This window comes from Vigna umbellata, chromosome 9, assembly GCF_029865625.1.
Source record: "Vigna umbellata cultivar VRB3 chromosome 9, Vumbellata_1.0, whole genome shotgun sequence".
NCBI classification, from domain to species: Eukaryota; Viridiplantae; Streptophyta; class Magnoliopsida; order Fabales; family Fabaceae; genus Vigna; species Vigna umbellata.
In genome coordinates, this window is record NC_142173.1 from 3283059 (window position 1) to 3355147 (window position 72089).

General features: G+C 34.2%; 1 long non-coding RNA gene across 20 annotated transcripts; it reads right to left on the reverse strand.

The window, feature by feature from the left end:
- Positions 1 to 23349: 23349 nt before the first annotated feature.
- LOC148192333 (uncharacterized) lies at positions 23350 to 27360 on the reverse strand. Of its 20 annotated transcripts, none has more exons than XR_015781919.1 (8): positions 25999 to 27360; positions 25526 to 25656; positions 25123 to 25202; positions 24917 to 25019; positions 24679 to 24788; positions 24382 to 24422; positions 24208 to 24284; positions 23350 to 23738 (listed from the first exon to the last, which is right to left on the reverse strand). It is a non-coding gene; the product is annotated as an uncharacterized LOC148192333 (long non-coding RNA). The 20 variants fall into 20 exon arrangements; XR_015781922.1 differs by having other exon boundaries at positions 24208 to 24287; XR_015781918.1 differs by having other exon boundaries at positions 24641 to 24788.
- Positions 27361 to 72089: the final 44729 nt, after the last annotated feature.

Below are 72089 nucleotides of genomic sequence, written 5' to 3' on the forward strand. Positions count from 1 at the left end.
ACCTAGACATAGGAATATGATGGTTGGTTGTCGTTAGGCTTTCGTTCACTATAATGCAAGATTAATTGCTAGGGAGACAAGACATTGTAAACTAGTGATTATGATTAGGCTTTCTTCGCCGAGACATCGGGTTTAAGGTAATTTAGAGAGTGGCATTAACATTGATGAAAAGAATGATGAATTCCTAAAATATGAGAGTGGATAAGATGAAATTGATTCCCCCAACAACATACTCATCCACATATTTCAATTCACGTGTTTTGTTTCTTCTTTCCCATTGATCATCACATGCATACATGTTTACTTTTTGTCTTTTGCATTTGAAACTTATAACAATTTGTTCTCAAGTCTTAAATAATCAGGAAATCATATAACTAACTAGGCCGTGAGTCCTTTGGGAGAACGATACTTGGTCTTACCGAGTTTATTACTTGATACGATTCGGTCACACTTGTCGAGGGTTAAACAAGTTTTTGGTGCCGTTTTTCGGTGTTCATAAATTTGTCATCAGAACCAATACTCTATCTTTCCCCAAACCTTCAGAATTAAGTAAGGAAAATCATCTTTGGTAAAAGTCATGAGTGTGCACCCTCATCACTCCTATTAAGACATTTTTTGTTCTCAAAACCTCTAGTTAGATACAATACTCTACTATCTAGACTTGGAGGAAATGGTAAATTATACCATTTAGACTCAATTCTACACAAAGAAGACATGACAGACCCACAACACACAGGTCATCCTAAGGACGAACTGCTCTGATACCATTAATGTAACATCCCATAATCTAACACTTGAAAATTCATAGTTGATATATGTCTATACATGTTTTAAACTCAGATTTCAACTACAAAATTATAACTTGAGTTCTTCTACTTTATTCTTCTATCTTTCTCTTCATTGGCAGTGAGTCAGACGACATTCCTTCATCTGCTCCCGTATAACGAATTATACAATCATTGCACATACCCAAACACAAACACAAACAAGTAGATATAATAATTATGTGAGACAGACTCATACCATCATACAACAATCGCATCATAGATACTAATCGACACTCATCCCACAATACTTAATAGACACATGTTCCACAATACTCAATAGACACTCGTTCCACAATACTCAATGGACACACATTCCACAATACCCAATAGACACTTATCCCGATGATATGTTGATAAGCGGTCAACGGGAGGTTACGCACTTGTGATGCCTTCTTAGTCCTCAACACTATGTCAAAACCGGCACATAGACCATGACCTCCTGCCCCTCTCACCACATAATTCATCCTTTCTGGATGATTATTAGAGTATCAGGATAACCTCCAACTTCAGGACCCTCAACATCAACATATACACACATACCATGGCATTACAGAATCTCTCTACGAGACTCATACCATGCTGATGACAAATTTATGAACACCGAAAAACGGCGCCACAAACTTGTTTAACAATCGGCAAGTGTGACCGAATCGTATCAAGTAATAAAACAAGGTAAGACCAAGTATCGTTTTCCCAAAGGACTCACGGCCTAGTTTAGCTATGTGATTTGTTGATTATTTAAGACTTAAGAACAATTTAATTGTAGGTTTCAATGCAAGAGACAGTAATTAAATATGTATGCATGAATTTGATCAATGGAGAAAAACAGAATACAAACACTTCAATGAATTAGATGGATGAGTATGTTGTTAGGATTATCAATTTCATCTTATCCACTCTCATATACTTTTAGGAATTCATCATTCTTATCATCAATGCTAATGCCACTCTCTAAATCACCTTGCAAGAAGGCCTATCCTTAATTACGAGTTCATACAATTCCTAGCATTCCTAGTAATTAGTTCTTAAAGTGCAGGAGCTTAAAGCAACCAATATGCTATTGGGAGAAATTCCCCGGATCTAGACTTCCCTGTACGTTCCCGTATCGACAAAATCAATAATCATGGCAATGAATGAGTTAAACAAAGCAAGCAATAAGCAAAGAGGAAAAACCCTAGCTAAAGATGAAAGAAAACATATATCTTAATATAAGACATTAAAACAAATTCCATATATGAGAGTTTCACAAGACTACATTGATTCCCCAACAACAATACAAGGTTTAGTTCACCATATTCATGGTGAAACTAGGTGAATAATAATGAAAGAATGAAAGATAAAACCCTAGAAAGAGTAGGAGGTAGCCTGAGCATCCAAGATCTTCCTTCAAGGGGTGGAAAAGAGAGTGTTTGCTTCGTTTCTGCCAAAGATACAAACCCTAGGACGTCCTAAAGCTTATATATTATTCTAAAATTACAGAAAATTAGGCCCAATCCCAAAAATAGTGCCGCTCAGCGGTAAGTGCGTGAGTTGTTTTTCTCCCCTCAAGGGCCTTTTCACCCCTCAGCGGAGCCAACGTGACTGCCTGAGTGCCGCTCAGCGGTTTACTTCTTTCACCAAATTCACCTTAAAACCTGCATAAAAACACTGAAATCAAGCATAAACCTGTCCAGCTCTCTTATTTCTAAAAATATGACCAAAAGCATGATTTCAAGCTAGTTTCTAAGTGTTAAGGGTTGCTTTTAGTATCAATTTTAAGCATGGATGTTCATGTGCTCAATGAATATTTCCTCACTAGGTAAAGTGTTTCACTCAAACACAAGTGTATAAGAGGTAATCACTCATTCACTCTACTATCACAATGTCACATGAATCGTCTTTGCCTTTCATTTAACCACAATCAAATAAATTCACAAGCATGCATCATCACAAGGACTTTTTCAATGACTTATAATGTGGCTGGGCTAACAAGAAAATTGGTTTTTCTGGATCACAAAACCCTTGAGTTAAGAGAATCATATCAACACAATCATTCTTATTTATTCCCAACTTTCTTTTGCATTGAGCTTTACTTTTTCTTTTCTTTTCTTTTCTTTCTCTTTTTCTTTTTCTTTTCACATACTTAATTCTTAGCTCTTAGCTCAATGCTTTCAATTTCCCTTTCTATTTTCCAACAACCCCAAACTTGAACATTTGTCAATACTACAAAATATTTTCTACTTAACTCAAGGTAACGCTTTTCAACAAGGGTTTTCAAATCATGTTCAAGGCTAAGGGTTCAAAGGATAGAACACAAAGTGTTCTCTTTTAGTGGCTAAATTTATGAATTTGGCTAATAGAAAGGTTATCAACAAATGGCCTTGATCACATGATGCAAACAAGCAAGTAATTCAATCATAGAAAACCTGGGTAAAGTCATTCATGCTTTCACAGTAATAGTATTCAATCACAAAAACTCTGAAGCTCAAAACCTCACACATAAGCTCATTCACATTTGACATAAACATCCTGCTTAATATCACAATCACAATCACAACATCATGCATTTGTTCACACAGCTTGTGAACCACCTGTATAAGCATGTGCACATCTCAATATCAATCTATATCAAAGCATCATCAAGCATTACTTTATCAAGCAATCACAATCACAAGCAAACCATCATAACAGACAAATTTTCCAATTGAGTACATCAAACCCTATTCTAAAAACATAAGTAAGTTCAGAACACAAAACCAAACAAAAGCATAAGTCCTGCCCTAATTTTGATAGCATTCATCAGTAAATGCTATCTCAGCTCCTCATCAATCTGAGCTGTCATCTGTATCCTCATCTTCCGCATCCTCAAATGCATCATCATCATCAGCTTCATCATCTTCCTCCATCTCCATAGTTGAAGCTTCAGCTGCTTCAGCTCTGCCTCCTTGTACCTGCTCTTCTGGCCAAGCTACCACATTATGAAACTCCTCCATAGTCCACCTGTGTGCTGGAGGTGTATTATACATTCCAATAATCATCTCTGTAGTAGCCACCTGCCCTCTGTGGATAGACTGTAACTGTTCACCTATAAGAGACATGTACATGTCCCTCCTTTGAAAAGGTTCTGCTTCATGTGTTTCAATAGATGCCCGACTCTATGCTTGCCCTCTTTCTCTACGAGTACAGCGTGGTGGAACTGGTTGAACTGCTTCATCACCTCCACAATATTGTCTATAATAAGCCTCATCAATTGCTTTCCTTGGCCTTTCAAAGGGTGGAGATGAAGTATCCACCCCAACTATCTTGCAGAGGTGTGTGATTAAAGACGGATGTCCTAAGGGTGCTTTGTTGTTTGGTGTGTTAGCACACACCCTTATCTCATCAGCTATTACCTGTCCAATATTGACATTCAAGTTCCTGATTGCACAGTAAAGGAGGAGTACCCTGCTAAGAGTAATGTCTGACACATGTGAACATGGCTGAATGTTGGCATGAGAAAATGCCATCCAATACTTTGCAAGAGGAGTCAAGTCAGTTCTCCTAATGTTTACCACAACGCCAGTTCTATTCCTCTGAAAATGTCCTCCAGGTACACATAAAACTCTCTCTACATCCTTAAAATCAGCACCTTCTTCCATACAGAGAGCAAACTGGCACTGCTCACCAGCCCACACAGTATCCAAGAAGTTGTTGATGGAATCAGGATCATACCTGATAGCATGGCCTCTAACATAGCCCAGGTAATTCTCAGTTGGATACTCACCAATCTTTCTTGCATTAGTGTAGAATTCTTTCACCACATCTATATTGGCAGGTGTAGGGTATGTGGCTAGCTTTCCCCAATCATTCCCTAACAATTGCTCTCCAAATTGAGGAGCAAAGTTAGGTATCATTCCAACCTTTCTCTCCATCAGTAGCCTCCTATCTTGGACTACCTTGAAATTCTTTTCATGTTTGCGAGATAGGAACCTACTAGAATGGGGTTGTTTTGGTTCCTTTTCTTTTCTTTTGGATGCCATGGTCTTTATTCTTTTGCCTGAAGAGGATGTCATTCCTACATCAAACACAAATACAAAACCACCAAAAATTGTTGTAATTCATTAGTAACACACAAACAACACATATTTTGAAGCTAAACCACTACTGAGGGTCAAACATCACCCCTCAGCGCCACCAGTGCAGCAATCCAAAATGCAATTCAGCAAAAATCTAATGTCTGTCAGAGTGCCGCTCAGCGGCAATTTACCCCTGAGCGGTGACTCTGCAGATTTTTGAAAACTTCATTTTGACCTGTCCTAACTCCACCCACATGCAATTTTCAGTTTTTCAGATCAAAAATCATTCAGTTTAATCGGTTCAAACTTCAATTAAATCATCAAATCATGCATAGAAATCAAAACCCCTAAAGATTCATGGTTTAACAATCAAATTTACATTCAAGAACCCTAGAATGAAAAATGCTTGACTTACTTGGGTGGAGATGCTAGATGAACTGAGAATGCTTTCAAGCTATGATGCTCTCTCTTCCTACCCCAAACTTAGATGGAAAGCTAGTGATAAAATGAGTGAAAGAGAGATTTTCTCAAAAGGGATGAGGGAAAAGTTGTAGAGAACCTTTGAAAAAGTATGTAGGAGTGTGTGTGCAGAGAAAAATATGAAAAGAGAAACTAAGGCGCAGCTTAGGGTATAAAAATACCCTAATGGGCTCAAGTTCCGCTTAGGGGAAGCCTAAGCCCAATCTGCGACACTACCGCTCAGCGGTAGTTTGCCGCTCGGCGGCACTTTCGGGAAGTGCTCTTCTTCTTCCTAGCTTAACCTAGGTGCCTCCTACCCATGCCTCTCACTTACTCCCTGCAATAACATGTTCAGATTACTCATGCAAAATCCTATTATGCAACTACAGCAGAACAAACAAAATATAATCAATCAACTGGGTTGCCTCCCAGGTAGCGCTTGTTTAACGTCACGAGCCTGACCCAAAATCCACCAACACCCATCAGTAGGTGCAAAACTTTCTTCCCAACACCCATCAGTAGATGTAACAAACCTAGTATCCTTCAGTGGATACTTAACCACCTAGCATCCTTCAGTAGATGCTATATCCCGACAAAATATTTACAGAAATAATGTCCAAAAGTTCAAAATTACATCACCAAACCAAAAATTAAAAGTTCTTAAATCACTGGGTTGCCTCCCACCAAACGCTCTTTTAACGTCATTAGCTTGACCCAATAAAGTTCAAGTTCCTTCTTCCTGGTTGATGTCCATATTCCACCAACTCCTCAACTGCTTCCGGTGTACTGTTTTGACTCTTCTAGAATATGGAGACTCTATCTCTATCATCTTTTTTTCTTTATAGCCTTTCACAACCCACAATTTGTTTTTGACTCTCACAGGTGTACCCAGTTGGAGTTGTTCTTTCATCCAGTCATCAAGAACTTTCCTTCGTCTTCCAATCTTTTCTTTGTCCGGTACCTGAAACAATAAACAATGTTTACCTTTAACCTTGGGCTTTTCATCTTGAGAGCTAGTCATGAGTACATCTTGAAATGCAGCTTTATGACTAACTTCTTCATCCTGCATATGCCTCTCTTCCTTGAAAACATCTACAACAATTCTCTCTTCTCTGTCTTGGAGCACCACTATACCTTCGTTCACATCAATGATAGCTTTGGCCGTTTTCATAAATGGTCTTCCAAGAATAATGGGTATCTTTTCAATCTCCATCTCCATCACCACAAAGTCTACCAAGAACTGGAGTTTGCCCACACAAACTATAATATCTTCTGCGATTCCACAGGGTTCCTTTGAAGATCCATCTGCCATTACTAAGTTAACCTTTACAGGCTTCACATCAACATCACCGATCTGCTCCAATAAAGAATAAGGTATCAAGTTAACACTTGATCCTAAATCGAGTAAGGCTTTGTTTACCCTCTTCTTCCCTATTGTGCATGGAATGGAGAAACCTCCTGGATCTTTTGCCTTTAGAGGGAATGGCTCCTTTTTAACAGCTTTATACTTTTTTGAATTATCATCTCTACGTCTTTTCCTTGTAGAGACTTCTTCAGGTTTAGTATAAACTGCAATTTGTTGTAGTATCTGATTCCAAGGTACATCATTGTCCACCATCTTGAATAATTCTGTAAAATCAAATTGCTTCTCTTGATTTATTGGAAAAGGAAAAATATCATTACTCTCTATCTCTCTTCTCTCTCCTTTCTCTTTTCTCTCTTTTTCTTTTTCTCTCTCTTCTTTTTCTTTTTCTGTCTTTTCTCTCTCTTCTTTTTCTTGCTCTTGATGGAATCCTTTTCATAGCTTAGCTCTTAAGGAGCATGGGTTATTATAAATACCCAACTCCTCTCTTGTATTAGGACTTTTGAGCTTAATGAGAATTTGATTTTCTGACATTCAGAAATAATTCTTTCTTGAAAGTCATATGCTAGAGAGTCCAAAGACTCCCTCTAGCCACCTTCCTTGCACACTGCCTCCATTTTCATTTTCCTTGAATTCCACCGTGCTCCACCTTATTTCTCTCATTTCCACAATGTTGCTTCCATACGCGTCAGCCATTCCTTCGTTGACACATCCTTACGCACGCGTCAACATTCACATTGCCTTATCATTATTCTCTCTCGCGCATATCAGAGAGCCTCATTCTCATTTCTCTCCATTCCAAGTTTCTCGCGTCTCCACACTCCAAATCAGGTTATCTTCTTCACAGATCTACATTTTCTTCCACCACTTCTTCCTCGTTTCATCCATTTTCGTTCACAGCGCATCATCTTCACCGAACAGTACTTCGTTCTATGGCCTTCCCTAGGTTTTTCTTCTTCGTTCATCATTTTCTCTGATTTTAGTCGATTAAAATCACTCTTGATCCGTTCCAAACCTTTTCCACCGTTCAATCTTGATTTTGAACCGATTAATCGGTTCATTTTGAGTTTTCCCTCTTTTCTAGGGTTCGTTCATGATTTTAGGGTTTTCTACAATTGATTTCGTTTCTCTCAGTTTCCTTCGAGTCAGCTCTCAATCTAGAGCTTCGTTTACATATCCGCTACGTCTTATTTCGTCGAGGAAGGCTCGAGGAGTTCAAATCGTGCTCGCACAGCTTCAATCGACCTCTCCTTGGTCGCTCGTCCATCAAGTGGTATCAGAGCAAGGTCGAACATACTTTGAAGGTAAGTATCTCGGTTCGTCTGTGTTCTGAGTTTTCTTCCATTATTGAGTTGTTTCGATTCTTCAGTTCTTGCGTTTGATTCGCGTCTCTGTTTTTGTTTCTAGTTATGTCTCGGTTTGATTTTGATTCTGAGTATTTTGTGTTGTTTCTTTTCATTTCGGAGGTGTTCATCATTTTCCTTCATTGTCTTGAGTGTTCTGATTTGTTCTGTGCCTGGAGTCATTACTTTGAGTTTTATTTTCATTTTATTCGATGATTTCACTTTATTTGAGTTTTTATTTTCTAAATCACATTTATGTCATGTTCTAGTCTTGTGCATTGTTTTAATTGTCAATTAAATTCGAGTTTAACTAGCTGATGTTTGTGTTTTGTGATTCATTTGAGTTGCCTGCACTGAGTAAGTTCTGTTCACCATATATAAGCTATGACATTTAGATAAATGAGCTTGGTGGCAGATTTCAGTGGTAGAGATAATGAATCTCATGTTTTTGAATCTGTTTAATGATAGCTTTGCTTGGTTTCTGCCTAATCAATAACAAGTGCATACCAAGTGAGCAATGAAAGGCTCAGCCTAGCTCGGTTGCACATTGATTAATCAACAGATTTGTGATTTGGCCAGCTACACCGAACTGGTTTTTCTTTGAAGAGTCGTTGAGTCATTCATACTTGGTTTTAAATTCTTTGCCAAGTTCTGATTCAAATATTTTTCCAGTATTGTCTTCGTTTCATTGGCATCTATTGAGGTATATGAATCTGCAGAATTGCATTAAAACTGTTTACAACAGTGATTGAACTTAGTTTGAACTTCTGAGTTTGTGATCCATAATGTGCATTCACTGTTTTCACTTTGTTATCAATTCTGCAATTGAGAATAAATTTTTGGTCACTCAAGGAAGCCTAAACCAGTGGTATTTGAAAATATAACTGTGGCTGAGAGTGATTAGCCTCTTGTTTTCCTTTGGATATTTTTTTTTTTGAGTTGAATCATTTGTTTCTATCATGACTCATATCTTGTGAAGTTGAATTGAAACAGAGTCAAATTATATGTTGTGAATTGTAGCAAAAGAAAGTGAAAGTATAAAAGCATGAGTTCTTGTGATTTGAAAAAGAAAAGGCAATTAGAAAAGAAGTATTGATTGAACTACATAAAGAGTCAAGTGGCAAGTGCAATTCACAACACAGTTTTACTCTTAATGTTCTCTCCTTTTTCTGGTTCATCATATAATTGGATTGGAGTGAACATTTTAGAGCAATTGGCAATGCATTATTCTATTTCAGTTGCAAATCTGTTTGGTCATGTATGATTCAACTTGTTGTGATTTTCTTGTGTTTTTAATCTGTTTCTAGTTCTATTCCTTAGGCTTTATTTGTTGTGCGTACCTTTATTAACTAGCCTTGTTTCTTGTTTGTCAATTGTTGACTGTCTTGGTTTTGTCTTTCACGTGTGAACTCTGATCTGCTGTTCTTAATTTGAGCTTTAATTGCTTTATTCATCTGATCTAGAGTTGTCTTAAGCAATAGATCTGTTGTGTTGTCATTGTCTTGTGGCTGTCCTGTTCTTTCTGGTTTCTGATTTTGACCTTAGCCTAGCCATTCTTGATTGAGAAGCTTGTACACTCTGGATTTCTGGAATTTGAAAGGAGGTTTGTGTGCTTGGTAGCATCTTAGGTGGTGGTGGTCTAAAAGACTCTCAAGCCTTGAACTGCCAAGGGAGAATCTCCCTTCCAAATCTTTCATTTTTTTTTATGTGCTTTAAATTTCAAAAGAGAAGACTGAGTGTTGTGAGTTTTGTAAGGCTGACTTGGCCTAATTCCTTGGCAATTTGAAATAGAGAATTTCATTGTTCATCTAACTGTGTTGTTGACTGTGCATTGTGCAGGAAAAGGAGTTTGAGTGATCAAACTAGAGCAGCTGTGATTGTACTCATTTTAATTTGCTCTTGCATTCATTTTGAACCTTAATTTGTTTGTTGAATCACTGCTACTTTACCTGTTCTGATTGCATTTTGAACTTCTTCATTTTGTTGCATCAACACTGTTTTAATTGCCAATTCCTGATTACACATACTTCTGCACATACTGCTGCACATTGTATTTCATTGGTTTGATCAGATTGGTCTGCTACTTTTGATTAATCTCGAACATTGTTGTCACCAGTTTGGTCCATTGATTATGACCAGTTTAATTCACTGATTTGCTATACAGGCTATATTGGTCATTTAATTGTGAACCAACTTATTTTTCATTTTTCCTGCATTGTATCATGTGGTGTATCTACTGTTTTTGGTGTAGCTGTGTAGACCTTATTTAATTGGTGTCATATAGCTAGTGCATCAGTTACAAGAATGCAGTGTAGGATGTCTACAAGTGAAGAATGAATCTGCTGATTAGTTGAGCACGAGGAAGAACCTACAACAAAGTCCACTAAAGCCAACAACTAGAAATAGCATTAATTAGGGAAGTTGCTTAGCTATATTGCTTCTGTTTGTTTAAACTGTTTGTGTTATAGCTTGCAATTTGTTGGATGTTGTGATTTGCTGAATTGGGTGTGATTTTCTTGCAGTTTATTCCTAGAGAGCAAACGACATCTTCTTTGTGACTGCATCAAGGGCACAAGACCGAGAAAAGGGAAGTGCTTACTGCCATATATATATACACATCACCTTGTGTAATCTGTTTTAGCTAAGGAAATTTTGACTGAAGATCTATGCATTTGCTTTTGTAGGAAACTGATCAGGAAAGACCAAGAGAATTGATAGCAGAAGCACAAAGTGGAACAACAAAGTTGATTGAAGTGGACCAGGACCGTGGCAGCGTGCATGTTTTGTATTTTTTTGTTCCATTTGATGTGTAATAGGCTGATAGGCTAGCTTTCTTTTAATTTCATTTTTTTGTTTGTAAAAAGGCCTTTTATAAAGTCCAAGTGCTTTGTAAGAGTCCTTGGTGCTCTTTCAAACTCTTGGCAACTTTACTTGCTTTAATTACTTGCTTTAATTTTAGCATAGCTAGACAGGTGAGTGTGTCTTGTTAGCCAAAGCAACAAGCCTCACCATAGGAGTAGACTTTAAATATTGTTTGATTTTGTGTTCACGTTTAGGGGTGATTAGGCTAGAAGGGATTAAACTCTAAGTCTTTTCACATTAGAGTCCGAAGAGTCTAGTCTTTTAGTGTTTAATTGTTTGTGATTGTTTGAGTTGTGTACTTTGTTTCTAAAGGTGATTTTAGTTTAAGGGGTAATTAGTTAGTAGCCTAAGACATTTCTGGCAAGGCAAGACTTGGTACTTAAGCAGCTCTTTAGCTCACCTCTCTTACCTGGGACTTGTCTAAGTGAAAGTTTCGAACCCTTTAAATTAAGAAAACTCTTAAAAACAAAGATGTCTTCTTATAGTTCATATAGGTCTTCTAGGTTAGATAATGTTGATGAAATGTTCAAACAAGCTAGGAATCTTCCATCTTTTGGTAAAGACATAGGTGCATTAACGTACCTAGCTTGGGAAAAAGAAATTGATAAAATAAATCCTTGTTTTCATGAAGAGAGTGAATATTATGTCCTTAGCATATATCTCTCTAAGTTAGAAGAGCATGCAAGTGAGTGGTGGGATGAAAGACAATATCATGTTAGGAAAGGTAGAAAGTCCTCCATACATAATTGGCATGATTTAAAAGCTTGCATGAGAAGAAAGTTTGTGCCTTCAAACATTAAAAGAAACCTAGAACTAATTAGGGATTGCATTGATGATGGAAAATTATTTCTTGAGCGTTTAAATGATCATGGGTTTCTTCGTAGAGAATTAGAATTTAGGGCAAGACTTAAAGAGCTCAAGAATAAGAAAAGAGAAAGAGAGATTGAGAGAAAGGAAGAGGAAGAAAGAAAAGAAGAAGAGAAGAGAGAGAGAAAAAAGAAAACGAGAAAAGAGAAGAGAGAAGAAGAGAGGAATTAAGAAAAGAAGAAGAAAGAAAAGTAAAAGAGAGAAAAGAAGAAAAGAGAGAAAGGCAAGAAAGAGAGAAGAAAGAGGAGAAATTGTTGCTGATGACAAATTCTATTCTTTCCAAGACTATGGAACCTAAAAGGGAAGGTTTCCAAATCTTTACTTCTTTTCCAATCATGGTTTATTCTTCAAATATTGACTTCTCTTTCAAACCAATTGTCATTATATATTTTATGCAAACTTTTTCAAAATATGACAATTCAAATTTTGAATTATTCTTATCTTTTAAGAAAGAAATAAATCAAGACAAAAGTGAATTTGGACTTCTAGAATTTCCAAATGTGATAAAACAAAATATTAGAAGTCCTTATTTCGTTGTTTTTAAAGAAAAATTCTTTCTTGGATTGATATTAATTGAAAATATATTTGATGTTTATTGCAGATTTGTGTTTGATCCAGGAGGAAGAAAAAGTGGATATAAAAGAATAAGGCCACTCCAAGATGGCCATGCTTCCAAAGATTGTGTGGAGTTTCTTCATAAGGCGATTGCCAGATTTGAGGACAAATCTTTTTTTTTTAAGAGGGAGGGTATGACAGAATCCTTTTCATAGCTTAGCTCTTAAGGAGCATGGGTTATTATAAATACCCAACTCCTCTCTTGTATTGGGACTTTTGAGCTTAATGAGAATTTGATTTTCTGACATTCAGAAATAATTCTTTCTTGAAAGTCATATGCTAGAGAGTCCAAAGACTCCCTCTAGCCACCTTCCTTGCACACTGCCTCCATTTTCATTTTCCTTGAATTCCACCGTGCTCCACCTTATTTCTCTCATTTCCACAACGTTGCTTCCATACGCGTAAGCCATTCCTTCGCTGACACATCCTTACGCACGCGTCAACATTCACATTGCCTTATCATTATTCTCTCTCGCGCATATCAGAGAGCCTCATTCTCATTTCTCTCCATTCCAAGTTTCTCGCGTCTCCACACTCCAAATCAGGTTATCTTCTTCACAGATCTACATTTTCTTCCACCACTTCTTCCACGTTTCATCCATTTTCGTTCACAGTGCATCATCTTCACCGAACAGTACTTCGTTCTATGGCCTTCCCTAGGTTTTTCTTCTTCGTTCATCATTTTCTCTGATTTTAGTCGATTAAAATCACTCTTGATCCGTTCCAAACCTTTTCCACCGTTCAATCTTGATTTTGGACCGATTAATCGGTTCATTTTGAGTTTTCCCTCTTTTCTAGGGTTCGTTCTTCTACAATTGATTTTGTTTCTCTCAGTTTCCTTCGAGTCAGCTCTCAATCTAGAGCTTCGTTTACATATCCGCTGCGTCTTATCTCGTCGAGGAAGGCTCGAGGAGTTCAAATCGTGCTCGCACAGCTTCAATCGACCTCTCCTTGGTCGCTCGTCCATCAGCTCTCCTTCTTCTAACTCAACTCTTTCATCATTTGTACTCTCCACTACTTTGCATTCTTCCCTGGGGTTAACCTCAGTATTAGCCCCAAAATTTTTGTTTGGCCTCTCTTCCAACTGCTTGGTAATCTGACCCATTTGAGTCTCCCAATTCTTAATAGAAGCCTCAGTGCTCTTTTGAGTAGACTCAGTTTTCTGTATGAACTGATGAAGAGTTTCTTCCATCCTTATTGACCTTTAATTAAGTAAAGCAATCTGTTGCCATAAGGTTGGTTGTTGTTGTTGCTTATTGAATTGCCCAGTTTGTCCGTGACCAACGCTTGGGTGTGGTTTCCACCCTTGATTAAAATTCCCTTGACGGTATTGATTGGCCATGAAGTTTACATTCTCTAATGCTTCTACTGGAAAAGCGCATTGACCATTGATATGGTCACCTCCACATAATTCACACAACTGTGATTGAGCTTGTGCAACAGTCTTTAACTCTTTTGGTAGTTGTGCAAGTGTTTTCGTAAGAGTCTCCAGTTGTTGAGTTAGTATCTTATTTTGTGCTAGCAAGGCATCATGGGTTTGTAACTGTAGAACTCCTTTTTGTTGTATAGGAGCTCCTCTTTCACTGTTGAGTTCATTGTCACTAGTAGCCATATTGTCAATGATTTCTGTAGCTTCCTCTGGAGTTTTCCATTTGATATTTCCTCCTGCTGAGGCGTCAAGCATCATCTTGGTTTGTGAACCAAGACCTCCAAGGAAGATTAGGACTACTTGCACATCATCAAAGCCATGTGTGGGTGTCTTTCTTAATACTTTCACCGTGTTGCAAATCTCATTAAAAGTTGTGAGGTGCTCATATGGGCTTTCGTGAGACAACCCATTAAATTGATTACTCTTCACCAATTGAATTAATGCTGGCTTAACCTCCATGTTGACTGCATTGACCCTTGGTCTTGCTATGCTGTTAAAGTGTTGAGGTCCAGCTATATTTGTGTAATCTGTAAGAGTTCTTCTAGCATTATTATTCTCCATATTTTCAGTGCTATGTTCAGAACCTTGTGGTGATGGTTGTAACAGAGTTTCCGGAGGAGGAAAAAGTTCTCTAAATGTACGGATTCTTCTCCTCCGTCTACTCTCGTCTAAACCTTCAAGAAGAGCTTCTGCAGTTTTCTTGCTCCTAGTTCGGATTGTTTCCTGCATACACAAGAAAAGCAAACCCTAGAAAAATTGGTTAGCACAAAAAGATATAAAAGAAGATATAAGATAAGAGATAAGAAGAAAAAAAATAAAAAAACAAAAAATAAAAACAAAAAATAAAATAAAATAAAATACAATAAAATAAAAATAAAAACAGAAAAAATAAAAACAGAAATTCAAAATTCAAAATTCAAAAACAAGTCAAAGATAATCAATAATCACACAAATGAACTAGTTAAACCACGGGTTTCTTTTCACTCAACTTTCCTGCAAATTAAATTTAAAGTAACTATTACTTCTAATTTTACATGACAAAATATTTTTATAAAATATTATCTTAATGATTTTTTCATAGATATTACTTTCTTACATCATTAAGAGATGACAATATGACCCTATAAAATGACATCATTATAATATGAATTTACTATCCAATATGCAGCATTATACGTTGTCACCTATAATTGATATTACAAAGTTGTCGTTTAACAAAAGAAATAAAAATAACACTTTGCATAAAGAATAAGAATTATATTACAACCACGTAGACACATTAAATTATTCTAAAATAAATTAGAACAAAACACTCCTAATGGAAAATTAAATATTTACACTTTTTTAATATTGCATTATTTAATTTTTTTATTAAATAATATAAATTTATATATCTATATGTCTGTTTTTCAGTTGGTATATTTTAGCAATGTACCGGATTTTAGTAGACAAAAATATTCTTATATATCATGGATTCTAAGTTTTAAGGTTAACGGTATTTTAATAATTTTCATTCTCAAAACTAAAAAAAAAAACCCAAACCCTTGCTCATCCCTACTTTAGCCCTAATTGAAAAAATCAGAAACATTTGCCTTTAAACAATTTGTCTTTCTAAAGAGTTGAGTCATTGACATATTCACCTTGAGGCAAAGGTTCATTCAAGATCTCTTCAATTTCACCATCTTCACTAATTTCTCTAATTTCATCATCTGCATATGTTGAATCATCATCTCTAAAAAAATCCCTCCAGGCCAATTACCAATTCTTTCGTATGTCATTATGCTTGTGAAAATTAGATAAAATTAGATAAGACAAAAATTATAAAATAAAAACTCATTATAAAATCATTTTTTGTAAGAAATTGTTTAACAACAAGTATTTCTGATTTTTTTCAGGTCAATTACCAATTCCTTTATGCTTGTGAAAATTGGATAAAATTAGATAAGACAAAAATTATAAGATCAAAACTCATTATAAAATCATTTTTTTGTAAGATTGTTTAACGGCAAGTGTTTCTGATTTTTTCAATTGGGGCTATAGGGTGTTTCTGATTTTTTCAATTAGGGCTACAGTAGGGATGACAGAGAAAAGGTTGGAGTGAGAGAGATCAAAGAGAAAGGATTGAGAGGAATAAGAGAGGTGAGTAAGGGTTTGGGGGGTTTCTTTTTTTTTTTTAAGTTTTGAGAATGAAAATTATTAAAATACCCTTAACCTTAAAACTTGAATCCATGATATATAAGGGTATTTTTGTCTACTAAAATCTGGTACACATTGCTAAAATGTACCAACTGAAAAATAGGTGTACGCGCGTTAGCAAACCCCATATATATATATATATATATATATATATATATATATATATATATATATATATATATATATATATATATATATATATATATATATATATATATATATATATATATATATATATCATCTTTTATATAAACTATTTAAATACTATATTTAATATTTATGATGACAGTCAAAAATTACATTCATTGAATATATTAATTATATAATAAAATTATATATAAAATAATAATATTTTTCCAATTAAAATATATTTTATTGACTAAATATTTTTAAGAATGAAAAAGTATAATATTTTTTCCTTACGTGTTTAGCTTTCTATATTTAAATATTGAATTTTAATCATGAAACATAGTCAAAATTTTATATCTTAATATATTTAAAGTCAAAATAAATAGATTTAAAGTCAAAATATATTTTATTGACTAAATATTTTTAAGAATGAAAAAGTATAATATTGTTTTTCCTTACGTGTTTGGCTTTCTATATTTAAATATTGGATTTTAAATCACTACAAAAAAGAAGGGCATTACCGAAGGCCAAAAGCCCTCGGAAACAGCCAAAAACCGTCGGTAAAAGGTAATTACCGAAGGCTTTTTGACGGTCAAAGAGCCCTCGGTAAATCCCTTGTCGCTAACATTTACCGAGGACTTTTGCCCTTCGGTAATTACCGAGGGCCAAAAGCCTTCGGTAATTACCGAGGGCCAAAAGCCTTCGGTAATAACCGAAGGACATTCTGAACCTAGTCCTGTCATGCACCACTGGACTTTCATCAAACAAAGTTGCAGGATTTTCCAACAAATTAAATAAAGCAATTAATAGGCTTGCAACAAAAGGTGGCACTCAAAATGAACTTAGGAGAGACTCTAAAGTGGATTTAAAAAGCAAGAAACAATTATAAGTTGCAGATATAGCTAATTTGAACTCAATTTTAAAATAGGCAAAAGTGTTTGATGAAATGCCTAAAAGAGCTACTGTAAAATGTGCATCAGATTTTGAAAATTTAGCTTAGCACTAGTTCAGTCGTTTTTTACAATGCAGGCTGTTTGTTAATTTTGAATTGTGCACTTCTTTTTAATCAATTTAACCAAGCTTTTGCTACTAATTTAAGATGAAATTCAGTGCAATAATCATAACAACACAGATTCAAAAAATTCTGCAACTCATATCAGAAAAGTGTTGAAAAATTGATGGTTTGCATGACAATTTTGCTCAAACGAGTTTGGACACTTAATTTTATGATTTGAGCAACTTTGTTTTACCAAGTAAGACTTGTTTAAGCTGCCATGAGAGGCTAAATACTTGCAAATCAGAATTTCACTGTTTGAGTTGCTCTTAACACCAAAATTTAAGCTAATTCACCAACCAAAATTCAATAGATGAATCAAACTGATTTGGAAACTATTAATATGACTCTAGGACAATGATTAAAAGTTGAACAACACTCTAGGATTGAATTAAAAGATGTCCACCAGGAAGTTCTAAACTGGACAAATTCAAGTTCACTTTTGTCACCTTTTAAAGTGAACTTTTTTGGTTCAAACTACTCAAACTTTGAGTTCAAACTACTGCACAGTTTTCAACTTATCACCATGCTAGCTTTGCTTTGAATCACTAATTCCAGTTTAATCTCACCTAGTTGATATTTTCTAGCTTGATTCAGTGTTAATACTTATTTCAAAGTTGTTTGCATTGTTGTTTGGTCCTTTGTTTCACTAAAACTCAATTTGGGGTGTGAGGTTGCTTATTTCCTGCATAATGGGCTGTTAGGAGGTCATATTATGATCTATGTTGTTTCTATACCAATTCCAAGCTTAAACAAATCTAATTTCATAATATTAAGTTGCTGGAATTGATTAATTCACCTTAGAGCAACTTGTGTGCATTTTTACATCTCAAAAATCCATTCTTAGTTCATCTTAGGAGGTCATACCTCTGTGTTGAAAAATTGATGGTTTGAATGACAATTTTGCTCAAACGAGTTTGGACACTTAATTTTATGATTTGAGCAACTTTGTTTTACCAAGTAAGACTTGTGTAAGTTGCCATCAGAGGCTAAATACTTACAAATCAAAATTTCACTGTTTGAGTTGCTCTTAACACCAAAATTTAAGCTAATTCACCAACCAAAATTCAATAGATGAATCAAGGCTAGACATTGTCTCATTGCCTTATATGATTCATAAATGACTACAAATGCACTGCAACTAGAGAAAAGAATCAAACCTTAGCTGGAAAACAAATTCTGCAGTAGAGAAAGTCCCTAGTTTGGTGGTTGAATACTAAAAAGCATATGGAATTGATTTAAACACACAACTGAATGTTCAAGAAACTTTGTTTGATGATTTTAATTGTCTTTAAACTCTAAAATGAGTTATAAACAACCTGCAACTCAAAATCACTACTCCACTTCCATTTTAACACAAAAAGTGATGGTTTAGAAATAAAATCTTCATATAAGGCATTAGCATCAGCATGCCATTGACATGAAGACTTTATATTAAATGCCTGCACAATGCTAGGTAAACCAAATGAGAAATGAAATGAAAAAGCATAGTTCGGTTACCTAAAACTAGTAGCATATTTTTTCTATTTTGGTCAAATTTATAGCTTTTCACAGTGTTAAATGTCCTTGCAATGTCCAGTTTGAGTTTGATCATGCTTAGTTGTTGTTTTCAAGCTTAGTTTAGTGTGTTTACACTTTCTATAGTCATTTGCATTGATAGCTAGTTGTTTGAATCATTATAACTTAGAATGAGGTGTGTAGTTGTTTAATTTGCTACATTATTAGCTGTTATAAGGTCAAATTTTGGAATCTACTATTTCTATGCCAAATAATAGCTCAAAAGACTTTGTTTTGATGATTTAAAGTTGTTTTAAAATTCTAATTTGACTTATAACCACTGTTGTGCAATTTCACAATCAAAACCTCAATTTACAGTTCATTTTTTCTAGTGCAAAGTTGAATCCAACTCTGATTTTTGAATTTGTGCATTTGAAATTGGTTTTGGGTTGTAACAAAAGCTAGGTTGTGATTTGAATTGAAACATGTGAAAAAGAAACATTATACAGGTGCTAAAAGGCATTTACTCTAATCCTGTAACATTAGACGGGTCCTAATTGATGGTTGACAAAGATGTCACACCAATGCAGGTATTATTTGTATAATGAAATTTTCACTTATGTTTTCTGATCCTAAAAGAATTCCTGTTTGAATGCATTCTAGTGTTCTGGTTTACTGCTATATGGCTTCAATGAGTGGTTGGAGTGGGTGCCCATATATATGTATTTGAATCTGTGTATGTTTTCCCACCTTTTACAGATTAGAGTGGGTGCCCATATATATATCCGCAAAATCCAGTTCTTCACATAGGAAGTCCTCTTAACCTAAGCATAAAAGGTGTGGACATTTTGGATGGTTGCTACTAATTTATTTTTCTAACAATGTCTTATCTCTTGAAAAAATTTCTTTTCTAAAAGGTTGTACTTGTTAGAGATGTAATGAAACCATTTTTAGCTTTGTCTAACATGATTTCTAGAGTTACTTTGTTAACCCAGCACTGGAGCAGACAGTTATTTCAATTGCTTGACTGAGTTTTGAGTTCAGGGCATTTCATCTTTTCCTTTTACAAAATTATTCCATAGTGGTAATGGATTTTACCTTTAAGTTTCAGGTTTGAGTGATACAGTTTACAGACAGTGGTTTACTACAAATAAAAGTGTAGTATTCGTTGATACACTATCTGGGACGGCCAAAGCTATCGGGCAAGGTTCAACCCAAGGTGCTACATTAATATCCTCTCAGACCACAACCAATCACAGCATTCAACATTCAACATTCAATTACCACAACCAATCACAACTTACAAACATCAAACATTAGCAGGATTGAAATTACATTGCAAATAGGCATTTTCTTAAATAAAACTAACCTGGTTCTAGAGAACGAGACGACTTATTCGTCCAAGCCCAGAGCTGCACCAAACATCCACCTCGCTGAACGGACCAGCGAGCCTTTCCTCAACATTGTCGCCTCCTCACGCCAACGTCGACGAACCACGAAGCCTCCACCAACCACCAAACCCTCGTCCTACCACGATTCAACTCTAATGGAGCTTCCTACCCACCACGATTCCGCAAGACATTGGTCAAATTGGGGGAAAACACACAAATTAAAAAGAGGTTTCGTGTAAGGAATTGACAAAAAATGTGAATGCAAACACTAACCACGTCGTCACAGAAATCACAGCAAAGCACTCGTCCAACGATTTCCTAGCTAGGATTGATGCGAAAACCAAGTCTTCGAGCAAGTGTTTCGTGCAATGGAGAAGGGTTTAGCGTTTTCGATTTTGGAGAAGGGACGAGCTATTGGTGGGAAATGAATTGCAGAGAGGGAATACGGTGATTTGGGGCAAAATTTATCGAAGAGATTACCGAAGGCTTTTAGGCCTTCGGTACTTTAATTCACCAACTCATTACCGAAGGCTTTAAGGCCGTCGATAAATTGCCACCGGTAATCAGTACTTTTCCTGTAGTGAATATGAAACATAGTCAAAATTTAATTATATCTTAAATATGTTTAAAGTCAAAATAAATAGATTTAAAGTCAAAATATATTTTATTGACTAAATATTTTTAAGAATGAAAAAGTATAATATTTTTTTCCTTACGTGTTTGGCTTTCTATATTTAAATATTGGATTTTAAATATGAAACATAGTCAAAATTTAATTATATCTTAAATATGTTTAAAGTCAAAATAATTACATTTAAAGTCAAAATATATTTTATCGACTAAATATTTTTAAAAATGAAAAAGTATAATATTTTTTCCTTACTTGTTTAGCTTTCTATATTTAAATATTGGATTTTAAATATGAAACATAATCAAAATTTACATTTAAAGTAATTATATGTTAAAATAATAAATAAGCTACTATTATTTTTATTTTTAAATAAATTTTATTGACTAATTATTTTTAAATGTAAAAAAGTATAATAATTATTTTTCTATAAATTCATGGTTAGATTTATGAAAACAATACCTAAGACTTTTCCTTATGTTCATATTTTGAATCCTTAGAAAACATAAAAAAGAGATATGAAAAATTTTGAGATAAAAGCTATTGGAGTTTTAGTTATGGTGATGATTCTTCTTAGTTTTACACATGCTGAATTAAATAGCAAAACTAATGGTTTTTTATGTAATGTTAAATGTGCAATCAAATGTGATCGTGAATCACCTTCATTATATGACAAATGTATTCAAGATTGTGAATCACTATGCAATAAATTATCCTCTGATCATGTTTATAAATGTTTTACTAGTTGTGACTTAATGAAGTCCATTGCCTACAACACTGGTATGCGCTCTCTTAAAATATTTACTTATTTCCATAGTTTTACATTTTTATTTAGATTTCATTTTATTAATTATTTTTTTCATAACTTTGATAATTATCTTTCCTATTCCTTATAATTTTAACCATTTACTTTACTTTCTTATCAGATGCTCATGGTCTTGCAAATAACGTGATAAATACATGCATGCAAGAGTGTACAAAAAAGTTGTAATTTGTAAGAAGAATTATTAGTGAAAATTTGATACAAGAAATTGTGTTCTACACAATTTTCAGATATAATCACAATCAATAAACAACGTGGATTTATTTTCATACTTATTGTCTAACTACTTTCCTCCATCTTATGTCTTCCTTTTTACTATTGCAACTTGAGTATTAATAAAATTAATAAAATAAAAGAATTTTTTTAATAATATTATTATTAATTTTCATTAAGGAAGAAAATTAATAAATATTCTATAAAAAAAAGTGATATTTAAGGTGTGTGAGCATGGTATTAAGATATAATGTGAATTAAAACTATGAATATATAGCATCTCTTTCGAGTTTTTTAGTGTTTGAAGACAAAATTTTATCGAAAGAGGGTAATGTGATTAAGGGGACAATTTTAATATTTTTAGTATTTTATACAAGTTAAAACAACCTTATTCAAATAAAAACAATATTTAATTCATTATGTTGTGATTAAATTGCTTTTAAGGATAACCTAATGGTTTAATACCCTATTTTGTCCCCAGTTTCGCTCGACAATGTCAGATTAGTCCATCCTTTAAAACGTGCGTCAATTACATCCTTACTTAATAAAATTTATGTCAATTAAATCTCTTCCGTTAAATCCGTACAAACGGCCTTAATTATTTTTCTCTCTCTTCTATTAACGCCGTTTGTATGGATTTAACGGAAGGGATTTTATTGATATAAATTTTATTAAGTAAGGACGTAATTGACACACGTTTTAAAGCATGGACTAATTTGACATTGTCGAGCGAAATTGGGGACAAAATAGGGTATTAAGCCTAACCTAATTTGGCACATAACATATCTAGACTCAATTAAACTAAACTCTAACCATGAAAACATGTAACACTTTAGCTTATTTGGACATCATAAAAAAGAAACGTCTGAGTCCATCAGAATAATACAATGATGTTAGATTATTATCATTTTATAATTATTTATATTCTTAATAGATCTAAAGTTTTTAAAAATAATTATTAGTTATACTAATTCTATAGTTGTAATCAAAGTTTATCATTCTTTAATAGAAATTTTTTTCATACAAACATCATTATATATAGGCTTAAATGCTTACTTTGTCCCTATGTTAAGAGGTACATTTTTGTTTAGTATCCAGTTTTTAAAATGAAGACATTGGATCCCTATGTTATGAAAAGTGCATGAGTTCAGTCCTATCCGTTAAATGGACAGCAACCACTACAAAAATTTAGATTTTTACCAGGGGTTATTTTTTCTGTTTCCAGAGGTTTTAACCCCCGAAAAATATGTTACCCGTGGTTAGAAAAATCGTTGGAAAAAGTTGTGTCACTAAGTAATTACCGACGGTTTTTTGAAAAACAGTCGGAATTAGTGGGGGTTTTGAAAAACCGTTAGAAGTAACGGGAGTTTTGGAAAAACCGTCGGAACTAGCGGGGGTTTTGCTGAAACCGGTGGAAATAGCTGGGGTTTTGAAAAAACCGCCGGAACTAGCGGAGGTTTTGGAAAAACCGTCGGAACTGGCGGGGGTTTTTCAAAAACCCCCAAAAATGTGTACATATTTTTTCTAGTTTTTGACTGTAATAAAATGAGATTATAATAAAATTAGTTTTATTAACCAAACATAGAATAAAATAATATGAACTAAAACTGAATACTATATATAAAATAAACTATATTGTTCAAATTGTTCAACATATTAACATGTTCATACAACTAATTGTTGATATATTAAAAGGAAAAATATTCAATACTAAATTAAAATATTAAAAATATGACTAAGATGTTCACTATATTTACTAAAAAAGAAACAATGTCTAATTTTTTAAAGGTCTCTTAAGTTGTCCACTCCCCTCAAACTCCTCTTAAGCTAATTGCCTCAGTTCCATTTGGTTGGGAAGAAAACCCAGAAAAACTTCTTCCTAATTTCTCATATGTATCAGTTCATCCTATGTTTCCCAATCCCGAGAAAATATTCATTCATGTACATCATCATCTTTAGGTTTTTTTGTTGCATGGAACTTTGGCCACGATGACAAAGACAAAGGAACCTGCAATTATGATAGTGAAAACATAACTAGTTTAGACCTTGAAGCTTTTACAATTGATGGAACTAAGATACGAATACTATCTTGAAAATCACCTACTTTTGCAATTAATTATCAACTTTAAAATTTCACTATCAAATTTAACTGGCCTTACATGTGATTTTCTAGTTTATTAAATGTGAAAACTTACAATAGATATTAAGCATTCAACTTTTTATTGACACGTTGTGAAAGTAGAAGAAACATAGAAGACTTGTGGATATGTTTGTGACCATAAAGCTTTAATTTAAAATGCATTTTTTGGCATAATTATAGATGTCTTCCAAGGTATTGATTTGATCCATAATACCACCCTATCATCATTTTTTGAGCTATGTATCTCCTCCATGCTACACCTTTGCCTCTCCCTTTTTTCTATTCTCTATGGATGTTATCACTTTTTTTATTATTTCAATTAAATATTTTGTGATACCTTTAATTCTCTGGTATCATCCTTCTCGGCAACAAAGACAGAGAAGTCGTCAAACTGATTGGAAAAAATTTTGGCACCTACTAAAATGAAATCAAATTCCTAGACAAATTACTTATTTATAAACCATGATTTATGATTGAAATAATCATGCAGCCAGAAAAGAAAAAACAGCACCTGATAATACACCAGCCATTGGAATGCATTTAATATCTTGCCTGTAAAGAGCAAATGACGTTTCGAAGTCAATTTGACTCATTTAAATAAATTCAGTTAAAAAATCATATGGGCAACTGCTAGAAAACTCTATCAAGAAAACAAAGCAACAGATACTATACTTAAGGAAAAATGTCATGATGCCCCTAAGCTTTACTGTGTAATCATCATTTGAGGAATTTAAATGGATGTTGTATAATAAAGTATACACTCAAATAACCTATGCAATTTGAAATATATTTTAGAAAGCAGAAGTGCCTTTTTAAAATATTTCTTGCACCAACTTTAACTTTCCATGAAAGACCAAAATGGCCATAAATCAGGATAGGCACAATATACTGGTCTACTTTCTGCTTGCACCTGATCACCTGAAAACAAAAATTTGTGTTACCAAAGAACAGGCAACAAACTACCCTTAGCTTCTTTCAGAAAAGAAAAAACAAGACAAAGGGAAAAAACTAAAAAAAAATCAAATGAAAATGAGAAATGGATTAACCTATGGAGTGAGATTTAAGATGAAAGTTTGAGATGCTGCATGCATTCTTTCTTTCAATTGCAACCAATAATTTCCTAGGGTTAGTTGGTGAAAACTGCAAAAACTAATCATATATGATGTGATTAATGATCAGCCTTCAATAATTTTGTATAGGGTGTCCTAGAAAAGCAAATTCCAAACGAGAAAAAGAGTGAGAAGTAAACAACCTGAAAACTAGTGATCCTTTTCCTTGATGTTTTCTTCTTTCCCCATAAACGCAACTGAGCATCCAATTGCAGATGTTTATCTAGACAAGAGAATTCAACAATATGAAGATTGTTATAAGCTACTCATAATCCTTTCTGAGATCATTGGTTTAAGTGTGGACTCTGTTCTATATACTATATTATTTCCCTATATACAATATATTACATAATTACAAGATTATTATCAGTGCTTCATTTACTTTATGTAAGGAAGAAATGAAACAACAATGATCATGTAGTAATAATTCCCAAAAGTAATTTCGCTCTCAACTTCCCATGAGGTTTCCTAATAAATCATGCATCAGCTTGCAACATCAAAAGGAATAAACTGATAAACTAAAATCATGACAACATAAAACCTCACTTATAACTCCATGTGCAGCTAGTTCTCAGGGATAGTTCTTTGCCTCCATATAAATACAATGACTTAAAGCATTCTCTGCAGCACTATGGTACTTAATTGCATACTTTGGGCCAACAATGTGGATAACTTTCCTGTAGGTAATTTATCAAAGAATAAAACATGGTATACAAATAATACAAATTGTAGATAAGAGATTGCTAAGTAAGAAATTTGATTGGGTTAGTAACAAGGAGTATAAAGTAGAATGCATCCATATAATTATTAGTTAAGATGTTTACTCATTTTAACAAGTTGCCACTCGTTAGCATTTGTATCTTATGTTGTGTGAAAAGTTTCTATTTTACTCCTTAACTGGTGCTGGTGCCCATCGGTTAGGATTTTCCCGTTTTTCTTTAGTCATTGGTTTAGTAGAGAAATTTAATGCAATAATTAAACATTATTCCCTGACAAAGAAATACAAGAAGTTGACTTACCAAATAGTAAACCAGATTAAGAATGGGATGGTTCAAGACATCAAGATCTGTATTCTTATCAAATACAGAAAATGCAAGCTACATCAAAGGTGAAAACAAACATCATGTTAGAAAACAATAACTTCAAATAAATACAGTAGCTTTAAATGGGAAGGAACTCACTAATCACATCTTATCAGAAAACAAGTGCAACAAATACTAGTAACAGACCCAACCTACCAAGGTGAAACATTAGTCAAAAACAACAAAAGCTTTAAAGCATATAGTTTTTACCCTTCCTGTTACATATTATTGGAAAATCAAACAGTTGATGAGAAAAAAAAGGAGAAAAGTAGGTTAACAGAACACATAGAACAAATATAATATAATTAAATCCTTAATTCTGACAAGCACTATGCAAACTAAGCTAGAAACTCATTCTAACTTTGTCTAAACTTCAAAGTTGTGGATTCAATAACACCATAATTTGGATCTACATAAGAAGTGTTTGTAATGGTATGCAGAGATATACACTACAAAAAATAACACATATTGCAGTACATTGAAAGGAAGATAAAAGAGTTCAAACTGTGTGTTCAAAGATGAGTAAATGAAATATCTTGCTTTTATGATATATAGCACAAACAGCTGCAACCGCACTATCTATTACTGAACACACAAACAACACATGCAAAAAAATAAAATGAATCCTTTTAACTAGCATAATATATGATGCTTCAAAGTCATAGAAATGACAGATTAGGTAGATGATAGATAAACTAAAAAAGAATTAGAAGTTTCAAAATGATGAGGATAAATATTTTCATATTAGCATTATTGCGAATCATGAATACTTCTGTCGATTGAATTCCCAAGATATTAATGGGGAATACCCTAGAATCTGCACAAACAACAACAATGAATTATTCTGGAAATTATTAGTAACGAATTCTTATTTGCTAATGCTTCAATAGACAAATTAAAATGAACTACCATTGATGAGGCACCACTCTAGAAAACTCGCGGAGCCAAACAAGGGGTTGCTTCAACTACCGGCTGTTTCGGTTCACAATAATGCATAGAAAGAGACATGCAATGATTTATGGAAATGAAAATGGTGACTGAAATAGAAACAAATCGAAGATAGAAAAGGATAGAAACAAAAACGAAAAAGAAAGAGAAGCTTGCATATCAAATTAGGAATTGCAAAGTGAAACAAAGAAAACGAAAGGGAAGGTTGTGAAGATGAAAAAATCAAGACGAGAAGGTTGGATAAAGCAAGATGTGAAGCCTGCGAAGAGAAAAAGGAGAAGTCGAGGCAAACTTTCTAAAGAAGAAATGGCGAACAAAGACTTGAGTTGCGAACGAAAACTTGAGGCGCGACAAAAGGAAAATTATGGTTGCTTTAAAAGTGTCAAAAAATTATTAAGAAATAAAATACAAAATCTAACTGCGGATTTTAACTATTACTGCAGAAAGTAGTAAGGGTTTATAAAACCCCCCATAAACAAACATCTAGTAAAATAGGTTATTTTTGTAGTGAATGATGTTAACTTCATGCTGATGTGGCGTATTTTTTCTCTTCTCTCCTCTATTGTGCAGTTTTTTCTCTCTCTTGTTGACCTCCGTCCCCACCTAAAATCCCCACGCTCATCGTTTCATTTGCTGATGCGGCCGGAGAAATATTTGATATGGTGTTCATGGATACAATCTAAAGCAAGAGGGGAACGAACACCATCCAAGGAAATGCATAATCAATTGCCATATTCTCTTTCTTATAGCAAGAAGAAGACGTTGGCTTTAAGCATAGAAAAAATTCCTTGATCCCAAATTCATTAACTTTTCATCAGCCTTCAAACCTACACCTTAAAATAATTCATCAATCACTAAAACGAATTGTAGGAAGAGAAAGATTAGATCCAAGGTTAAAATTTACTTTGAAGGGCGAAAGAAGAGTAGTGAAGATAGTAGCACTTGGGATCATTGTTCTTCAATAACGGCCTCCTCTTCTCCTTCTTGTAAGACGCCTGCCTTTATACAAACTTGGTTGATGTTGTTGAAGGTTGATAAAAGTGTAGCAGACCATTACAAGTAATGAAATGAAATTTTCATAACTTGGTTGCTCACAATTAATAGCCTCTCACTGTTCAGTTTTTAATTCCAGCAATTCACCGTGCTAATATTTTTTGTTTGGTCTATTCTGAGTTTGGTCATACTAAGCATTCTAATTCTAGCTTAGTTCAGTGCATTCATACTTCTTTGAGTAATTTTCACTGTTGCTTAAACCTTTAGATTCTTGGAAACCTGATTTTGGTGGTGTGATGGAATTTTTTTACTACATAATTGGCCATAGCAAGGTGTGATTTCGGTTTATGTTGTTTCTTTGTTGTTGGAAAGCTTGAATAAGTTTAATTTGATGTTTGAAACTTGCTAGCACAGTTCATTTAATCATATTATGGCCTATGTGCAAATTTTCTTTCTAAACCATCAATTTTTGGGTTAAAAAATGTAAGTGGAGTATTGATTTTGAGTTGCAAGCGATTTATAACTCATTTCAGAGTTTAGACACATTTCAAATCATTAAAGAAAGTTTCTTAAACTGTCAATTGTGCTTTTGAATCAGTTCCATACGAAATTGAGTGTTAAACCACCAAACTAGGGACATTTTTCTGGTGCATAGTAATTATTCCAGCCACTATTTGGTATTTCTTCTTCAAATTCATTTCTAGATTGTGGAAAAAGCTGGTTTAGTGTTTAGATCAAAATTCAATGATCAAAAGAAGTATAATCAAGTGATAGAAAGCGTATAGAACCTTGCAATCCATATTAGAGGCCCTAAAACTCAAATTCAAAATCTGAAATTCATTTGGGCATTTTATCAAACACTTTGCAAAATATCAAACAGTTTGATTCTGGATGTGTTTTGATATGGGATTTTGATTTATTTGCTTGTTTAATCCATTCTAGTACCTTTATTAGGTTCCTTTTGTGTCCCTACTATTGTTCAACTGCTAACATAATTTGATTTTGAATTTCTTGACCTCTGGAATGTCCATTCCAAATCTGTGATGCTGAGAACTTTGGTGTAGTAAATTTACTTCTATTTGGTGTTTATGTTGGCTTAATTCATTGGTGTTGTGATGTCATATTGGAGTTTCAAAGCCTCAGTAACCATCCCTACCAAGGTAGCATTTTAGGGAGCGGAGAGGGGGTTGAATGGTAGCATGAGAGTGCTGACCAGCAAGTGAAATTGCCACTGTTCCAGCAACATTTTAATAAGAAAAATAGTGAAAATTTTTGGCAACTTCACTAGCCAAATTTTGAGATGCAAGCCAAACAGTTGAGTGATGGTGAGATTGAGTATCTATCATTTAAAAGAAAGTTGCTAGCGGAGATAAAACACCTGAAACAGTACAGGAAGTGAGATTTGAGTGAATGCACATGAAGCCAAATAGCTTTGGGCCAAGAGAAACTCTGCACTATATTTCAATTGCTAAAAAAGTTCCTTCCTAAATCTAAATTGTGCTTAATTACTTAAATTTGTGCAGCCTTTGATTTAATTGACATTCACAGGGGTAAATGTTGATCAAATGGAGAATTGAAACTAACCACAACTGACCATTTCAGATTTCTTAAGCCTTTTAGTTATCTGGTTTTGGATAGTTGTGCAATCTGTTTTGACCAGTTTGGTTCATTAATTGTGATTAATTAGGCAAACCCTCCTTATAGTACATGTTGTTTGATACTATTGAACTGGTGATCTTGTTGCTTGTGCAAAAAAACTTGTTTTTGAAAGCTGATACAACAAAGTAATATACGACAGTGATACAACATCAAATTCAGTTTTAGAATGAGTTGCTGCACTTACGCTCATATACTCATTTTTGCTGAATTGAAATTTCAATTGCAAGTGCTAGCCTTGTTGTATCTATTGGATTGTGGAATTTTGCAGGTGTGCAACGAGTTTTATAAGCTACACAACTTTACCCTTCCTGCACTAATTATTCTCCCACATCCCTACTATCCATCATCGTTCCAAAAAACAGAAACAAAGGAGGAGGGTCGTGAAGGGCGACGGCGCTTGCGACGTTGGCGTTGTTGCCAATGACGTGCTTGGCCGGCCAGGAGGAGCAGCATTGATCTTGTTCGGGGTAGAGGCACATGGCTGCCGTGATGAAGAAGGAACCCCAAGTTTTCCCTATTCTTGGATGGAAAAGAAACCTTGGCTGCCGTGATGAAGAGGGAACCCCAAGTTTTCCCTATTGTTGGATGGAAAAGAAACCTTGGTTGCCATGATGATATTTCTTGCACACCTCACATCCATAGTCAGTTCAACGTTATCAATTTTAAGGCCGATAAACGGATAAGACTGAAGTCATGCACTTTTCATAACATAGGGATCCAATGTCTTCATTTTTAAAACTGGGTACTAAATAGAAATTCACCTCTTAAATGAGGACGAAGTAAACATTTAAGCATATATATATATATATATATATATATATATATATATATATATATATATATATATATATATATATATATATATAGGGATTTGCTAACGCGCGTACGCCTGTTTTTCAGTTGGTACATTTTGGCAATGTGTACCGGGTTTTAGTAGACAAAAATATCCTTATATATCATGGATTCTAAGTTTTAAGGTTAAGGGTATTTTAATAATTTTCATTCTCAAAACTAAAAAAAAAGAAACCCCCAAACCCTTACTCACCTCTCTCATTCATCTCAACCCTTTCTCTTTCATCTTTCTCACTCCAACATTTTCTCTGTCATCTCTATTGTAACCCCAATTGAAAAATTCAGAAACACTTGCAGTTAAAGAATTTGCTTTTGTAAAGAGTTGAGTCATTGACATATTCACCTTCAAGTAAAGGTTCATTCAAGATCTCTTCAATTTCACCATCTTCATTAACCTCTCTAATTTCATCATCTGCATATGTTGAATCATCATCTCTAAAAAAAACCTTCCAAGCCAATACCAATTCCTTTGGATATCGATATGCTTGTGAAAATTAGATAAAATTAAATATGACAAAAATTATAAAATGAAAATTCATTATAAAATCATTTTTTGTAAGAAATTGTTTAACAACGAGTGTTTCTGATTTTTTTTCCACACCAATTACCAATTCCTTTGATGTCATTATGCTTGTAAAAATTAGATAAAATTAGATAAGACAAAATCATTTTTTGTAAGAAATTGTTTAACAACGAGTATTTGGCAATTACCAATTTCTTTATGCTTGTGAAAATTGGACAAAATTAGATAAGACAAAAATTATAAAATGAAAACTCATTATAAAATCATTTTTTGTAAGATTGTTTAACAACCAGTGTTTTTTTAGTTGAGGCTACCATAGGATGACAGAGAAAATGTTGGAGTGAGAGAAATGAAAGAGAAAGGGTTGAGAGGAATGAGGGAGGTGAGCAAGGGTTTGAGGGTTTCTTTTTTTTTAGTTTTGAGAATAAAAATTATTAAAATAACCTTAACCTTAAAACTTAGAATCCATGATATATAAGGATATTTTTGTCTACTAAAATTCGATACTGATTGCTAAAATGTACCATCGGAAAAACAAGCCTACGCGCGTTAGCAAACCCCATATATATTAAATAGAAAGACATGCTTTAGGAAATATTAATTAAATGTATTTTATGATATTAAATATTTAATTTCAAGAAATGTATTATTTATTTATTAATTTAATTATGTGTTGTATTTTTTTAATATTTATTATTATTATAGTTAAATTTTAATTAGAAGGGTTTTTCCTTAAATTTTTAAAATACTTTAATTAAATTTCTATTATTTATAAGTAAGAATTTAAATAAAAAACATAATAATACAAAGAAATAGATAAACGCTTTTAGAATAATTTTTTATAAATATAATTGAAGGTAATTCTATTTATTGTAAAATCATTGGAAGTTAATGAATTAGAAATAAACATAACTAATTTTGAATACAGTTAATTGTCTTGGTTAAAGTAATTATTACTTCTAATTTAGCATGACCAAATGCTTTCATATTTGTATTTCACAAAATATTATCTTGTTAATTTTTTTCATGATTTAAATTCTTGTTAATATTGTTTTGATTTAAAATATTCTAATTTAGCATAACCATTAATACTGTATTGGTTTAATTTATTTTAGAATTATTTAATGTGTCTACGTGGTTGTAATGTAACTCTTCTTCTTTATGCAACAAATTGATTAACTCTTCTTTAACTCCCAATTATTTTACATCATTAAATAATTCTAAAATAAATTAGAACAAAACATTATTAACACTTCAGTATTTACCGACGGAATATTACTGAAGGGCTTAACACCTTCGATAATGTTTTAGTGAAATAAATTACCAACGGGTCTTGACCATCCGTAATATCTTCGATGATTTAGACCCAAAATGTGAGTATTTCCTCTCACATTCTCATTTCGTATGGAAACCCTTATTCCCTCAACCCCTTCTCTGATTTCCCCAATCTCAGAACCCTCACACTCATCTTCTGCAAGGAGCATAGGCGGTTGCTACTGGAGTTCACGTGTCTCCATTTTCTTTGATCAATTAGGGTGAAACTCAGGTACTCCCTCTCACATTTTCATTTCGCACGAAAGCCCTAATCCCTTCATTTTGTGATTTCCCCAATATGAGCCCCATTTGTTTCATCGTAGTCCACACCTTTTCAATTTGGTCATGGAAATTAAATTTCCAACTCCTTCTATGTTGTGTGAAGAAAGATGGTCTCTTGAAGTAATGATAATATTGTCAAATGTTGCACAGACTTGTGTCATAAACACTCACTGCTCGACTAAGAAATAGAAACTCTTGAACAATTATTAGTTGTGTGTGCAATACTGTGTCAGATACATGTCTATATCACATAGTGTAAACATAATCACTTCCGATGTTTTCAGTTACGTTGTTGTGGTTTGTATGTTAGTATATGGTAATGTTACTTTCATTTTTTCTATTCTCAAAACAACAAATGATGAAATGTGATGATGATGATGTGAATCTTGCTTCTCCCTTCATAACAAGAGTCAAGGCATGATTATTGATTTGGTGTGAATTGTGAAATATAAGAAGAGGAGAAAGGGTAGCTAACAATTGTAGTTCCCAAAAATATAAGAGTAAACTTCAAAGTTTTATCAGATGAGTCTTGTAGAGACTTGAGAGATTTTGCTTGAGAAGCAAGTGATTTTGCTTCGCTAGCACAAGTTTCACTTTCTTTTTACACCTCATTAAGTGCTCTTAGAGTAGTCTATTTTCCACTCCCTTTCACCCTTAAGCCAAGCCAAAACCTAACCCTATCTTTCTTACAATCAATCTAAAAGTATTGCACAATATATGGTGATCTACTAGTGCAAAATGAAAGCACCTGATAAAAAAGAATGGCTTAATTTCTCACACCAAGAGAGGGGTGAATTGGTGAAGTATAAAATTTAAAACTTTAAAAATCTTTATCACCAAAAGCGGTGTCTTTATACTTTTCTTGAATCGCAAGTTAAAAGATTTTCAAAGCAGCGAAAATTTAATCGAATGCGTAAAAGTTATAATCGATTAAATGTAAGAGAGTAGGGATGAGAAAGATCAAACACTGAGTTTTTATACTGGTTCGACCAAGCCTACATCTAGTGTCCTTCCAACCATAGGAAGCCAATGCACTATAATGATCAAGGGTTTTACAACAAGGATTTTATAGCGAACTCACGTCAAAAATATAAAATACCTATCTAACCCTCTAATCAGAATATAGGCAGTAAACAAATAGACTAGCAACAAGAATCCCCTCTCATGCAGTCCAACCCCTTTGATGCACCCTCAAAGTCAAGAATGCAGCATGTCCTTCTTTTTGTAATCACAATAGGGAAATCAACCGAATCTTCAGTAGATTGTAGAACCTGATCTTGCAGTAAACACCCAAATGTGCAGATATATCAAACTTTTAAAACTCAACAATCTTGCTCTTCAACAAATGACACCTAGTTGATCACCACGACCAAACTAGTTTTTTGGAGCTCTTTCTCTTTCTGTAAGCTTTGTTCTTTTTTGCAGAAGAATATGAAAATGTTAGAATCACTAAAGTCTCTTACGGAAATCAAATTCGCATCAATATATAGATGAACTTCTATTAGACGCAATATAATCGACTTTGCTACTAATGCAGTCGAATACACCAATTCAGTTATAACAGTAGTAGCAATCAAAGAACTTAATTGAATTCTCAATTAATGTAGTCGAATAGCATTTAATACTTGGTCAACATATTTAAAAATATATCCATTGTGACAATTATATCAAGCATTAATAGATTTGAAAACATTAACAAAATTAATCGAATGCATATCGCATGCAATTGATTATGCAACAGTGTTATGCAAAGTTTTGAAAACTTTTCTGTTTGAAAACTCTCAAAGCACACTTGAAATAGTTTGTGCAAATACACGAGTTTTAATCGATTCACCCCATAATGTAATCGATTTCAAACTGTTGTTTTGCCACACATTTTAAAGTTCAACATTAGTGCTTGTGGTTGTTCCATCTAAAAACATGTGTCATGCATTCATCTATTAAATCACATATATAACACAGTGAAATGTAATGAACAACATAGCAATCAACACAATCATGTTCTCATATACTCATATAACATGTAAGCATAGAACATGTAACACAAAATACACATGTGCTATTAATTATGTGTTGTCATCATCAAAAACTCATATTATTGAGATTGGGGGTTCAACTAAACTAGTGCTCCCCCTATCAACAATCTCAACAATCTTCTCCTTTTTTTTATGATGCACAACCATGATTAATAATCAACCATGTTGCACAAATCAGTACAAATTATCAATCAATTACTAGGCAATAATTCTCCCCCTTTGGGCATTAGGAAAAAAGGTAAGCACAATGGTATTGATATACAAATAATCAAGCATATAGAGATGCATCAGATAATCATAAAACAAGTAATGATGCTCCCCCTGTCAAAGATTTTCGCATGAAATTAAGATAATTTTCCCTTTTAAATAAAGACATGTGAAATATATCAATGATATGCAATGCTCCCCCTATCATTATGCATATTTTTTATCTCAAAATACAGATGCACAGTGTAGTAATCAGAATATGTCAAAGCATTTATCAGCATGTAATAACAATGTATCAGATAAGATATATCACAATAATAACATAGTGATACTTATTCAAACAAACAACACATTTCAATCTCTTATCATCTCAGATATTTTATGCAACAGATAAACATAGAGATATAAGAATACACAATCAATCATCAAATAAAACAAGATCTAAAAATACACAATTGAACTGGTATTATCACACTTTAAGGGAATATGATCTAATGATATGTCATAGTCCTTTAGTTGACTCTTAATCCAATGAGATTGAGCACAACAACTTCCAACTGCTATGTATTCAGCTTTGTGGCCACACAATCTTGTTTCTTTGAATGCCAAGAAACTAGAGAACATCCTAGCAAATGACAGATACCACTAATTCTCTTTCTATCTAGAAAAATGTTCGAACCACTTGGATACCATAAACCAAGATTCTTGGTTCCTTTCAAGTATTTTAAAATTCTTTTTACAATAGTAAGATGTGATTCTTTTGGTTGAGACTGAAATCTAGCACAGAGACAGACACTATGCATGATATCTGGTGTACTAGCAGTTAAGTATAATAGGGATCCGATCATACCTCTATACATTTTTTGGCCAACAATTTTTCCTGCTTCATCAAGATCAAGATAGTAGTTAGTTGCCATCGGTGTTGCAGCCTCTTTGCAGTCCAACATTTTGTATTTCTTTAACAAGTCATTGCAGTACTTTGATTGATGTTTAAAAATGCAATTCTCAGTCTGCTTAACTTGAAGTCCCAATAAATAAGTGAGTTCTCCCATCATGGACATCTCGAACTCTTCCTGCATAGTGTAAGACCCGTATAAATAAAATGATTTCTTACCTTCAGTATTTTATTTTGTGGTATTATATAATAAATTGTGATGAAAAACAATGTTGAGGAATATTTAAGGAAGGGAAGAAAATTAAATTAATATTGGTTCCATAGTAAATTTCGAAAAAAGTTGAAAGAGTATTTAAGTATAGTTGTTTGTGCTATTATACTAGTGGATGGAGCCTGGTCTAGTGGTTGATGTGAATGTGCATGGGAGGGTGTGTGTGCTTGGTCTCAAGTTCAAACCCTCCTAAAACCAAAAAGGCTCCTAGCTTTTTTTAATTTCCACCTTGTTATGTGGGTCCTACTATGAGTTAAGAAGCACTTTAAGTTAATGCATCAAGAGGGAGCTTTTATTCCCATTACTCCCTCATTCATGTGAAATGTTGCATGAGTGTTAATGCATCAAGAGGGAGCTTTTATTCCCATTACTCCCTCATTCACGTGAAATGTTGCATGAGTGCTTGGATCATTTCTTTTTTTTTTCCTTCCACTTTGCTTGGGTGGGTACATGTTTTCTAGACTTAGGAGGCTTGTAAGTGACCTTGAGGGAGGTTAAAGCTTGGAGAGTGGAAAAGAGATTTTGGAGAGCAACCAAGTTGGGAGAGAAAGGAAGAGCCACCCTAGCCTTGGAGTTTTTGGACATCACTTGTAGGAGACCAAAAGGAGTAAAAGCTTGTTGTCTAGTGAGGAAAGGAAACCTAAGAGCCTTTGGAAGCTAGCTTGGAATTGAGGTAAGGGGTTTAACTTGGGATATAACATAATATATGATGGGTAGAAGGTAATAACATAATGTTGTTGCATGCTTTCTTTCTTGTGTGTTGGGATTAAAGTTAACATGTTAAGGCATGTACTTTTCTTTTGGGTTTAAGTTTCATGTGTTGTTGCATGGAGAATGGGTATTCACATGTTCATTTTCGTTTTTCTACTATATGGGGTAGTTAATGGATTATACATGTTCATATTTTATGAAAAAGTGGTGTTGTTGTAATGGGTATGCATGTTGGATGTATTGGGGTGTTGTTTGTGTATGAAAAAGTGTCATGGGTACACTTTAAATTCATGTATATTTTGTATATCTTGGTTCTTATTACCTTGTAAGAATTATATATTGTTGGAAGCACTTGTTTACACTCTTTAACCAAGAGTGTGAGTAAGAGGGTATTGAGAATTCTCTTCCATTGTTGGAAGAGGAAAGAATGAGTTATGAGAATGAGAGGGGTGAAAGAAATGTTTGGTGAGTTGGGGGTACATGTGTTTGATGAAAAATAGTGAAAAAGAATGAAAGTTTGATGTCTTGGGTAGAAGAAGAACATGATGGAAGAAGAATAGAAGTGGAAGATGGAGATGGGCATGGCTTGGTTGATGTAAAAGTGGCAAAGAAAACGAAAGGTGATGGAAGAGGACCAAAAACCGTGAAGAAGTTTGGATGGCCTTTCAAAGCAAAGAAAAATAAAATAAAATAAAATAGTATGAGGTGTGGTGGGGTCGTGAGTGTTGGTAGCACAAGAGAGAAGATTAAATTGTAAAAAAAATGGTAGTGTGAAAATGTGTGGAGAGTGTGTTACGTAAAATGTGTAGGAAAGAAGAAAAAGCAAAATAAACTTTTAGCATGAGAAGAAGGTGTGGAGTCCATGAGTTAATGAAAGAGAGAGTAGAAAAAAAATGAAATAGGAGTGAAGATGGTGGTGTGCGTAAAAGTATGGGCAAGAAGAGTGAATTAGTAAGTTTTAATATTAGAAAAGAGAAGTGGGAATAAAACAAAAGAGTGAGTAAGGGGTGTGGGACCATGAGTGTTAAATGAAGAAGGGAGAAGAGAAAAGAGGAGTGTGAGAAGAAGGGGTTGCTACGTATGAGATTGGTGCATGGAGTGAAGTTGTAGTTTTAGTATATAAAATAGATTAAAAGGAGTAGAAGAATGGGAGTGGGGTCCATAGTTTTGTTTGGTGAGAGAAGGAGGTGAGGTGGACTTGGTGTAGTTAAATGAAAAACAAAAGATAAAGAGAGAATGAAAGCATAGTTACGTAAAAGTAAGGAAGAAGGAGAGAGAAAGAGAGAGTTTGGTGAGAAATGGGTGGTTCCATGTGGGACCTACTTTGGAAATAAGAGAAAATGTAATTTAATGGTTTTGGGGTTCACTTGAAAATGTAGATATAGAAGGGAGTGTGTTTAGAGAAAAAAAGGGGTGTATTAGAATTATGTTTTTCTTTGATGTTGGGTATTAATTAAAAGTGGGGGTGCACTAGAAATGTTGTTTAAGTTGATGGAAGTGTGAAATTAGTAATTTCAGAGGGGTGCGACAATAGGATAAATAATTAAATTAAGCTATTTAATTATTTGTTAGTCCATGAATTTAGTTGACTTTATATATGATGGTGATGGTAAAATTGTGAGAGCAAGCGTTCTGTCATTTCCTTATATTTTTTGTCGAATCGATGGTGTTCGTATTGCGATACGATAGTGTGTTGAGTCTCTGCGGAGACTGAGGTTCGAGTGTCACCCTTTCCTCATGCGCGGGGACTAGAGAGGGTTGGATGTCTCGCCCAATGACTTCGGCTCGTGTGAGTATAGTGCTCAGTAGGTGCGCCTAACCGAAGTTTTTACTCGTAATTCCTTGAGGAGTCGGGGAGATAGGTCTGAAGTTGTGATGGAAAACAGCTCGAATCGCCCTGTTTTGCAAAACAGGTTTGGTACGACAAAGTTCAAGGAAACAACAAAAGCTCGTGTAAATGATTGAGTCATGAGTTTAATACTGTGATGTATTGTAATATTGTGACGTTGATAGTCTGAGTGGTGATGATCTAAATTATGAGTTGAATATTATGTTGTATTGTAAGGTTGTGACTATGATAATCTAAGTTATGATATTTTGATATTGAAATTATATGCTATGTTAGGTTCTTCATTACTCACCCTTTCGTTTTGTGGTTGTGGTACCACCTACAATGATCGTACTTGTACGGGAGTAGATGGCGTTGCAGATGAGGCAGAGATGAAGTAGCACGACGAGAGTTATGGGAATAACTATGGGGGACTTATCATGTTTTAAAGTAATTTTATGTCTTTGAATAATGAATTTGATATTTGTAAGGTTTTAACCTTATGTTGTAAGACGCTTAGACTTTTGATGGTTTAGTTCCGCGATGTTAATTTTAAAAGAAAAAAAACTGGCATAAAATTTTGGATTTGTTATTTTCTAGTGGCACTCCATAAGGGGTGTTTACACATAGTCTTAGAAAATTCCTTGCATAATGTGGGATTAGTTGAGCCAAAAATAATATCATCAACATAAATTTGCTCATATAACTTATCCTTTTTGGAATTCTTAATGAAGAGAGTAGAATCCACTCTACCTCTAGTGAATCCTTTCTTTATCAGGAATTCACTTAGACGCTCATACCATGACTTTGGTGCCTGTTTTAATCCATATAGAGCCTTTTTGAGTTTGAAAACATAATCTGGATGCTCATAATCTTGGAACCCAGGTGGTTGTTCCACATAGACTTCTTCCTTAATATATGATAACGGTTGAAAAACCGTTATTTTTATGCTTAAAATTGATACCAAAAGCAACCTTTAAGACTTAGAAACTAGCTTGAACTCATATTTTTGCTTTAGTTTTGTGAATAAGAGAGTTGAAGGTGAATTTAATGGTTTTGTGCAAGATTCCCTTGATTTTGTAGGCTAATAGAATGATTTGAAAGAAGAATTGAAGTACCGAATGATTGGAATGCTGAAAAGTCAACCAGAAACCAGAAAAGTCAACCAGTCAACCAGAAAAGTCAAGCACTCAACTAGAATGCTGAAAAGTCAACCAGAATGTAGAAAAAGTTGCGATTGAGTGGCGCTGAGTGGCGCTGAGCGGCAGTTTTCAGGAGCCGAAATCACCGCTGAGGGGAAAATCAGCAGCTGGGGGCAAAATGGATCATGCGCTAGCATCACTCAACGGTAAAATACCGCTGAGCGCCATTCTAAATGGGCTTGGACCGGTTTTTCGTTAACTTTATGGGCTTGGGCCTAATTTTATGTATTTTTTAGAATAGTATATAAGCTTTAGGACGTCCTAGGGTTTGTACCTTTGGCTGGAGAAGACGCAAAACACATTTTTCACCCCTTAGCGGTAGAATTGGAGATGGTGACGACTCTCCTCTTCTCTTTCTAGGGTGTTTCTATCTTTCATTCTTTCATTATATTTCATCTAGTTTCACCATGAATATGGTGAACTAAACTCTTCTTGTTGTTGGGGAATCAATGTAATCTTTTGAAGCTCTCATATATGGAATTTGTGTTTAAACATCTTATTTGAGATACATGCTTTCTTTCATTAATAGTTAGGTTTTTCCTCTTTGCTCAAAGCATGCATTGTTTAACTCATTCGATGTCATGATTATTGATTTTGTCGATATGGACACATACGGGGAAATCTAGATCCGGGGAAATTCTCCCAATAGCATATTGCCTAGACATAGGGATATGAGGGTTGGTTTCGTTTAACCTTCTGTGCTTCAAAATTAATTATTAGGGATGCTAGGAATTGTATGAACTCGTAATTAAGGATAGGCTTTCTTCGCAAGGTAATTTAAAGAGTGGCATTAACATTGATGAAAAGAATGATGAATTCCTAAAATATATGAAAGTGGATAAGATGAAATTGATTACCCTAACAACATACTCATCCATATAATTTGTTCAGTGTTTGTGTTCTTCTTTCCCATTGATCATCACATGCATACATGTTTACTTTTTGTCTTTTGCATTTGAAACTTATAACAATTTGTTCACAGGTCTTAAATAATCATGAAATCATATAACTAAATAGGTCGTGAGTCTTTTGGGAGAACGATACTTGGTCTTACCGAGTTTATTACTTGATACGATTCGGCCATACTTGCCGAGGGTTAAACAAGTTTTTGGCGTCGTTTTTCGGTGTTCATAAATTTGTCATCAAGTTTTTGGCGTCGTTGCCGGGGACTCGTGGTTTAACTAGTTTATTTGTGTGATTATTGATTATCTTTGACTAGTTTTTGAATTTTGAATTTTAAATTTCGAATTTTGAGTTTTTGTTTTTATTTTTTTGTTTTGTGTTTTTATTTTTCTGTTTTTTGTTTTTTTGTTTTTTGTTTTTTGTTTTTATTTTTCGGTTATTATTTTATTTTCTGTTTTTATTTTTTGGTTATTATTTTATTTTATTTTATTTTCTTTTCTATTTTTCTGTTTTTATTTTTCTGTTTTTATTTTTTTCGATTTTTATTTCCTATCTTCTTATCTTTTCAATTATATCTTTTGATTATTTCTTCTCTTTTCTATCTTTTAGTGCTAAGAAATATTTTCTAGAGTTTTGTGCCTAATGCTTGCAGGATGCAATTCGAATAAGAATTTGACTATATGGACACCCAATTCTACCAAGGTAATTTCAACCACTGGTGGGAACCTCACTCAAGCATGGATCAAAGTCAATTTTGGCAAGTTGTCGGAGAATTTGAGAGCCAACCACAACAACAATGGCAGCAATAAAGCTCTCTATCAGAAAGTTTGGATGACACCCTTCAACGATTTTTGCAAAATTCCATCTCTACTCAGAAAAACATTGAAGCATCATGTAAAAGGATGGAGATGAACCTTTGTTACATTAGTAAGAGATTGGACGATTTTGAGGTTAATATTGAAGTTAACCCTAAGGAGGAAGGTCAAGCCATTGTCACTGAAAGTGACAAGATTTCTGATGAGAAAAAAGTAGTGAGAGATGAGGAAAAGATAGAGAGAAAAGAAAAAGAAGAGTTGAGTGAGAAAGATAAAGATGAAGAAAAAGAAAAAGAAGTGGTTGAGAGAGAAGAGAGAAAGAAAATTTGTGTGAAAATAAAGAAGTTGAGAAGAAAAAGAGAAGGGAAGAAAAAAATAAGAGAAAAGAAAAAGAGAAAAATTAGGGAGAGGAAAAGAAAGAAAAAGAGGACGAGAGAAAAAAAGAAAGAATCATATGAAAAACCTCTTCCTCATCCAAAGAAGTATCATAAGAAGAAGGAATTTGAGCGCTTTATGGAAATCTTCAAGAAATTGGAGATTAAAGTTCCTATGATTGAGACATTGCAACAGGTTCCTGGTTTTATCAAATTCCTGAAGAAGTTCAGTAGAAAGAAGAAAAAGAAGAAAGAACTTGAGTTTTATTGGGTCAAGCTAGTGACGTTAAAAGAGCGCTTGCTGGGAGGCAACCAAATGATTTAAGAACTTTTGTTTTTGGTTTAGTTATGAACTTTTGTTATTTTTGTTATAAATTTGTTTACAGAGTATAGCATCTGTTGATGGATGCTAGGTGGTTAGGTATCTATTGAAGGATACTATGTTTGTATACACCTACTGATGGGTGTTGGTAAGAAAGATTTGCATCTACTGAAGGATGCTGGAGGATTTTGGGTCAGGCTCGTGACGTTAAACAAGCGTTACCTGGGAGGCAACCCAGTTGATTGACATTATTTTAATTGTTTTTGTTGATTTTGTTCTAGTTGCATGATAGGGATTGAATGTTTGAGTGATGTGAGAACCTAAATACATTGAGTGAGTGAGAGGTATTAGAATAAAGACACCTAGGGCGAGCTAGGAAGAAGGTAAGTTGAAGCCGCAAGTGTCGCTCAGCGGTAAATACCGTTGAGCGCCACCACTGCATAATTGGATGGACTTCCTAGGGCGTGTTTTGGTAGGAACTTTCAGATCTCACTCCTCCCACACACTCTCAAGCAATCTCCCAAGAGTTCCCTTCATTTTTATTTTTCTTCCCCCTTCATAAAACCTCTCTTCCATTCATTTTTTGCATCAAGTTTCCATTCAATTTTGGGGTTTGGTGAGAGCAGTGTTGTTACGGGCTGATTTCTTCATTGTGGTTTACTAATGCTTAACAATGTGTCTTATGGTTTTGTGAATTATGTTTGATGCAGGGTGTAAGATCCTTGAAAATATTTGTATGTTAAAATGTAAGATCCAAAAAAAAAAAAAATATTTATAATAGTAAATTTTAACATTTTATTAGTAATAATAATTTTAATGGATAGAAAAATGTAAATTTTTGGATATAAAGTTATAGTAATTTTGGAGGGAGAGCTTCAAATTTTTGATAACTTATTTAGGATTTTTTTAGAAATGTGAATAGTGAATAGTGAATAGTAAATAGTAAATAGTGAATAGTGAATAGTGAATAGTTAAAAAAAAAAAAAATATTAAAATAAATTATGGAAGAGAACACTCCACGTAGAATTAATCATTCAGAGATAAGAATGGTGAATAAAAAATAATTTTTGAATAGTAAAAATGAATAGTAAAAGTGAATAGTAAAAATGAATAGTAAAAATGAATAGTAAAATTTTTGGCTATAAATAGCCAAGGGGGGGAGGCTGAAGATTTACACCAAAATTCTAGAGAAATTGTGAGAGAAGAGAGTTAGAGGAAATTCTAGTTAAAGAGGGGAAATTCTGGAAGTTTCCGGAGAACGGTTTGAGAAGAGGAAACTAAGTCTGGAATAGAGGTAAGGGAAGCCACTCTTATACTTTGCTTTTCTCTAATCCTAAATCTTGAATATGTATTATTTTGTTGCTGTATGGTCTTGAATTTTGAATGAGAACATTTATTTGTTTCTTTTGTATTTTTGGAAGGACGAGAAGTTGTCTAACCGGCTCTGCCAGATTCAACTTCTTGTTTCCCCAAAGCTTTGGTTGTTTCTTATATCTTTATATGGTATTTTTGGAAGGACGAGAAGTTGTCTAACCGGCTCTGCCAGATTCAACTTCTTGTTTCCCCAAAACTTTGGTTGTTTCTTATATCTTTATATTGTATTTTTGGAAGGACGAGAAGTTGTCTAACCGGCTCTGCCAGATTCAACTTCTTGTTTCCCCAAAGCTTTTGTTGTTTTTTTTATATCTTTATATTGTATTTTTGGAAGGATGTGAAGTTGTCTAACCGGCTCTGCCAGATTCAACTTCTTGTTTCCCCAGAAATTTTATTGTTTTATCTATACTTTTTATTGCATCTTTGTGGAAGGATGAGAAGTTGTCTAACCGGCTCTGCCAGATTCAACTTCTTGTTTCCCCTGAATTTTTATATTAATATTATTTTGATGGTAAGGGCAACTAATTATTTTTGTATGAATTTATAAATATACGAATGTTGAACTGGTGTTCTCTTGCGAAACTGTTTTATGACTTTTATTATATTGGGTGTTATAACTGAAACTGTTAAATTGTACATGTTGTGATGTGATGAATTTATTGAATGGGTTTGTTGGCTGAAATTGATCTTGTTGGAAGGTCTGGAGTAAGGGTTCTGTAATAGCTTGTATATGAGTATTAAATAGATATACAGATACTGTTTGAGGTTGTTGTGAGAGGAAGTAAAAATATTAAAATTAGGCATTTTAGATTTAGAGCATAAGACAACAAGGTAGATAAATTAAATAAATAAATTGATTAATTATTGAGGGCCTCCCTTTGTTGGTAGGATAGAGGAACCTTAAAAACCTGAGTTGGCACATCCCTGATCATAGAGCAGCCCTGGCCTGGTCCAGTCAGTTGTGACTAGTCATATGTGCTGGCGTCGAAGGTGAGTTTGATGCGTTCAGACATCTGGGTCCTCTCCGGTGACCAATTGGGGTAAAGAAAAATCTCTACTAGGATGAAAATAAAATAAAACAAGTTGATTGTAGATGCATAATATTATCATGGTAAAAATTTCATATATATTTTATTTATCATTACATTGAGCCCAGACTTTAATATGTAGTTCCTAAGATATGTTGATGTATTTTGGTTGATCCATGATCTTTGTTTGGTGAAAATATGTTGAGTTATACTCGTTATGGGCAAAATGAGTTTATAATATGAAGCATGATATCTGTCAATGTGTTTAATTTATCGATACCAAAACGGGTTATTATGAATTCATGATTAAAGAATGAACATGATTGAGTTAGGTGGATAAGAGGGTATGAATTGTTGGTTTTTATGAAATGTTGGAGTGGATATGAGAAATCATTACTTATGAAATGATGTTTACTACCGGGAGTAGTATGTTCGAGTTATACCATGAGAGTTTGGTATGAGCAAAGTAACACCTGAGATTTATGGAAGCAGGCAGAGAGGGGTCTGACCATAAGGCTTCAGAAAGTAAGACATAGTATGTAAGTGAGGCTTAAGGAAGCAGGCAGAGAGCGGTCTGACCATAAGGCTTCATGAGTAAGCATGGTACACTTGTAAGATTTATGGAAATGAGAAAGATGATTTTGATAATGATGAATTAATGACATCGGAATAATGATATTTTATCAATTGCAGAAATACCTGATTTTAATATTTTTGTTACAAGTTTAATGATTTTATGATATGGTTGGCTTACCCTTATTTGTTTGTACTATGATCATATAACTCATGTTATATGTGATTAGATAATGTTGCAGATGCGGTTGAAAAAGCTTAGAGATGAGAGAGATGCGGGGAAAAACTTTCAGGGATTTTTTGTAAAAAGAATAAATTTGTATTGGGAAGATTATGTTGTGTAAAATTTATAAGTTGAAATTTCAATGGTGAAGACTATATTGTTTAAAGTTTGTAAGTTTGGTATTGTACTTTGGAGTAATTGAAATAAAGTTTGATTGTTTATATGAGATATCAAATTAATTTAGTCTCTACTATCAGTAATACCCTTTAAAATATTCGGGTGTTACATTATGGTATCAGAGCAATGGTTTTCGAAAGTATTTTGGGACTATGGGAGTGAAATTATTATTCTTAGTAAAACTATTAATGGTTATGATGAAAATGACTATTTGGAGGAAATTGATATCATATGCTAAATTGTATTGTTATCTTTTTGAAGAAATCATTTAAACTCGACAAAGATGCAGCAACAACAAGTTGATCAAGTACCTCAAAATCATTCTAGCTTGAATGACTTCTTAAGGCATGATCCAACTAAATTTAATGGGGAGGCTACTCCTGATGAGGCTGACTCTTGGCTAAGGCAGAACGAGAAGATTTTTCGGGTAATAACTTGCTCAGAAGAACAAAAATTAACTTATGCATCATTTCTTTTGGTGGGTGAGGCTGAATATTGGTGGGAAAGTATGCAACAGTTGATGACGGTTCGTGGTGAGACTGTGAATTGGGAGAACTTTAAGATAAGGTTCTTGGAAAAATATTTTCCAAACAGTGCAAAATTTGCAAGGGAGGCGGAGTTTCTGACCTTACAACAAAGAAGGTTATCAGTACAAGAGTACGTAGTAAAATTTAATTATCTCTCGAGGTTTTATACTCAGAATATCACAGAAGAATGGAGATGTCGAAAATTCGAGGGAGGACTAAGGCATGAACTGAAGAAGGTACTTATGCCATTGGAAATACAAGAGTTTCCAGCATTGGTAGAGAAAGCCAGAATGATAGAATTGTTGGAGTTTGATCCAAGTAGAGTTTCCAGACTTGCAAAGGGAGAATCTTCAATGAAATTCAACAAGAAACCTTATGAAAAACCACAATTATCATATCGAGGAACAGTGAAGTGTTTTGAGTGTGGAGGGGCACATTTCAGACGTGACTGCCCTAAACTTACTGGGGAAAGAGTTGAAGGGAAGAGATGTTTCATCTGCAATGATCCAGGACACTTTGCTAATGTCTGTCCAAAGAAAAAGAAGGTGGGAGAACCACAACAACAAGATTCTGCTGAAGTAAAGCCCCGGGCAACAGGAAGAGTATTCGCAATGTCTGCAGAAGAGGCTACTAAGCCAGGTACATTAATCTTACACACCTGTATGCTGTTAGGAGAATGCGTATATGTTTTGTTTGACTCTGGAGCCACACACTCCTTTATATCTCTAGCATGTTTAGAAAGACTCGGATTACCGATGCTTGATCTAGGGTGTGAATTAGTAGTTTCTACACCAGCATCGGGACCAGTTACGACCAGTTCAGTCTGTGTCGGATGCCCGATCCAAATTGCAGGACGCAAGTTCAAAGTGAACTTGATCTGCTTACCCCTTCAAAATCTAGACATTATTTTAGGAATGGATTGGTTGACTGCCAATCACGTTCTTATTGATTGTGGGAAACAAAAGATAGAGTTTCTAAATTTGAACAATTTAGAACTAAGCTCAACTCGAGTCGCTGCGAAGGATATCAAAGATGGAGCTACCTGCTATGTGGTGTTAGCTCAGGAGAAAAGAGAGAATACTGAAGAACAAATCATCGGAATACCTGTGGTAGAAGAATATGTTGATGTTTTTCCAGAAGAAGTGCCAGGTTTACCACCTAGTCGAGAGATCGATTTCACAATAGATCTAGTGCCCGGAGCTGGCCCGGTTTCTATGGCTCCATACAGAATGGCTCCTGCCGAACTAGTAGAGTTGAAAAAGCAAATCGAAGATCTGTTGGAGAAGAAGTTTATCCGTCCAAGTGTGTCTCCATGGGGAGCTCCTGTATTGCTGGTGAAGAAGAAGGATGGAAGTTCAAGGTTGTGCGTGGATTATCGACAGTTGAACAAGGTTACAATAAAGAACAAATATCCTTTGCCAAGAATCGATGATCTATTAGATCAGTTGAGAGGAGCAGAGGTGTTTTCAAAAATTGATCTCAGATCTGGTTACCATCAGATTCTTGTCAAGACGGAAGATGTACAAAAGACGGCTTTCAGATCTCGCTATGGACACTTTGAGTACGTGGTAATGCCGTTTGGTGTGACGAATGCCCCAGCGATTTTTATGGACTACATGAACAGAATATTTCGGTCATGTTTAGATAAGTTCGTGGTAGTATTTATCGACGATATTCTTATCTATTCAGAGAATAAGGAAAAGCATGCAGAACACTTGAGGGTGGCGTTGGAAATTTTAAGAAAACATCAATTGTATGGGAAACTATCAAAGTGTGAGTTCTGGATAGAGAAAGTACAATTTTTGGGTCATGTGATTTCTGCTCAAGGAATCTCAATGGATCCAGCAAAAGTGGAAGCTGTGCTAAAGTGGGAGCGGCCGAAAACTGTAACTGAAGTACGAAGTTTTGTAGGATTAGCCGGTTATTACCGACGTTTTGTCGAAGGGTTTTCCAAGATTGTAGGTCCTCTAACTCAGTTAACTCGTAAAGATCAACCATTTCTGTGGACTGACAAGTGCGAAGCCAGTTTTGAAAATATGAAGCAACGACTAACATCAGCACCAGTATTAATCATTCCAGACTCTAGCAAATCTTTTGAGGTGTACTGCGATGCGTCATATCAAGGATTGGGGTGCGTTCTAATGCAAGGAAGGAGACCTGTAGCTTATGCATCTAGGCAGTTAAAAGCGCATGAGAAAAACTACCCAACGCATGACATCGAACTTGCAGCAGTAGTATTTGCATTAAAGACATGGAGACACTACCTCTATGGGGCAAGTTTCCAAGTTTTTAGTGACCATAAGAGTCTAAAGTATTTGTTCGATCAAAAGGAATTGAACATGCGACAAAGAAGATGGATGGAATATATGAAGGACTATGACTTCGAGCTTTTATATCACCCAGGAAAAGCCAATGTGGTGGCAGATGCATTGAGTAGGAGACAAGCTCAGATAACAACGATGATGGTGAAGGAATTAGAACTGTTAGAAAAGTTACGTGATATGAACTTGGGGTTGCAGTTAAACCCAGATCACATATGGTGTAGTCATTTAGTAATCACTAGTGACTTCTTAGAACAAGTGAAGGTTGAGCAGTCGATGGATCAAGAGTTGCAGCAAAAGATCAGGTTGTTGGACACCGATCAAGCTAAGGAGTTCGTTCTAAGTAAAGATGGCATACTTCGATTTAAAAACAGAGTGTGTATCCCTGCAAAGAGTGAATTAAAACATTTAATTTTAGACGAAGGCCATAAAAGTCGTCTTAGCATACATCCAGGTATGACTAAGATGTATAAGGACCTGAAAGAGTCATTTTGGTGGAATGGAATGAAGAGGGATGTGGCCGAGTTTGTAGCAGCCTGCTTGGTGTGTCAAAAAGCAAAAGTGGAGCATCAAAAACCGGGAGGGATGTTACGACAGTTAGACATTCCTCAATGGAAATGGGACAGTATCTCGATGGACTTTGTAACACATTTACCAAAATCATCAAAAGGTCACGATTCTATCTGGGTTATCGTTGATAGACTAACCAAGAGCGCTCACTTTTTGCCTATTAATCAACGTATGTCACTAGAAAAGCTGACGGAGTTATACATCGGGGAAGTAGTGAGGTTGCATGGCATACCTACAAGCATTGTGTCAGACAGAGATCCAAGGTTTACTTCAAGGTTTTGGCAGACGCTACAGAAGGCTCTGGGAACACAGTTGAAGATGAGTTCGGCTTATCACCCTCAGACTGATGGTCAAACAGAAAGGACTATTCAATCTTTGGAGGATTTGCTGAGAACTTGTGTATTAGATCATCTTGGAAGTTGGAATGAGATACTACCATTAGTAGAATTTACTTACAACAACAGTTATCATTCCAGTATTGGTATGCCACCATATGAAGCTTTATATGGAAGAAGATGTAGAACACCGTTGTGTTGGTTTCAAGATGGGGAAGCACTGACAGTGGGACCCGAGTTATTACAACAAACCACAGAAAAAAATAAAATTAGTCCAAGATCGGATGAAAGCAACTCAAAGTAGACAAAAGTCATATGCCGACAAAAGAAGAAGACCGTTAGAATTTGAAGAAGGAGATCATGTATTCTTACGAGTAACGCCAACTACAAGAGTCGGGAGAGCTATCAAGATGAGGAAACTAACACCAAAATTTCTCGGACCGTATCAAATTCTCAAAAAGATTGGGCCAGTGGCTTATGAGATAGCACTACCACCTCGATTGACATATTTGCATAACGTTTTTCATGTATCCCAACTGCGGAAGTATATTCCAGATCCAAAGCATGTGTTAGAAGTTGATGAAATTCAGGTCAAGGAAAATTTAACAATGGAAGTTGGCCCAGTGCGTATACTAGATGTTCAAATGAAAAAGTTAAGAGGGAAGGATATTCGCACGGTAAAGGTACTTTGGAATGAAGACACACAGGAAATGACTTGAGAATTGGAAGAATTTATGATAAAGGAATATCCATATCTCTTTTGTAAGTAATTTTTTTTTGTTAAATAGTCTTTGTTTAAATAAATAATTTTCGAGGGCGAAAATAATTGTTGTTGGGGAGATTGTAAGATCCTTGAAAATATTTGTATGTTAAAATGTAAGATCCAAAAAAAAAAAAATATTTATAATAGTAAATTTTAACATTTTATTAGTAATAATAATTTTAATGGATAGAAAAATGTAAATTTTTGGATATAAAGTTATAGTAATTTTGGAGGGAGAGCTTCAAATTTTTGATAACTTATTTAGGATTTTTTTAGAAATGTGAATAGTGAATAGTGAATAGTAAATAGTAAATAGTGAATAGTGAATAGTGAATAGTTAAAAAAAAAAATATTAAAATAAATTATGGAAGAGAACACTCCACGTAGAATTAATCATTCAGAGATAAGAATGGTGAATAAAAAATAATTTTTGAATAGTAAAAATGAATAGTAAAAGTGAATAGTAAAAATGAATAGTAAAAATGAATAGTAAAATTTTTGGCTATAAATAGCCAAGGGGGGGAGGCTGAAGATTTACACCAAAATTCTAGAGAAATTGTGAGAGAAGAGAGTTAGAGGAAATTCTAGTTAAAGAGGGGAAATTCTGGAAGTTTCCGGAGAACGGTTTGAGAAGAGGAAACTAAGTCTGGAATAGAGGTAAGGGAAGCCACTCTTATACTTTGCTTTTCTCTAATCCTAAATCTTGAATATGTATTATTTTGTTGCTGTATGGTCTTGAATTTTGAATGAGAACATTTATTTGTTTCTTTTGTATTTTTGGAAGGACGAGAAGTTGTCTAACCGGCTCTGCCAGATTCAACTTCTTGTTTCCCCAAAGCTTTGGTTGTTTCTTATATCTTTATATGGTATTTTTGGAAGGACGAGAAGTTGTCTAACCGGCTCTGCCAGATTCAACTTCTTGTTTCCCCAAAACTTTGGTTGTTTCTTATATCTTTATATTGTATTTTTGGAAGGACGAGAAGTTGTCTAACCGGCTCTGCCAGATTCAACTTCTTGTTTCCCCAAAGCTTTTGTTGTTTTTTTTTATATCTTTATATTGTATTTTTGGAAGGATGTGAAGTTGTCTAACCGGCTCTGCCAGATTCAACTTCTTGTTTCCCCAGAAATTTTATTGTTTTATCTATACTTTTTATTGCATCTTTGTGGAAGGATGAGAAGTTGTCTAACCGGCTCTGCCAGATTCAACTTCTTGTTTCCCCTGAATTTTTATATTAATATTATTTTGATGGTAAGGGCAACTAATTATTTTTGTATGAATTTATAAATATACGAATGTTGAACTGGTGTTCTCTTGCGAAACTGTTTTATGACTTTTATTATATTGGGTGTTATAACTGAAACTGTTAAATTGTACATGTTGTGATGTGATGAATTTATTGAATGGGTTTGTTGGCTGAAATTGATCTTGTTGGAAGGTCTGGAGTAAGGGTTCTGTAATAGCTTGTATATGAGTATTAAATAGATATACAGATACTGTTTGAGGTTGTTGTGAGAGGAAGTAAAAATATTAAAATTAGGCATTTTAGATTTAGAGCATAAGACAACAAGGTAGATAAATTAAATAAATAAATTGATTAATTATTGAGGGCCTCCCTTTGTTGGTAGGATAGAGGAACCTTAAAAACCTGAGTTGGCACATCCCTGATCATAGAGCAGCCCTGGCCTGGTCCAGTCAGTTGTGACTAGTCATATGTGCTGGCGTCGAAGGTGAGTTTGATGCGTTCAGACATCTGGGTCCTCTCCGGTGACCAATTGGGGTAAAGAAAAATCTCTACTAGGATGAAAATAAAATAAAACAAGTTGATTGTAGATGCATAATATTATCATGGTAAAAATTTCATATATATTTTATTTATCATTACATTGAGCCCAGACTTTAATATGTAGTTCCTAAGATATGTTGATGTATTTTGGTTGATCCATGATCTTTGTTTGGTGAAAATATGTTGAGTTATACTCGTTATGGGCAAAATGAGTTTATAATATGAAGCATGATATCTGTCAATGTGTTTAATTTATCGATACCAAAACGGGTTATTATGAATTCATGATTAAAGAATGAACATGATTGAGTTAGGTGGATAAGAGGGTATGAATTGTTGGTTTTTATGAAATGTTGGAGTGGATATGAGAAATCATTACTTATGAAATGATGTTTACTACCGGGAGTAGTATGTTCGAGTTATACCATGAGAGTTTGGTATGAGCAAAGTAACACCTGAGATTTATGGAAGCAGGCAGAGAGGGGTCTGACCATAAGGCTTCAGAAAGTAAGACATAGTATGTAAGTGAGGCTTAAGGAAGCAGGCAGAGAGCGGTCTGACCATAAGGCTTCATGAGTAAGCATGGTACACTTGTAAGATTTATGGAAATGAGAAAGATGATTTTGATAATGATGAATTAATGACATCGGAATAATGATATTTTATCAATTGCAGAAATACCTGATTTTAATATTTTTGTTACAAGTTTAATGATTTTATGATATGGTTGGCTTACCCTTATTTGTTTGTACTATGATCATATAACTCATGTTATATGTGATTAGATAATGTTGCAGATGCGGTTGAAAAAGCTTAGAGATGAGAGAGATGCGGGGAAAAACTTTCAGGGATTTTTTGTAAAAAGAATAAATTTGTATTGGGAAGATTATGTTGTGTAAAATTTATAAGTTGAAATTTCAATGGTGAAGACTATATTGTTTAAAGTTTGTAAGTTTGGTATTGTACTTTGGAGTAATTGAAATAAAGTTTGATTGTTTATATGAGATATCAAATTAATTTAGTCTCTACTATCAGTAATACCCTTTAAAATATTCGGGTGTTACACAGGGATGGCCTCCTCATCGGGCAAAAAGAATCAAGACTATAGGATCCAAGAAGAAAGAGAGGAAGAAGACTCTGACGATAGCATGAGTTTATGAGGAACTCAGATAGCATTCACTAATGGTTGCTATCAGCACTAGAGCAGGATTTGTTTTATCTTCTGTTTTTTTTTCTAAGCCTATTTGCTTCTGTTAGTAGAATAGGGTTTGATGTACTCAATTGGAAACTTTGTCTGTTATGATGGTTTGCTTATGATTGTTGTTTGATAAGTAATGCTTGATGATGCTTTGATATTGAGTGATGTTGAGATTGTGCACATTATATGCTTATACAGATGGTTCACAAGCTTTGTGAACAAATGCATGATGCTGTGATTGTGATTATGATACTAAGAAAGATGTGCATATGTGGAATGTGAATGAGCTTATATGTTAGGCTTTGAGCTCCAGAGTTGTTGTGATTGAATGTTATTACTTTGAAAGTATGAATAACTTTGCCCAGGTTTTCTATGATTGAATCAATTGCTTGTTTGCATCGTATGATCAAGGCCATTTGTTGGTAACCCTTTTATTAGCCAAATGTATGATTTTAGCCCCACAAAAGAGAGTACTATGTGTTCTATCCTTTGAACCATTAGCCTTGAACATGATTTGAAAACCCCTTGTGAAAAGCTTTACCTTGGTTTAAGTAGAAAATATATGGTGGTATTGATAAATGTTCAAGTTTGGGGTTGTTGGGAAATTTAGAAAAAGGGAAAATAAAAAGCATTGAGCTAAGAGCTAAGATGTGAAAAAGAAAAGAAAAAGAAAAAGAAAAGAAAAGAAGAAAAAGAAAAGCTCAATGCAAAAGGAAAGTTGGGAATAAGTAAGAATGATTGTGTTAGATGATTCTCTTAACTCAAGGGTTTTGTGATCTAGAAAAACCAATTTTCTTGTTAGCCCAGCCACATTATAAGCCATTGAAAAGTCCTTGTGATGATGCATGTTTGTGAATGTATTTGATTGTGGTTAAATGAAAGGCAAAGCCAAATCATGTGACATTGTGATAGTAGAGTGAATGAGTGAATACCTCTTATACACTTGTGTGTTTGAGTGAATCACTTTATCTAGTGAGGAAAGATTCCATGAGCACATGAACATCCATGCTTAGTTGATTGATCATTCATAAAAAGTAGCATTTTTTGGATATTAGGTGATTGTGTGAACACTAAAGCATGTGCATGTCTTGATTGAAGTCTTTGTCATGAGCTTAATTGAGTACTTACTTATCTTGAAAAGAGGATTTTTGAATGGGGTGAATCATTGTATTGATTGGTAGAAGATTGAGTTACATCTTGTTTGCTTGAGGATAAGCAAATTTTTAAGTTTGGGGTTGTGATAACGGTTGAAAAACAGTTATTTTTATGCTTAAAATTGATACCAAAAGCAACCTTTAAGACTTAGAAACTAGCTTGAACTCATATTTTTGCTTTAGTTTTGTGAATAAGAGAGTTGAAGGTGAATTTAATGGTTTTGTGCAAGATTCCCTTGATTTTGTAGGCTAATTGATTGATTTGAAAAAAGAATTGAAGTACCGAATGATTGGAATGCTGAAAAGTCAACTAGTCAACGAGAGAAGTCATCAGTCAACCAGAATGCTAAAAGTCAACCAGAATGCAAAAGAAGTTGTGACCGAGTGGCGCTGAGCGGCAGTTTTCAGGTGCCGAAATCACCGTTAAGGGGCAAAACAATAGCTGGGGGCAAAATGGATCATACGCTAGTATCGCTCAGCGGTAAAATACCGTTGAGCGTCATTCTAAATGGGCTTAGACGGGTTTTCTGTTACTTTTATGGGCTTGGGCCTAATTTTATGTATTTTTTAGAATAGTATATAAGCTTTAAGACGTCCTAGGGTTTGTATCTTTGGCTGGAGAAGACGCAAAACACACTTTTCACCCCTTAGCAGTAGAATTGGAGAGGGTGACAACTCTCCTCTTCTCATTCTAGGGTTTTTCTATCTTTCATTATATTTCCTCTAGTTTCACCATGAATATGGTGAACTAAACTCTTCTTGTTGTTGGGGAATCAATGTAATCTTTTGAAGCTCTCATATATGGAATTTGTGTTTAAACATCTTATTTGAGATACATGATTTGTTTCATGAATAGTTAGGGTTTTTCCTCTTTGCTCAAAGCATGCATTGTTTAACTCATTCGATGTCATGATTATTGATTTTGTCGATATGGACACATACGGGGAAATCTAGATCCGGGGAAATTCTCCTAATAGCATATTGCCTAGACATAGGGATATGAGGGTTGGTTGCCTTTAAGCTTTTGTGCTTCAAAATTAATTATTAGGGATGCTAGGAATTGTAAGAACTCGTAATTAAGGATAGGCTTTCTTCACAAGGTAATTTAGAGAGTGGCATTAACATTGATGAAAAGAATGAGGAATTCCTAAAATATATGAAAGTGGATAAGATGAAATTGATTACCCTAACAAGATACTCATCCATATAATTCGTTCAGTGTTTGTGTTCTTCTTTCCCATTGATCATCACATGCATACATGTTTACTTTTTGTCTTTTGCATTTGAAACTTATAACAATTTGTTCACAAGTCTTAAATAATCAAGAAATCATATAAATAACTAGGCCATGAGTCCTTTGGGAGAACGATACTTGGTCTTACCGAGTTTATTACTTGATACGATTCGGTCACACTTGTCGAGGGTTAAACAAGTTTTTGGCGCCGTTTTTCGGTGTTCATAAATTATTCATCAATATACTCATTCAAAAACGTGCTCTTGACATCCATTTGGTATAGCTTAAACTTCATCACAGATGCAACAACGAGTAGAATTGTTATTGCCTCCAGTCTGGCTACTGGTGCATAAGTCTCATCATAATTGATTCCTTCTTCTTGGTTGTAGCCTTTAGCAACCAACCTTGCCTTGTTCTTTATGATTTCACCCGAGTCATCCATCTTGTTCCGATAGACCCATTTTTAGGTTTTCAATTCTTGGAACAAGATCCCACACATTGTTTCTCTTAAACTGATTTAGTTCCTCTTGCATGGCCATCATCCAATTTTCATCAGCAATAGCGGATTCAATATTTTTGGGTTTAGTTTTAGAAACATATGCTACATTCATGCAGAATTTATTAAGTTGACGCCTGGTGGAAACTCCTCTCGTGATATCACCAATGATGTTGCTTGTTGAGACATTTCTTGGTGTTTTCCATTCTTTAATCGATTCAGCTCTGGGAGGATCGATTACATTTTTAGAATCTTCTTCCCTTAAAACTTCATCTTCTTTTTCTTCTCCAGCGGAATCATCTACATGTGTTGTCTTTCTAGGGTGAACATGATTAGTGATAACATCAATATGATCATCAAATACCACATGGACAGATTCTTCAACACACATTGTTCTTTTATTATACATACAATAAGCTTTAGTTGTGAGAGAGTAACTAATAAAGACAACCTCATTGGCTTTAGAATCGAACTTACCAAGGCTTTCCTTACCATTGTTTAGAACAAAACGTTTGCATCCAAAGACCCGCAGATGTGAGATGTTTGGCTTTCTTCCTTTGAACAATTCATAAGGAGTCATCTTCATCATTGATCTTATTACAGTTCTGTTTAGTACATAACATGTTGTGCTCACTGCATCTGCCCAGAAGTACTTCGGCAAGTCCCTTTCATTCAACATGGTTCTTGCAAGTTCTTCTAGTGCTCTATTTTTTCTTTCCACTACTCCATTTTGCTGTGGTGCTCTAGGAACAGAAAAGTTGTGAGTAATTCCCATCTCTGCACAACATTCATCTAATGCTTCATTCTGAAATTCTTTTCCATGATCGCTTCTTATACACTTTATTCTGAGATCTTTTTCATTTTGAATGGCTGTAGCAAATTTCTTGAATACCCTAAAAGTTTCACTCTTGGCAGAGATGAAGAAGGTCCACGTAAACCGAGAATAATCATCAACAATAACTAATCCATACAAATTTCCTCCAAGACTCCTTACTCTTGAGAGACCGAATAGGTCCATGTGTAGCAGTTGCAGAGGTCTAGTGGTTGACATTTCTCTTTTATTTTTGAAGGATTGTCTTGTCTGTTTTCCTTTTTGGCAAGCATCACACAATCTTTCTGAAGCATAGCGTATATTTGGAAGACTGATGAAAAGATCTTTAGACACTGGCTTGTTCAATTGACCCATATCATCTTCTTTAGACATCAGACAAACAACGAATTTGAATGAAGTCTTTCTAAAATCGATTATGCAAATGTTGTTATGTCTTTTTCCGATTAATAGCAGCTCATCAGTTAACCCGTTGCTAACCAAACAGTACTTTGGTTCAAAAATAATCTTCAGCCCTTTATCACAAAACTAACTAATGTTGAGCAAATTATGCTTCAATCCTTCAACAAGCAAATTATGCTTCAATCCTTCAACAAGCAAATTATGCTTACCAGTACATTGTCGACTAGTTTTTCAAATATTTTATCAAAACAACTCTAGTGTCAATTGATAAAAAAGAATGGCTCAATTTCTCACACCAAGAGGGAGGTGAATTGGTGAAGTATAAAATTTAAAACTTTCAAAATCTTTATCACCAAAAGAGATGCCTTTATACTTTTCTTGAATAACAAGTAAAAAGATTTTCAATGCAGCGGAAATTTATTCGAATGCGTAAAAAGTATAATTGATTGAATGTAATAAAGCATGGATGAGAAAGATCAAATGTTGAGTTTTTATATTGGTTCGGCCAAGCCTATGTGTAGTGTCGTTCCAACCACAGGAAACCAATGCACTTTAATGATCAAGGTTTTTACAACAAGGTTTTTATAGCGACCTCACGTCAAAAATATAAAACACCTCTCTAACCCTCTAATTAAAATATAGGCAGTAACAGACTAGCACTAAGAATCCCTTCTCCTGCAGTCCAACCCATTTGAGGCACCCTCAAAGTCAAGATCGCAACACGTTCTTCTTCCTATAATCACAACAGGGAACTCAACCCAATCTTCAGCACATTGTAGAACCTGATCTTGCAGTAAACACCTAAATATGCAGATAGATCAGACGTTTAAAACTCAGCAATCTTGCTCTTCAAGAAATCATACCTAGTTTATCACCACGACCAAACTAGTTTCTTGGAGCTCTTTCTCTTTCTGTAAGTTTTTCACTTTTCTGTAAAAGAATATGAAAATGTTAGAATCACTAAAGTCTCTTATAGAAATCAAATTTGCATCAATATATAGATGAACTCGTATTAGACGTAATATAATCGACTTTGCTACTAATGTAGTCGAATACACTATTCAGTTATTACAGATAGTAGCAGTCAAAGAACTTAATTGAACTCTCAATTAATGTTGTCGAATAACATTTAATGCTTGGTCAACATATTTAAAACTATAGTCGTTGTGACAGTTATAGCAAGCATTAACAGATTTCAAAACATTAACAAACTTAATCGAATACATATCGCATGCAATCGATTATGCAACAGTGTTATGCAAAGTTTTCAAAACTTTTCTCTTTGAAAAAGTCTCAACACACTTGAAATAGTTTGTGCAAATACAAGAGTTTTAATCGATTCATCCCATAATGTAATTGATTTCAAACTATTGTTTTGCCACACATTTTAAACTTCAACATTAGTGCTTGTGGTTTTTCCATCCCAAAATATGTGTCATGCATTCATGTATAAAATCACATATATAACGCAATGAAATGCAATGAACAACACATCAATCAACACAATCATGTTCTCATATACTCATATAACATGTAAGCATAGAACATGTAACACAAAATACACATGTGTTATTAATTATGTGTTGTCATCATAAAAAACTCATATATTACTGAGATTGTGGATTCAGCTAAACTACTGCTCCCTCTATCAACAATCTCAACAACACCCATTTTGAGTCTGAAAATGTAAAAATAAAATATTTTAAAATCTTTTTCACAAAAAATTATGTCTTGATACTTTTCCTGAATTGCAAGGTAAAAGATTTTCAGTGTAGTGGAAATTTAATCGAATGAATGCAGAACGTAATCGATTGAATAAAGAGAGTGGGGATGAGAAAATTCAAACACTATGTTTTTTATACTTGTTCGGCCAATCCTACATCCAATGTCCTTCCAACCACAAGAAGCCAATGCATTATAATGATCAAGGTTTTTACAACAAGGCTTTTATAGCGACCACACGTCAAAAATATAAAACACCTCTCTAACCCTCTAATCAAAATATAGGCATTACAGAACAGGACCAGTAGTAAGAATCCCCTCTCTGCTGTCTAAACCCTTTAAGAAACTCTCAAAGTAAAAAACGTCGCACGCTCTTCTTCATGTAATCACAATAACGAACTTCAAACCAATCTCAAAATATTGTAGAATCTGATCCCTCAATGACACCCAAACGAGCAAGTTGATAAGCCTTTGAAAAACACATCAATCTTGTTCTTTAAGAAATCACAAGTAGATGATCACCACGGTCACTCTTAGTTCTTCGAGCTTTTCCTTACTTTTTGTAAGATCACAGCTTTCTGCAAAAGATATGAAAATGTTAGAATCACAAAAGTTCTTACAGAAATCAAATCTGCGTCAATTTATAGAATAACTCATCTTAGACATATTTTAATCAACTTAGCTACTAATGCATTTGAATACAATAATTATGTTATAACAGTTAGCAGCAATCACAGCAATTAATTGAATGCTCAATTAATGCAGTCGACTAACATTTAATGCTTGGTCACACAATAAAAAATATGACCATTAGAAAGTTATGTCAAGCATTAACAATATTTCAAAACAATAACTAACTTAATTGAATACAACACGCATGCAATCGATTATGCAATAATGTTTAGCATAGTCTTAAAAAACTTTCTCTTTGAAAACTCTCATAGCACATTTGAAAATAGTTTATGCAAAGACACGAGTTTTAATCAAACGCTGTGTTTTTATACTGGTTCGACCAAGCCTACATCCAGTGTCCTTCCAACCACAGGAAACCAATTCACTATAATGATCAAGGTTTTTACAATAAGGTTTTTACAAAGACCTCACGTCAAAATATAGGCAGTATACACCTAGACTAGTAGCAAGAATCCCCTCTCCTACAGTCTATTCCTTTTGAGCCACCCTCAAAGTCAAGAACACCACTGTTCTTCTTCCTGTAATCACAACAGGGAACACAACCCAATCTTCAATAGATTCTAGAACCTGATCTTGTAGTTGACACCCAAATGTGCAGATAGATCAGACTTTGAAAACACAACAACCTTGCTCTTCAAGAAATACAAGCAGTTGATCAACCTGGTCAATCTTATTTTCTTGGAGCTTTTTCTCTTTCTGTAAGAATCAAACTTTCTGCAAAAGAATATGAAAATGTCAGAATCACAAAAGTCCTTAAAAAATCAAATTCGCGTCAATTTATAGTATAACACATCTCTGACGCATTTTAATCGATTAAGCTACTAATGTAGTCGAATATAACAATTCTGTTATAGCAGTTAGCAGTAGTCAAAGCAATTAATTGAATTCGCAATTAATGCAGTCGAATGACATTTAATGTTTGGCCAACATATTTAAAAATATTACCGTTAGACAGTTATATTAAGCATTAACAGAATTTCAAAACAGTAAAAGACTTAGTCGAATGCAACACGCATATAATCGACTATGTAACAGTGTAAATCATAGTTTCGAAAACTTTCTCTTTGAAAAATCTCACAGAACACTTTGAAAAAGGTTTGTGCAAAGATACGAGTTTTAATCGACTCACCCCATAATGAAATCGACTTAAAATTGTTGCTTTGCCACACAATTAAAATTCAACATTAGTGCTTATGGTTTTTCTCATCCAGAAACATGTGTCATGCATTCATGTATAAAATCACATATACATCACAGTGAAATGCAGTGAAATCCAATGAACAACACAACAACAACACAATCATGTTCTCATATACACATATAACATGTAAGCATAGAACATGTAACACATAATTCACATGTGTTATTAATTATGCGTTGTCATCATCAAAAACTCAGATAATACTGAGATTGTGGGTTCAGCTAAACCAGCGCTCCCCCTATCAACAATCTCAACAATCTCCCCCTTTTTTTATGATGCACAACCATGATTAATAATCAACCATATTGCACAACTCAATACAGATTATCAATCAATTACCAATCAACATAATTCTCCCCCTTTGGGCATTAGCAAAAAAGGTAAGCACAATGGTATTGATATACAGATAATCAATCATACATAAATGCATCAGATAATCATCAAAAAACAAATAATGATGCTCCCCCTATTAAAGATATTCACATGATATAATATATACTCTCCCCCTTAAATGTAGGCATGTGAAAGATCTCAAAGTATATGCAATGCTCCCCCTGTCATTATGCATGTTTTAATTTTAAAACACATATGCACAATACAATATTCATAGTATATATCAGAGCATATATCAACATATGTCAAAATTGTATCAGATCAGAAATAGTACAAAAACATCAATGCAACAATGATACAATACCATTCAACAAAAGAAATATAGTCTCTTAATCATCTCAAGTCAACTATAGCAAAGAGATATATTGAAAGAAAACAGTTAATAGCACATATATCAAAAGTTGAAGATATCAGATATTCAAATATTGGAAACTTTAATCCCTGTTAATATACAGTCAATTTGCCCTCAGTCATAATCGACTTCATTGCTTCCCCGTGAATTGATTTTCCAGTTTTATCCATCTAGTAAGCAATGTTCCTGCAAAACCTTTCAAGATCTTTCTAGATCAAGCATTTTAGAATCAATATGATACAGGAATTAACACAGGTATAATATAAGTATGCAAATGTATGAATGTAACAATAATCAATAGTTCATTTGCATACAGGCATAGTATAATCGATTTTAATAACTTCTTATTTCATTAAAAACAACCATAGAGTACAATCAGATAAAGCTAAGAAAAGAATGGCATATAAAGCCATCTATTACAAAAGAAAACAAGACAATACAGTCAACACAGAAAATAAATCACTACAACCGAAACAAACTAAAAGTTGTAATCACATGACCCTTATTCTGTTTCAGATGACTTCATACAATCTCTTCAACCCCATCAGTTGATTCTTTTGTTGATGAAGAGCTTTCCACATAATTCTTAATAATTTCGTCCATTTTTTCATTCATTCTTATAAGTAATTTCTTCATCATGCTAGCTTTCTTGGAGACTTTCTCAAACTTATTTACCACAAATTTTTCAAACTCAAACTTAGGAGATAGTAAGATTTGTTCACTATCAGAATCAGGTACTTCATCTTGATCTTTGGATGGACTCTGTACATCATTGAATATCCATCCTAGAGCAGTTCTCTTCAAACCAATGAATGTTAGAGTTACCTTTCCAATTTGATTGGTTATGTTGCATGTGATCTTTGTTTTCACCAGTAAGAGCAATTTCACTAAGAGACAAAATTTTGCTTATGAACACACCATAGGGTAGATTACACCAGTCATTGTTACCAACATCAATGATATGTTTCTTGAACACAACTACCCAATTTTTTGGTATCCTGAACATTATTACATTTAGCATATATAGATCCTCTGATGTCAACTTATCATAATGAAACCTTCCGGGTAACAAAACCCAATCAATGATGTATGTGATGATTTTCTCTTCTTTATCCAACCACCTATGTAGAAATCCTTTTTCCTTCCTGTACCTTCCTGGATACCTCTAAAGTCTTTAAACATTTGTGTCTTTTTAGTCCACCTATTTTGCAGATAGATAGGTAGGTGTGACATGCGTCCTTCATCCTTAAGTCCAACAACCGGTAGCCAAGTATCATTGTTGATAACAATGTTTACTCATTTTACGCGTGAGTGGATGTTCCCATCAACTACTTTGATATTGTTGTAAAATACTCCAACAAGTTCTGGATAGCAATCGCCCTTCATCTGAAAGAAGGTAGATAGACCTTGATGCTCAAGTTTTTCTGGAAAAATAAATCCTTCATTTCTGAACAAAGATAACTCAATTGATTTTTGTGGAGCAACATCTTTTACACTTTTACAACCCATGAACCTTTCTCTAGTAGTGTTATCACTAATCCCCCCAGAAGGACTTGCATTTCTTTCAGATGGAGGAACTTTCCTGATACGTTTAGATGAGGAGGTCATTGCATAAGTAGTGGAATGTGCAGAGACACTTTGATACAGAAAGGGTTTTGTGTGACACAACTATGAAGCAGATTCAGAGCATACAAACATATATATAAGGGCGCGAACAATCAATGATTCAATCAAGCCCAATTTAAATTTTCAAAAACCGAAAGTCCATAACAGATATTTTCAATCGGTTTAATTAAGTCCAAAGTCGATTACATGTATTCAGTGATTAAGAAATAGAGACATAGTATTGACGGTTGAAGCACATAACCACTATTTTCGACCCTTTGGAGGAAGATTAAGCATGCGAGAGCTTTCCTTTTCTCTTTCTAGGGTTTCCATCTCATTTACATTCTTCCATTGTAAGCCAAGATTCTCCATGACTATGGAGGGCTAAATTCATTTGTTGTTGGGGAATGATGTAACCTCTAAACTTTCATGTATTTGAAAATGTTTTAAATATTTTATGCTTCTTTCATTGAATGTTAGTGATTTTCTCTTTTTTGTAATGCTTGTCTTGTTTTGGCCACTCATGACTTGATGTTTGATTTATTTGAGTATTAGGAAATATCTTATGAATCATGATCTGGAGGATTTCACCCAAAGGGAATATTACCTAGGGATAGGGATAGGACGTTTGGTTGTCTTGAGCTTCTTTTCTTAATGCGGAATTGGTTATTAAGGATTCAAGGGATTGAGGTCTAATAATTAAGGCTAGGCTTTTTACGTCGAGGGATCGGACTTTAAGTAATTTTGTAAGTGACATTAACATTCCAATGAAGAAGATGAGTTCTAATATGCATGAAAGTAAAGTAGGTGAAATCTAACCCCAACAACATCATCATCTCATATCATCTCAATATCATTCATTCATTATTGTTTTAGCTTCGAAAGATCAATTTTACATTCAAGTTATTATGTTTACTTTTATTGCATTCAAATTTCATTCAATGGAATCATTTTTTAGTCTTAATTAGTTAAGGTATTATGCGATTGTTTGGTATCACGAGTCTCTTGGGAAACGATACTTGGTCTTACCATTTTATATTGCTTGATACGATTTGGTACGCTTGCCAATGAGTCAACAGATACCAACTTAAAGAGTTGGGAGAGAAATTGAAATTTTTATTATTTTTGTTCAGTCAACCCTAATCCACATATTACCCTAATCCATCTTTGTCTATACTCTTCCACAATCAGAGACCTTTGTTGAAGCCTTTGGAGTTTGTCCATGAGTTCCCTATTATAATAAGAGGAAATGTGTCTCTGATGACAAATTTATGAACACCGAAAAACGGCGCCACAAACTTGTTTAACAATCGGCAAGTGTGACCGAATCGTATCAAGTAATAAAACTAGGTAAGACCAAGTATCGTTTTCCCAAAGGACTCACGGCCTAGTTAGCTATATGATTTGTTGATTATTTGAGACTTGTGAACAATTGATTGTAGGTTTTAAATGCAAAAGACAGTAATTAAACATGTATGCATGAATTTGATCAATGGAAAAGAGGAATACAAACACTTTAATGAATTAGATGGATGAGTATGTTGTTGGGGTTATCAATTTCATCTTATCCACTCTCATATACTTTTAGGAATTCATCATTCTTTTCATCTATTGCTAATGTGACTCTCTAAAACACCTTGCAAGAAGGTCTATCCTTAATTACGAGTTCATACAATTCCTAGCATTCCTAGTAATTAATTCTGAAGTGCAGAAGCTTAAAGGCAACCAATATGTTATTGGGAGAAATTCCCCGGATCTAGATTTCCCCGTACGTTCCCATATCGACAAAATCAATAATCATGGCAATGAATGAGTTAAACAAAGCAAGCGTTAAGCAAAGAGGAAAAATCCTAACTAATGATGAAAGAAAGCATAAGTCTTAAATTAAGATGTTAAAACAAATTCCATATATGAGAGTTTCACAAGACTACATTGATTCCCCAACAACAATACAAGGTTTAGTTCACAATATTCATGGTGAAACTAGATGAACAATAATGAATGAAAGAAAGATAGAACCCTAGAAAGATGAGGAGGTAGCCTGAGCATCCAAGATCTTCCTTCAAGGGGTGGAAAAGAGAGTGTTTGCTTCGTCTCAGCCAAAGATACAAACCCTAGGAACACCTAAAGCTTATATACTATTCGTAAAATTACAGAAAATTAGGCCCAAGCCCAAAATAGTGCCGCTCAGCGGTAAGTGCGTGAGTTGATTCTTCCCCCTCAGCGGCATTTTCACCCCTCAGCGGAGCCAACGTGGGTTCCTGAGTGCCGCTCAGCGGTAAACTACCGCTGAGCGGTACTTGAGACTTCTCCTTTTGCACTTTTTGAGTTCTTTTCTGATTCCATCTCTATGCTTCTTCACTTCTTTCACCAAATTCACCTTAAAACCTGCATAAAACACTGAAATCAAGTAGAAACCTGTCCAACTCTCTTATTTCTAAAAATATGACCAAAAGCATGATTTCAAGCTAGTTTCTAAGTGTTAAATGTTGCTTTTAGTATCAATTTTAAGCATGAAAATAACAGTTTTTCAACTGTTATCAGTCTCCTCCTAAGGACAAATTTTAGATCATTCCAATACTCAATGGGAGGGTCATTGTGGCACCTCCTCTCTTAGACTATGGAAGTCCACTAATACATGGCATACCCTTGAAAGCTAAGAGTAGCCAATGAGACTTTTCTCCCTTCACTAACTTAGTGGCAAGCAAAAATTCGCTCCACCTTCATTTCTCAATCTAGATAAACCTCAACATTATCCTTACCATCGAAATGGGGCAATCTACTTTGACTTCTTTAGGAGGGGGGAGAAATGAATTTCCCTTCTTTGCCTTCTAGATGAAGAAGGTTGATAATAGTAATACCCAACCTTAGGCTCTCCCTTTCATATTTAGATTCCCCAGTTTTACCTCCCCTTGATTTCTCTTTAATATGGATTTGTTCTTCTCTTATGACTCTTAGTTCATCTCGGATAAGCACATTTTGCATCTCCCTATTTACTTCTTCTTGACTCATTTTTTGTTCTATTTCCCTAACTTTATTCACAATGGCTTTAAGGGAAAGTTGTTCCTCAAAATCTCGAATCCTAGGGGAATGACACCTTGACATCTTATGATTTTAAGAGTTTTCTTGTTTTAAGGAATTTTAGATTTCACCAAAAGACAAATCTCATGTAAGAGAGGTGAACCAAATATGGTTGTTTAAGTACCAAGTCTTAACTTGCAAGAAGTGTATTAGGTTACTTATTTGGTTTCCCTTAAATCAAAATTATCCTTGGAATCAAAAGATTTGACTCTACCAAAACCAAACACAAAGCAAAAGAAAGAAAATCATAAGAACCTAACATGGACCCCTAGTTGTGAAAAAACTTGGAGTTTAACCGCTTTTACTCTAATTCAAACTACACGAGTAAACAAGCAATTGCAACTTTTAAGTGTAAGCTCCTATTGTGAGGCTTGAAACTTTGGTTTCAAGACATATTCACCGACTAATTCAATTCACAAATAGTAAGTTACAAGCAAACGATCAAGGGTAGGAAGAACATCAAGGATTCTTCCAAGCACTTGACTTAAAAAGTCCTTTTGATACACAAATTTAAACAAGAAAATTAACCTAAAGGCTGCTGCAGATTTGGCAGGAAAAGGATGTCTCTCTCGATTCAAGGAAGCAGGCCAAAAACAACCACCAAGTCTCACAATCTAGAGGACCTTTGTGTGGTGTAACTCTCCCCAAACAGAACCTATAATCTTCAAGGTATATCCCACCTGCTGGAAAACTGATTTGCAAAACCCATGACAACACCTTCACGTTGTTCCACTACTCCACTTCCTAATAGACTACTGTAGTTGGAGTAAGTCTCTGAGTAGATTGCACCACAAGGACATCACAATACCACAACTTCCACTGGATTAAAACCAATTCACATTCCAAAGCAGCACACAATAAAGCACAGATTGACAAGACCAATTTATCAAACAGTTTGGCACTTAGAGGTCCAAAAATTGAGATAAGAAATAAAATGGGTTATGAAACTGTTAGGCACTCAAATGGACCTAGGATAGGTTCTAGGATGCATTAGAAAAGACATAAAAGACATCAAGTCGAAACAGAACCTCAAACAAATGCAAATTATGAAGTTTCCCAAAACTGTTCGATAAAATGTCCTTAAAGAAATCCAATTTTGGTATGAAAATCTGAATTCCTATACTAACAATTTCGGAAAGGATTGTACAAGTCTACTTTACCTTTTGAAACTGATTATATGTTCTTTTGTTTGTTGTTTCTGATTTAAGTATGATAATACCTAGCTCTTGCTACAATCCAAATCTCATTAAGATGCCCAATTTGAACATTCAAAACTTGAATCAACAACTTGCTTTCAAAAATGGAATTAAAATTGGTGGTTTGGAAAGTGAAATTGCATAAGGACTGTGGTATCTCGAATTTTATTACATCAGCATGTCTATAACATCAAAACAAACTTGTTTGCATAGAAATTGGGTGAAAAAACACAACACTACAAAATTTGACTTGTCCAACCCCTTATGCAAGAAAATTAACTCAACTTCACCGTCAAATTTTAAGTGCAAGGAATCGAATGGACTTTGATTATTCAAATGGACTCTGAAATAGCAATTAAAACTTGACAAAGACTATAAGAATGTAACTCAAGATGTTCAACAATGAATTTAATTTCTAAACCATATTAAAAACCAAAAATTTGACTCAAACTAAGAAGCTGCAGCTCGGCCAACTGCTAAATCAAAAATTTATGTTGTATTCACAATTGCAACCAAGCATGCTTAAGCATTTCATGGCTTATGTGGTTTGCACTTGCTACTAACTCACAATTGATTCTCAGAAACGTATTTGAAATTTGTAAACAACTTAAAATTCCTAAAACAAATTACATAACTCAGCAATGCTTGACATGTTAGACTGATGCCACTTATCTTGCACCCGAGCTCACAATGAATTTGTCATAGCTCATATGGTGTACAGATATTGAACACGCGGCCAGATCATAACAGAAATACAAAAATGCAGATTCAAGTCAGAAGCACAACCAGAATTGAATGACAGAATAAGCAAAATAACAATACTAGACAAAACAGAATAGGATTTGGAAAATTAAAGACTCAACCAAGAAAATTGCACTGATTAAAAATGATGAAACACAAAACTCAAAGCTGGAAAACAATTATTTACTCACACAAAACCTTATTGAGCAACAATGAACCAATGGAACATTACCCGAACAGAACAAAGACAAAGAAGGTAGCTCTTAACAACACGAAATGAACAAAATGGTACTTAACTCACTACTTGGACAGCAGCCTGACTCAGATTATCACATGATGACACGATCCAGAGGCTAGGATGGTCATGTCCTCCAGTGAGCACGACACCAAGGAAGGAGGAACAGAGTTCATGTGCGGCAGATTATGGAAATGAATGGTTGAATGGAGGATTTAAGGTATTTATGGTGGTGGTTCTAACTCAGACGGCCTACCAACTATGGAAGGAAGCTAGAGGGGCAGAGGGAGTATCAAAAGGAAGATGACTTTTCAGGAAAGAGGTGGCTAGAGTAATCTCTACAACATAACTCTATAAGCATCCAAAAAGTGAGATTACAATGAGGGAAGATTGAATTTATAGTGATTTCAGTACCTATGCTCGAGCTACCTACTCAACTGATGATCAGTTGTAGATTATGGATCATATGCCACATGGAAGAGGCATTTTACATGTGCTAAAAGTTTGAAAGTGCACAAATACACGTGCTCAAATAATGCTCTTCGCGTGACCGCTGGGCACTTGGTTTGCTGCTTTGAGCGAGGAATAGAAAAAATTGTCAACATTTACCTACAATCAAACCTACTGGTAATTATTGGCAACCTTACATCCATAGGTAATTATTCATAGGTAATTATTGCAATTTGGCTTTTTTTCTTTAGTAAAAAATTTGGCATCTATTTTGCAATTTGGCTTTTAAAATAATTCAGTTATTGACAGATTTTATTATGAAATGGTCAAAATAAAAAAGGCAAAAGCTTTCGTATTTATTTTATTGACAAAATTTACCGACATGATATTAAAACATCCAATTTCCAACATATTTTATTGACCAATCTATTATTAAATGAAATAATTATTTATAATAATAAAATTTGTAAATTATTGATGAAACTTTTTGACAAAACTAAATTTATTGGTGGATCTATTCTCGACAGAAATATTTGTTAGGAATAATTATTTTTAGAACAATTGATATAAATTTATCGATGAGTTCTTTTTCATCAATAAAATTTTGTCAATAGTTACAAAATTTCTTATAATATATAACACCTATGACAATTGAAACCAAAATTATCATCTTATTAACACCTTTATTTCCAATTTTTTTAAACTCTAAAGTGAATTTGGTGATGATTATGTACAAAAGATGTCATCGTTTAGGGACATTTACAACCATGGTTAACAATAAAATTATTTTTTAAAGTATATACGACAAATGGTTTTGTATCAAATCATAGACATATTTTTTCATGTTTCTCAAGGAATAGTATTGATCGATTTCCTATTATTGTTCACATCTAAATCAATTTGATGTGAGCTCTTCTTCCACAAGGTTAACAAACACTCATTTTTCAGTATAATTAGGGTGTTTTCACGTTTAAGTGTCGATGAAAAGGAGTAATTTGACGTAAAGGTTACTAATTTCTTGAACCAATTTCACTTCATCACTTAATGAATTTGATCTCCTTCTACTTGAATTTCAATGAGAATCTTATGCATAATCAGTTCGTGTTTTTGTTTTTTTTTTTTGGTTTTTTGATAACGATTGAAATGGAAGCATAATAACAATGAATGAAGTATAATGTAAAGGTGGTAAGAACTTAAAGTGGTGATAAATGTGTTGATAGAAGAAGTTCCAATAAAGTAACAAAAACATTAAAGTAAATTGCGAAAGGTAAATTATCAAGAAAAATAAAGGAACTTGTAACAAAAAATGTTAGAATTAATGAACCTTGTTTCTCAACACGAAGAGGGGGATGAATTGGTGTTTTATAAAAACATGCACTTTTTAAATCTTTTTTGCAAAATAGAATGATCTTGAAATATTTCTTGTGCAGTAAGCAAATATGTATGCAATGAAACTAGAAATGTAAAGAGATAAGGATAGAAAATCAAACACAATTTTTATCCTGGTTCGGCCTCAATACCTATATCTAGTCACCCTCCCAATCAACCTTAGATTGGAGAGTATTTCACTATAATGATCAGAGTATTACATTCAAGGCTTTATAGAGCACACTCAAATGTAAACACCTTACAAACTCTCAATCAAATATACAACAAAATACACCTGCAAACACAGAACCCCTTGTCCTTGTTGCAGAAACCTTTTGAGAATCCCCTCTCCAAGTCAAGAGTTTCTCACTCTTCTTCCTGACGCGCACGTCCAGGGAAACAACAAATCAAAGATTGCAAAATCTTCTCCTGGTCAAAACAGATGCACCTTCAGTCATGCTAAAGTGACCAACCAATACAGTCCAGTCAATTGCCTCTCAAGAATTCCTCAAGATTCTTCAAATTCTTCGCGTTCTTGATTCTTGGAGCTTTTGTTCAACCTGTATAACATGTTTCTCACACAGAATATCAGATATGACAATTTACAATTGATCAACAATTGTTACAGAAATTCAAGCAATGCGTAAATATATAGTTTTTATCATTTTTGACACAAAATAATCGATTACTATACTTATGTAATCGGTTGTATTAAACAGATGTAACAACATTACAACAAACTTAGCTCTTAATTGAATGCTCAATTAGTGTAATCAATTTGCATTTAATGTTAGTCAAACATATTTAAAAATATGGCCGTTATAGCATTTTGACTAAGCTGAAAACCATTTTCAAAAGATAACTGACTTAATTGAATACACCAAATATGTAATTGATTAAGCTTATCACTTAAAAGAATTTTGAAAACTTTTTCTTCCCAAAAACTCATCACATCACATTTGAAAATGATATAAGCAAACATACGACTTTTAATTGATTTAACAACTAATGTAATCGATTCAAACTAGTTGTTTTGGCATAATTCAAAACATAAGTTGTCTGATGATTTTAATTGATTATTACAACACTGTAATCGATTATGTCATGCAGATATGCTTTTGTGCATGTTGTTTTCATTACACAGAAACATACAGTGTGCATACGCAAATATAATCACATCATAAACACAGTAGTATACATAAAAAACACAGTATGTCCAACATATGCATTTGTCATAGTATATTCATTTATCACGGTAAGCATATACACATTCACATATGTATAACACAATACAAAAACAATTTTCTGTTGTGACATGACAACCTTCATGCATTGTTTCTATTAATATGTTGTCATCATCAAAAACAACATAACAGGGATTGGGTTCAGCTATCACATTGTTGTCCCTATCAACAAAAATCAACGAAAACAGTGACCCAAATTACAACAACCAACTTTAGATTAGTCATTTTTCCTGTTTATAATGTTTCTTAGAATATATGTATTGTTTCACAATTTGTCATATCGTAAAATACAAAATAAACTTATTTATATTTTCTAACCCTCCTAGAACATTTACAAGATTTAAAGTCACATTTGAACAAGTTACATATAACTTCCTAAAACTACCCTTAGCAGTTTTGAAGTCCACATACAGTTGATATCTACTAAGTTTCTAGAATGGTTTCTACTTTTTCCTTCTCCTTGATTTGCTTCTTAGTTTTGACCGCTAGTTGCTCTTTTATTTTCTTTTTTCCTCTATCAATGTTCTAACTCTAGGTGAATAAATGACCCATCATGAGTAACATGTATGTCTTATGACATCCATCTCATAAAAAAAAAACACTTTATTAAATTGACCTTTATTT